Genomic DNA, 72,089 nt, shown 5'->3' on the forward strand with positions numbered 1-72,089 from the left:
AAGGCTAGGAAACTTAAGACAAAAACTTTCCTCAACCCTAAGGATCTCGGCCTGGTTCTCTGGACCACCAGCATCAACATTAGTGAGTACTAGATAGAAATGCAAATTGCTGGACTCTACCCAAGAACTCCAGAATGGGATACTCTGCAAGTGAGACCCCAATAATCTGCATTTTAACAAACCCCATGATTCTGATGTGGTAAAAGTTTGAGACCTACTTGCTCTGGAGTTACCAAAAATTCAAGTACTTTTTGAAAAGCTAAAATTGTTTCTCTTCTTTCTTAACAATAAACTTTCATGCTTTAACCTTTTACAGTTTGTTTTATGCTCACCACTTGGCTGAAACTAAACAAAGATAATTACTGGGCTAAATGCCAAATACAAAATTATTTTCTGAATCCTCGTCCTTTGATATTCTACAGCTTTTAACATTACTGGCATCATTCTTGAACATCTATACCTTGGCTTTCATGAATCTCCAACAATCTGTTTCTCCTCTTTCCTACACCCCTTTTCTTTTTCATGTCCTCACTCTTGACCCTGAAATCTTAAAATTCCTAATGTCTATACTCTTATTTGTGGCAATTGCATCAACTTTCTGTAGTTGCAACAACCACTGCTTTACAGATTACCCCAAGTCTTATTTCTAGCTTTTTAAAAAGTCTCCTGGAGAATTGGGCATTTCCATTTGAGTGTCTCATGGTCACCTCAATCTCAGCATGCCTCAAACTGACGATCTGACTTCCTTCAAATCTTTTCTTTGTTTTTCATTTCCAATATTTCTTAATGCTGTCTCCATGCTGCTAGTCACCTAAAATAGCAACTCGGGAGACACCTTTGATTTCTCTGTATCCATTATGTCCGCATCCAATTAGTCCCTATTTTTTGTGAATTCCCTCTCAGCAATAGCTCTCTCTTCTATTCCTTTCCATTCTCAGTGTTGCCACCTTAATTTTGTCCATTGATTGTACCATCACAACAGTTAACTTCTTAATCTCTCTACTTTCAGGTCCTTCTTCCTCTGATCTAGTTAGCATACCAGGTTATTTTGTCTAAAGTTTCACTTTACAGTTTAAAAATCTTCATTACTACCCCTCTGGCCACCAGATAAATTCCAAACTCTTTAGAGTGATGTTTAACTCCTTTTTTGATTTACCTTTCATCATTTCTTCCTATACTCAGACATGTTGCATTGCACTGGTAAAGGGGTATTTCTTTCTTCTACTCTTGAACCTCTTATACCTTCCCACCTTGGTGCTAATGTTTATCATTCTTTCCACATAGAATATGTTGCTGCACACTTTCTCATCTCCATTCATCCAAAACTGAGCCATCCTTTAAGACTACTCCAATTCATCCCCACAGACTTCCCTCATTCCTTTTTCCCAGATAGAAATAGACTCTCTTTTTTCTGAACTCTTCTAACATGTTGTGTCTTTCTTAACACAATTAGGACATGTGCCTTGTATCACAGTTTTTTATATCTTACAGTCTTGGGTCCTCTCCCAGAATAAGGTTCAGTCAAGTTAGGAATCACATGTATCTTAGTCAAAATGCTATTTCAAGTGCCAACCACAGTGCCTGGCACATTAGAGGTACAGATAAATGTTTATTAAATGAAAGAGTATGTGAGTGAGGGAGGTTGGGGGAGCCAGGTGGTGGGTATTAAGGAGGGCACATATTGCATGGAGCACTGGGTGTGGTGCAAAAACAATGCATTCTGTTACGCTGAAAAGAAATTAAAACAAAAAGAGTATGTGACTGATACTCATTTATAAACTGTTAAGCAACAAAAATATTTATTATTACCAATTCTGAAGTAGTCTAAGAGGTTAGTATGCATTAAACAGTTGTGTTTTTTGTTAAATGACTGATTATTTTGCCTATTAGTAGTTTCTGGATCCTTTTAGTGATGGCTGCCTTCTCATATTACTTAAGAATTATTTCAATTTTTATCTATCTAAAAAGTAATTTCCTCACAAAAGCTTCCTTTAAGTGTGATAAATTTGTATGGTGTTTGTGTCTATGAACTCTAAAAAGTTTATGTTATATATTTGTAATGAATATGTAACAAAATTTCAATAAAATACATTTAAATCTCTGTTTGAAACCTTATTAATTTTTTATATTCTATATGTTTTGTTTTATTAAGGATATTCATAGAGGAAGTATGTCATCTCCCAGCTATTTCAAATCAATGCTGGGAGATGTTAAAACGACCCAGAGCTAATGTATAAATTTGCTACTATATGCAAAATAACCAGCTCTAACTTGAGAAAAAAAGTCCTCCTCTTGAGTAGAAGGGAAATCAGTACCTTTCTCTTATCTGGGGAAAATATTAACATGAGGGAGTATTTGTAATCCCAGCAGCATCAGAACACCAGGCAATTGTTGCCTTTTGTTGTTGTTATTTTTCTTCTGGAAAAGATGAGTAAAGAAAGCAAGAACTCTTAAGTGTTGTTATTGAGAACATAGCAAAGGCTTTCCCTGGGTTTTGCTGGAACTATCCAGACATATGACTGAACCATTTTTGGCTGAATTCATATAGCTAAGTAGCTCCAGGCACTTCATCACCAAGCCAGTGTAAAGTTGAAAATCAACTCCCAGTAATATATCCACATACCAGCTAAGGGTTGGGTTAGTTGTGTAAAAATTTAGTCATAAGAAAGTTACTATATTGCTATTTATATAATTAACATTTATTGAATGTTTTCTTTGTGCGAGCTTTTTGTTAAAAAACCTTTTGTGCATCCTTTTATTTAATCTTCATGACCGTTCTACAAAGCAGATTCTGTTATTATCCCCATTTCTCATATGAGGAAACCGAGTCTTAAAATGACTAACTTGTCCAAGGTCACACTGATATGAAGTGGCTGAGCTGGAAATGTAATTCAGATGTGATCTAGAAACCCAATTCTTAACCACTGCACTATTTCTTTAAAAATATTACTCTACACTAAATTTAAAGTTAAGACATTTTAAATATAAAATTGCATCTTTAATAAATAAGCTAAGAAAAGGATTTTAAGAAGTAGGGGGAGGGTTATAGCATTGGAAAAAATACCTATCTGAATCTTAGACGAAGCTTTTATCTTGGAGTTTAAGCCATTTTCCATATGGTGGCATAAACTATAAATTGCAGCTTTCAGCTTTTCTTTTTTCAGCTTTTTTTTTGAAACATTAATAGAACAACTTTCAAAGTTTACATTTGAAACCCCTAAGTTCTGAGGTGATAGAAAATGGCACAAAAATGTATACACACTTTCCAGACTGTAAGGGCCTATTTAGCCAGAGTGATTTCATCTCGATTAAACAGTGATTTTGTTGTTTATGCAGTAAAACTTAAACTGACCCTGCCCCCCCCCCCGCAGGGGAACTTACTTAAAAGCAAGTCCGGGAAACCAGCAAAATGTGGTTGACTAGTCCCTGATAACAGAGCCCAAATACAAGGGCGGGTCAGGTCAGGTGGAGATAACAGCTCAATGCAGGGATGAGTCGAGCCACGTGGAGACATCCAATCAGTGGAGCATGCATACTGTCTCCCTAGCTACCAAGGAGTGTGGGCCCCGCCTTTTGGGCGCCAATTCTGACCAAGGGGATAGGCTAGTTCAAATAGCTACTATGGCGTGAGTTGTAATTCAATTGGCCACCCATGTAGACCTAGCATGACTGTGCAGCTTTCTCTGTGTGTTGCAATCTCATTGGCCTCCTGTGTGTGGCCAGACTCAACCACATGGCCTTTGCTCTATAAAAGTTAGTCTGTGAGGCTGGGGGTCATTGCTCTTTCTGTAAGAGGTGGCCCCAAATGGTTGGTTTGATTCTCAATGTTTGGCGCAAAATAAAGCTTTGCTTGACCTTCGCTTTGTATCAGTCTCGCTCCTTTGATCAGGGACCTAACACAGACTACTGAGAAACTTTCAGTATGTCCAAAACTTGCCTTACATTCAGCCAATGAAGAGGAACACTTCATGAAAATGAACATAAACCCAAAACATACCATTGCAGTAGGAGGAGTACCTGTACTTGTTACTTTACAATAGGGTGCTTTATTCATTGAGTGTTGCCTAGTTAGGACTCCACAGTACAGTAATCCCTCCACAACTATAAAATCCCTTCAGGTCAAAACTTGGTTATTCCTCTGTGAGAAGGCTAGGAAGGGGAGTAAGAAAGTGGAGTCTGCAACCAGACGCCCTCGGTCCAAACTCGGGCTCCACAATTAAGTAAGTTGCAATTATTTGGGGCAAATTATTTGACCTGGTTGTACCTTGGTTTCCTGATCTGTAAAATCGGAATAATAATAATTGTGCTTCTTCACAGGGTTTTGGGAGATAACAAGAGCTCATGTACACAATGTATATAAAGTGCTTAGAATAGTGCCTGTCACAGAGTAAGTATTATTCCTGTTAACTATTATCACTTATCTTTGAACTTTTTTTTTTCAAAATTTCAGTTTCAGTATATACAAACTGTGACTCCCTCAACTTGGAATAATTAGTAAAGGCAGGAAAAAGGTAGGCCAACAAGTAGTAACAGAAAAGGAAAATGAGCAGAAAGCAAAGTCAAAGTATACAATTCTGCAGTGCAGGCTGGGAGAGATACAAGAAGCAGAGGGAAAGTAACCCAATCCATAGAATTGCATTCAGGTATCTGAGGAAGGAGGGAACTGAGATATAGGCAAGATCTGACAACATGTTTTGTGGGAAGAACAGTTGAAACATAACTAAGCTAAATGAGGTCATTTTTAAAAGACTCCCATAAAGATTCTTTTCATCTCAAACTTCCAGGGGTCTATACTTATATACCTCTCTGGTATCTGCAGCTTGGGAAAACAATAGGGAGTCAGGACACCTGAAAGGCCTTGAAGACTTGAATGGGGAGGTGACACAAAGGAGCACTATTACCACCTACTAACGTGAATACAACCATCATTAAAGTGAAACAAAGTGGTAAGCTGCTCCTTGAAACCACAAGAGTGGAGGGGAAAAATAAGGAAATCCTGAACCGTTTCTTATGAGCAAAGTATGACAAATGAACACTAATTGTCCGATCCTTGGTATTTGTCATTTATAATGTAAAAAAAAAATGGCCTTGTAAGTCTGTCTCCTAATGTGCCAGAGTCATTGTCTCAGTTTAGTGCATTTAAAATTAATTTGTAAGGGCTTTTAGGTGCACTCGTGGGGTCAGTTCTTTTAAATCTGGATGCCTAAAGTTGTAAGTTCCTCAAACATGACTTCTACTAAAGAGATTTTGAGGAAATTTGCCCTCATGGTTGGAGAGGACTTAACTGTTACACTTCTTGCCTACTTTTAACTCCTTATTTGTCATTTCCAGGGATGTCAGAAGAGAAGATGGTAGCACTGTGTATGCATTCACAATAAAGTACACATGCTGCTTGATTTTAAATTATGATAAAAATGTAAATAATATATTCTCCAGGAACACATTATATGAAAAAGGGAACCTACTTATATTCTTCATTTATTTGTTGACTGAACCTCATCTTGTCCATTTATCCTTAAACTACTTAGTTCTAATGGGTCTTATGCATGAAAATAACCGGTACTCTACTCCTCCCTGTTGTCTGGATTCCAGAATCATGCTGATTTCATAGTTGTGACAGAATGATCAATTTAATCTGTGAAGGTCCACTCATACATTAGTTTTTATCAGTTCCTATCTCCACCATTTCTTCTCACAGTCACACTTAACCCAATCTCAAAGCTCCCAAAATGCAGGAAAGGATAGGAGATATATTTGCCAGAGAGAGCTTTTGCTTATACTCCTGCTTCTTCTCAACTCAGTTGCAACATTGCCATCAGTTCCATCAAGTGGATAAATTTGTTGGTAGAAAAAAACAAGCCATACCTTTGCCTTGTCCATTAAGGATGCAATTCTCAGTTAATTTCCAAGTTAAATGTAGACATGGAATATTGTTTTAATGTCTTAATTTGCCTGGGTGCTGAAGTCGAATTGAGAATACTGACAGTGGACTGAAAGTCAAGGAGAGCCTAAAGTATATACATTATAATCTTCATTAGAGTTTTCTCTAAATGCATACATGTTCTATGTTTTTGTAGACAATAATTTATATAGGTTGTAAGATATATGGAAAAACTAACAGGCAATAGGTCTCTAGAAAGAAGATTATTCAAGTATGAAAACCCAAACAGTACACCTTTACAATTATGTGAGAGTTACACCTCCAAAAACAAGTGGGAAAAAAATAGGAAAATGAGGCTGTCATTTCCCCCACTCTTGCCAACTAGAATGATGATTTCTTGTTTGCTTATACTTAATGCAATCTGTTGTCTGATTCTAAAAATAATTATGAAAATAATTTTCTCTCAGAACTAAAAAGAAAACTATTGCTTGTGGTGTGGAATTCAGGTGATGGTGATGGGAACAGTTTCACTGTGGTATTGGTTTTACTAATATTATTGGAATCAAATTAAATTTAATGGAAACCTTCAAAGTAGAAAAAATGGTGTCTTATGTTTTAAGGAAAATAAGCACTCTACCATCTCCAATGACCTACATCAAATATAATGGTTTGCTTTTTAAATTCATTTATATATACAAGTCTAGGTTGAGCCAGATACCAAGCCAATGGACTACATGGAGCCTATGGGAAAGTAGGAGGAATAATTACCTAGGGTAGCCCTAAGTAATGGAACTTGTTTCCACTATGAACTTCCCTCTTCCAGTTACCCTGCTCACTCCATCCTGCTCCCTGGGCCTGGCCCCAGTGAACCATTACATTCTGTTCTCACTACTCTCCTACAAGTCAAACTGTTACAGTCAATATCCTCTAAGCCCACATTTCTCTTCCATGCCTCCAATCCTTTATTGAGGCTGTTTCTCTGCCTAAAATTTTATTTCTCAGCTTATGAAAATACACATTTCAAAATATTTAGTCTGTCTTAAAGTCTTCCCTGACTGCCACAGGGAAAGGTGACACTATCTTCTCCAGAAACCCATAGAATGTATTTTAATCATAATTTTTTTTTTACATTTTCTTCAAGATCAGCATTTAGACAGCAAATACTTGTTTTAATCCTACTAAGCACAAAGTGTTCTATTAGGCATTATGCAGAGTACGTATTTAAGGGCTGAAAGCTGTACAGTTCTAGGAAGTGAAGAATCATTGGCTGCCTCAGAGATATATAATTGAGCAGTGTATTAAAATTAATGCAATCTTGCTCAAAAGCTCATATTTCTTAGGCATTCTTTTAAAGAAGACTTAAAATCAGTTTGATATTAATATTCTGATTGCATTCTTATTTCAGTCTGGATCAACTTTTATTACTCAAACTTAATTTTGTTTTTAAATAACACTGATGAACTCAAATATCTGCATATCAACAGAAAAATGATCCCATCTTCTGTGTAATTAAGTGCATTGTATTTATGTGTGCATAATGTAAAATCAATAAATAATGAATTACCACTGATTGTAATTGAATGTTTCCATAATTTTATTGTCAGCTATGATAAATAATCAGTACACTTATAGTACATTAAATTAATTAGTGTGTCATTTCTATTACATACATCAGCAGCGAAGTAATGCAGCGACATCTGTTTTTAATGTTCTAAAGATGGAATATCACTTAAGCAGAAGAAGGAGTTACTAGAGATATTTTCAGTAACTGGCATTTTTGGTAGTATCTTCAAGGAGATCTAATAAAGGCATTCATACTTCTTACAGTAAGTATGTTTTAATCCACTATCAATTATGAGTAACAATACTCGGGCATAAACCCTTTCTTTCTGTGGAAGTAATTTGAGGAATTCTTTTGTTACATTGCCCTATAAATTTGAAAGTTTATCGATTAGTAATGGTAGGCTATTCTTCGGCCACACTTAGAAGCTGCAGAGTAAAGATATAGGTGTAGTATAATCAAGCCAAAAAAGAACTGGAGAATTTTATATTGAAAGCCAATTTGTAACATTTTGTAATCAGTCATTTCACAAAAGCTATACTGATTTATATTGTTAGTATACAAAGCAAACAATGACAAAGGAAAGCTCGTATGGGATTATTGGATAAGGTCAATTAAACATTGCATTTTGCAAGTGAATATAAATAAAAAGCTCTTAACTAAGGTAGGATTGCTGGATTTGGCAAGTAAAACACACTGCAATATTTGGAATATACTTATAGAAAACCTTGTTCATTGCTGATCTGAAATTCAAAATTAACTATGTTTCCTGTGTGTTTGTTTTCTAAATCTATTAACCCTTACATACGGTCAATCAGGAAAGGCTTCTCAGGTGAGGTGATACTTGAGTCATCATGAAGGATCATTTGAGGTTGGCTAGGTAAAAGTGGGTGGAAGGATGGGCAAGGAATTTGAATCAGACACATGAAATTAATAATAAATATGGTTGAGAATAGGAGTGTGAGAGAGTGATGAAAAGTAGAGGTGAGCCCCACGGTTTATTTAGAAAATTAACTTCTAATACCACAATGATAACCAATAAGAGGGACATTACTTAATTTGAATCTCCAACCCTTTTCTCCAAGTTCACAGTGAAGTCCAAAAGTCTGAAAATGAATATGCAGACTCTGGAAGAAGTCTGTAGTCTATAATATAGCTGCCACAGCAGCAGTTGTACAAAAAACAGTTGCTTACAAGAGTACAAAGCTCTTCTTTGTCCAGAATTCTTTCTCTTCTTTCAGAACCTTCAAAAGGTTTCACCTTGCTCTGTGGGAGCTAATCAGCCTTTGATTCTCTCCAGTAAGGAATCCTATTGCTTCTCTTTCCTTTTAACATGTCACATTCCACATTCTATGCAACTGTTTCCATCTGTCAGGATGTCAGGTCTCAATGTAATTTTATGGCTGGAGTAGGAAATTTGAGTGCTCCAAAAGGAAAATTTTCACCAATAACTGATGGTTGATGAAAGAACCAAATGTTCTTTAATGTAAACCGATGTTTGTATCTTGCTTGCATATTGCCTTCTGAAAAGTTTTGCTCTGAGCAGGAACTGTTGTTCATTCCTCCACTCACTAAAATCTCTCAGTATGAGGCCTTTATTATGGCACATCACACTTGTTTCCATTGTCCTGGGAAGACTCTTCATACAAAGTATAAGTTCCAACTGATATCGCTCATCATGAGGAGTCTCAAAAATTCATTTCAAACTCAGTAAGACATGCATTTACAAATAGCTTATCTAAACTCCCTACTTAAAATATAGAGACAGAGGGATGCATTTTGAGCCCAAAATGTCCGAAAAGAAAAAAAAATCAAGTGGAAGATGCGACCTCCTCTTAAGTAAAAATCATGTGCTTCTATCATTAACAATGACTTTAAATCATTCTGTTTGGAATTCAGATACTAAACATCTGTATACAAGGATGATGTATGAATATGAAAATGCCCTGTGTTTTATTATATGACATTTTTATATTCTTCTATTCTTCTAATTCATTATTTGGTTCTAATTCCATACATATGCAAAAAAAGGGATCTAAAACAGTTTCAATTCTCTTGTAAACAATGGACTATATCTTCGATACAAATAAAAACAGTCACACACACACACACACACACACACTCCTCCATTCTCCCTTCCCCAACAAAGACACAGTCATTCTACCACTACCACTAAAATCTTGATCATGGGTTGCTATGTATCTTTATCTTTGGTGAAAGCAAACAAAAATTTCCATTTTACTGCTTACTGGAAAAAAACCCATCCTGGAGTTACCGCCATCTAGTGACAAGCAGGGGTATTTAATCCTTTGATTTTTCAAAACTAAATTGCCAAAATTTTAAAAAGTAAAATAAAGTGGAAATAAGAAAATGAATATACAGACTCTGGAAGAAGTCTGCAGTCTATAATATAGCTGCCACAGTATTGTTTGGCTGTAAATTAAGGTAATTATTTTTGTTTTCAAATAAATTGGACTTCTTCCAGGTTTCTAACATGTTAACATTTTACTTTATGACAAAAATGAAAGTATACAGATTATGTATTCCTTTGCATCTTAAGCTTATTGAAATTCTATGCTGGAAATAATATTTTTATTGACTAATTGTTTTCAATAATAATGATTTGCTATTTTTAAATAATGTGCTTACATCTGTAGCTCTCATCCTGAGAAGTTTGTGTGTGCGGGTTCCTGAGATGTTGTCACAAACGATTTCCTTGCATTCATTACTACATAAATATTGCCTTGAAGGAAAAGAGTGTTAACGTTTGGTAAAATACTTTAGAATTCTTTCAGAAATAGGTTATTAAATAACTTATGCTAAAAATATCTGTAAAATCTAGCTACGTAGGTGTCACAAAGCTTTTTTTAAAGCAGTCCTTACTATCAGTTTTAAGAGTCACGTGCATAATAAACTCCATCTGGAAAGTGACCTCTTGTTTAAACTAGGAAACACAGAGATACTGCAGAATTTCCGTTCAGTCTTCTTAGGAATCAAATGCAGCCCTATTGACTACAAATAGTATCTTCCATGTAAATGTCCAAATTTTACATAGAACTAGTTTTTAGTGTCAAATAGTGCCTATTTAAAAATCATCTGTCCTGAAAATTAAAAATACAAAGAATTACATACAATATCTTTGATTAGTTCACTTTTCCCTAAGAAACAAAATAAAAATATCTACCTTGGATACTGATCACTTCAAAGGGGAATTTAATCACTTCGTCCAATTGAAGAACTGCTTGGGGTGCTTAGGCCAGTTCTTTTGTCTCTGCCTGTATGGAAAATCCTTAAATATGAATGGGTAAGTTCTGGGTCTCTAGGTTAGCAACCACTTTTCATTCCCAGTCACTAGAACCAAGTCTCATTAATCTATGTGTTATAAAAAGTTACAGAGGTCACATTAAAATGTGTGTAATGTAGTGGTTTCTCCATCTGGGCTAGAAAGGAAAACAAAAGTAAACAGTGGATTTCTGAGGTTTAGCTCGTTCATAATTTAATATCAGAACTGAATTTAGGAGGTATCACAATATTACTAAGTCATAATATTAGGAATGTAAAATCAGCTGCTGCCTTAGAAACAGACATCTACTAATTGACTAGAGTGTTTAGTCTATGGTTAGATTTTGTTTTAAATGATTTCAAATTGAATATATACAATATGATTCAATTATGTTGCTATTTGAGAATTATAAAACTTTATTTCCCAGATTTAAGAGGCAATCTATTTGTACCATATAAAATATTCAAAGCAATATAAAGTGGCCTTTGTTTCTGGTCATTTTTCTCTGTTCTGAAATTTGTGATTTTGCCTCCTAAGTGGAATCTAAATTGAAAAATAGTATCTGTGTTGTACCCTGGATAGTGTATAACACTGCTTTAATGTATGCAAATAATGTGATGGGAATTATGTAATAGTTTCAACATTAGGAAAATCCAAATCTGTTATGTTTAATGTGAAAATAAACAGGGCATTAAAATGATTAAATTGAACAAGTACAGATACCTCAAACATCAGAAGCACCTCTTCTCAGCTTGATTTTTTAAATGACCATTGTCTCATCTGTATTATGAGAATCTTAATTTTTTGGAAAAGTGAAATTTCCTAAGTAAGATATTAATATAACAAGAGGAATCATAAGAAGAAACATTTTACTTTAGGTATATAGACACAAATCATTTCTTTTCAGGTATCCAAAAATCATCACTGAGAATGCTATAGTAGCAATTTAAGGACAGCAAAATGCTCATTTCTCCAAATATTTATGTTAGTTTCTCCACTTCTGAGCTGGACATTTTGCTTTCAGTTTAAAAGGCATATTTTGAATCTACTCAGCATTTCTTATTTAAAATAAGCCGTGTAGGTCAGGGGTTGGGCCTACAGTAATACATCAGAGGGAAACCTCCCATGTGTTAACTCTGGAGTAGGACATTTTGTTTTAGTGTTCTGCAAAACTAGTGAAACCTTTTATTATTGTAACCTATGGCACCATAAGGCAAGAATTAGACTGAGTGTTAATTCTTAAATTTAAGACAAAGACAATAAATTTAAAATCGGGCAACTCTGATTGTCTAAGTAATCTGAGGCAATTAAGCTCAGGGAAAATGTTGTTCTGAACCCACTGAGATCCTAATAGAGAAACCGTATTACGAGGATAGGAAGTCTTGGGGCACCTGGGTGGCTCAGTGAGTTAAGCCTCTGCCTTCGGCTTGGGTCATGAGCTCAGGGTCCTGGGATCAAGCCCCACATCGGGCTCTCTGCTCGGCAGGGAGCCTGCTTCCTCGTCTCTCTCTGCCAGCTGCTCTGCCTACTTGTGATCTCTCCCTGTCAAATAAGTAAATAAAGCCTTTAAAAAAAAAGAGGATAGGAAGTCTTAAAAATGAAAATTTCATTATATAACTAAAAACAAAAAATCCTCATGTAAAAGAAGAGTGAATCTAAAGATGATGTGACCTAAGAGGGAGATTTCAGATGAGCTCCAATTATAAAAGGAGGCACACAAAAGATGGAAAAATATAGTTGACAAATATTTTTAGATGGCACATATATGCTATTTATACACTATCTGGAAGGTTGAAGCCAAGGAAGGGATGAGAACTACAAAATTAGAAGAAAAACTTAAAACTACCAAAAGTGCCTTTTAAAAAGTTCTATTTGGAGTAAGAACAAAAAAGGGCTACACCAATATGTTTCTTGGAGTTGGGATGTTTATTTAAAATGCAGATTCCAAATTTCAGAAATTGACCCAGGACCCAAATTTCCAGGAATGGACACATTTTAATTAATTTCCCAGGTGAATTTGTTTAAATTTTTCAAAGCAGAAAGTGAATACTGTTTTAAAGTCAAATAATGCTAAAAGACATGCAGTAAATAATAGTTCCCTTAGGCAATCCATTCCCAAATCTTCAAAATTCCTCCTTAAAGGTAGTACCTTTCAAATGTTTTGGTTATCTCTACTAGCATTTACCTCCACATTTCTAAGTAATATGCCATACTGGGATTTCTTATTTTTTTAAAGACTTTATTTATTTATTTGACAGAGAGACAGTGAGAGAGGGAATATAAGCAGGAGGAGTGGGAGAGGGAGAAGCAGGCTTCCTGCTGAGCAGGGAGCCCTATGTGGAGCCCTATGTGGGGTCCCAGGACCCTGGGATCACTACCCAAACCGAAGGCAGACGCTTAACAACTGAGTCACCAAGGCGTCCCCATGTTGCGATTTCTTGATTAATCACGTTTAAATATTACCTTTGACTTTTTCTGATAGTAGATAAAGGTTTAGGTCTGTTATACTACCACCTATATACTTCCCCTCCTCCATACTCTCTGTAGTTACATCTCAATGTAGGGAAAAACAATATTCAGTGTTTATATTGGCATGATCATATACATCTTATTTGTAGTTGAGCCAATTAGTATACTGTGATTACATTCCTTTCTCTAACAGTTTCTTGTTTTTCCAAATATTAGTAATTGTCTCATATATGCTTGGATTTTATGTAATGATTGCTAATTCTACCCAAATATTCCAAAATTGTCTCAATACTATTTTCCACATAAGCAAACACATCAGGTAATTCCTCAATACCTATTTTCCCAGAAGTCTTCCCTCTTGAAGCCTTTTGCCTTTATGCTCTGCTTCAGGTTATCTTATCTCCACTGTTGCATGCCTATCATTCTAGGACTTCCCTTTATCATTATCCTGTGTTGGATCCCCTGTTCCTTTAATCTTCCCATTTACTGATTTACTCCTTTTTTTTTTTTTTGGTAGGCTGTATCTTCTAGTCACTTTTTGAGTGCTACACAGAAGGTACTTTTTGAGTCCTGTCATGTCTGAAAATACCCTTATAGCTAACAATCAGCTTTGCAGCATCTCATTTTTAACATGAATGGTAAGCCAAGTATTACTAGCTTTTTAAGTAATACCCTTGCTGTAAAAAAAAAAAAAAAACAAAAAACAAAACAGAGGACAAAATAAACAGTGAAAACTTGGAGAAAGAAAAAAAAAAATGAGAGCCAAGTCTAGGAACAAAATAAAACTTAAAATATATTAGTAATATGCTCAGAGAAGTGAGAGACATTGCAGCTATGAAACAAGAACAAAATAACTATAAAAACAGTATTCAGCACACAAGACTTATATCCCTGAAATTTAAAATATGGCGAAAAGAGGATCAGCCCTCTCTGGTTGGTTAATATCACATTACTGGATATAGTCTAGTGTTCTCAAAGTGTACCTGAAAATTACCTGGAGACTGTAGGTTGAATATGGTGGAAAGCTCAAAGACGGTTATCCATTCTTCCCTCCCCAAATCCCATTAAAATATAGTGAGAAAAGAAATTTAAGCCTTAATTGGGACAAAGACAAAAACAGAGAAGGGAAATAGAAGAAAAATAAAGACCGGGCTAGGAACAGAAGAAAACTACAAAAATCATAATTACTATCCTCAGAGAGATAAAGGAAGATGTAAAGTAGATAGAGATATGGTGAACAACTTAGCCTATGGCAGAGAATGACATACATAGGCTCACTTTTCACTGGACTATTTCTGAGCAATCATTTCAGCTTCCTCCGAAAGCTAGTTAACACCTCTTCTCTGTTCTTTGTATCCATGGGTAAAGTTTGTAGATGCATAAGCCTCAAGACCAGCTGATTAAGAAGTTAGACAAGCAAATCTCTAAAATGTCACTATTTAGAGATCTTGAAAAATAGACATCTTAATCTTGATGGTCTAACTTATTAATCTTTTCCTTCATGGTTTGTGCCTTTTGTGTTCTGTTTAAGAAATCTCTGCCTACTCCAAGAGGTCATGAAGATATTTTCCCATATTATATTCTACAAGTTTTATTGTTCTACCTTTCACACATATTTATATTTTCAGTCCTCTGAGAATTGATTTTTTTATGGTGTGAAATAAGGGTCTTTTTTATGTGGCTATCAAAATTACCTATTTAACATTCTTTACCCATTGCACTTCGACATTGTCATAAATCATGTCTGTCTCTAGATTCTCTATTCCTTTCCTTACTCTATTTGGCTAAACATGTGCCAATGCCATACTACCCTAGTCAATATGTATTAATGGTAGGTCTTGATAAATGGCAGTTTTGTTTTCTTAATCCTCTTTGAGGTTGTTTTTCTTGTCTATTCTTGGCTATTGTTTGGCTTTTGCACTTCCAATATAATTTTGAGAATCAATTTGTCAGTTTCTACATAACACTTACTGGGGTTTTCATGAGAGTCAAATATATCAATTTGCAATGAATTGGCTTCTTTACAATTTTGAGTCTTTCAATTCACGGACATGCATATCCCACTATTAATTTTGGTCTTTATTTTTTTTCAATACTATTTTATAGCTTTCTGTGTAGGATTTTTGCATTCCTTTGTTAGATTTCTTAGGTATTCAATGATATTGTAAAAGATGTAATTTTCCCCATATTTTAACAATGAGATTTGTATATTCACCTTGTGTCTAGAGAAGTTATTAAATTCAATTTCTACTTCTAACATATGTGTGCAGGTTTTCTGGGATTTTCTACATATATGAGTGTCATGTACAAATAATAATGCCCTTATTTTTTTTTCATTTCTGACTCTTTTACCTTTTTACTTATTTTTCTTGCTTTATTGCACTGATTTAGGACATCAGTACAATGTTGAATGTAAGAGTGATAGCAGTTAATCTTGTCTTATCGCCACTCTCAGGAGGAAAGCTTTCAATATTTTACCACGAAGCATGATCATTGCTGTAAGGTTTTATACTATTTATCAGATTAAGGAAGTGCTATTCTATTCCTGTTTTGGTAAAATTTGTGAGTTCTTTATTACAAATAAATGTAGAATTTTAACTTTAATCCATCAATTGAGATTATCACAGGGTTCTTCTAATTTCTCTTTCATCATTTCTCCTTAATTAATTTTTATCAATTTAATTTATAATAAATTGAATGATTTTTCTTTACAAAAGTTAATTTTTATCATTAAAATGGATTCAATATTCAATAAACTCATGTTAAAATACTTCGAAAAAATATTAAATGCACTATTGGAAAAGATAGCACTCTTAAAACTAGAGCTATCAAAACTGATATATAGAGTAATTACTATTTTCTCTACACTTGCTAAGAATGAATTTGTTGAATTCCAAGTCAAATGTGGATTGGTAATTTTCTTTAAACCTTAGTAAGAAAGCTTACTAATGTTTATTTTTTACACCTGCCTTTAAGCATTTCAGGATTCTTAAATTTTAGTTCTTTTTATCACAGAAAGTTGATAAATGAAAATATGTTTTAGACTACTTTATGGATTTATCATACCTTATTAAATGACATAAGAAATACTAAAAATAAATATGTCAAGGACAATGATGCAGAAATTCAGTTCACCACAAAAACAAGGATTTGTAGCTCTATCACTTGGTATACTGAAAGTATACTATACAAATGCCCCTGTTTTCAACCTAAGAAAAACAAGTTTGGGGTGAAGGAAAGCAGGCACAACATCCTTATTTCAAGATTGATGATTCTTTGAATTGCTTCATGTATACTCATCATATGGTCAAAGTAGGACCTCCCTAGTTGGCAGTCCTTTTTAAATTTAACTCATCAACTCATACAAGTTGTAACTGTTTCTCAGTGCACTCAGTACAGCAGAAGCAAGTATATAACATGCTTATGTGAAAGGGCCATCTAATGTTTCTTTGTGGGAACATCAAAAACCATTCAGGCAGACAATATGGAAAAACTGATCTCTATACAAAGCTTTTAAACATAGGTTGTCTCAAAGGAACATCTATTAGAATATTAGAGGATTATTTTATTTACATATGGTTTTACACGTCATTTCCACCCCCATCAGACTCTCTAAGTATACTCTCATAGTGTAACCTTTATGGAGTTTTAGTCATTTGTTCTATCACCAGGAATGTGATGTTCCCAATAATGGTGTGAAAAAGCACTGACAGGTGAAATGTCCAAAACATGTTTTATTCCTGCTATATTATTTGGTCTGGCTTATTGTTCAGGAAAAATAATTAAGACTGTGAAATAGCTATTATATAAAAAAGGAATCAATTTACAACAGAAAATTTAATGATGCTTTCTCTTTAATAATGCCCTTCCCCCTTCTTTTTTGCTTGGGAAATATGAAGATTTACCTATAGATACCATCTAATACTGTTAGGAACTTAAGACCTAACAAAACATTTTCAGTCTATGAAAAGTGTCAACAGTGTCAAGCCTAAAGCTGTAAAGAAATCCTGTCAGTCCTTCAGCTCTATTTATGGGTCACTGAGATGAGTCTTGGTTTTATTTGGAGCACCTAACTGGCATGTTACGTGCTGGTACAAGCTATACTAAATTGCATTTGCTTAGAGAGAGATATTGGATCTTCAAATTAAAATTCCAGGTGAAAAAGTGCTATGTTCCCTTCTCATAAGGAATATACACTAAGGGCCTTTTTGCTCTCCACAGTGAGTTCAAGTTTTTAACATTGTTGGCAAAATTTAATTGTATACATTTAAAAAATACATTTTTATGATAATGCTATCATGTAAAGGTCAATTTTCAAAAAATGTTTGTGAAGGAATTTGTAATTTTATAAATAGTTCAGCTATGTATTACCCTATTGAGTTTAGTTATCTTCCTGTAATTAAAAGTGATCCTTTACATTCTACTGGAGATGTAATATTACGAACACTGATAACTGTACCCTTGTTACTTGGTTCTCAAGTGAAGGGAGAGCTTGTACTTGCTTGATACGTTTACTCAGCTCCTACTGATGTGAATAAGCATTCCCCAAGGATAAGGAAAAATATTATAGGTTGGGCATATGAAACACTTACTCGATAAGTTTAATCTGCAAAGAGATGTGAAATTCTTCCTGATAATACAAGAACAGTGATTATAAGAGGCTTTGGTTAACTAAATATAGAGGGAAAGAATTAAAGATTGGAGTAAACAATCTCTCCATCACATCCCAGCAATAAAAATCACCACTATTTTTGTAATCTAGCTTGAAAAGTTTTGATACTTTTAATGTAGTGCAACGTTGTCACAGTACTAAAACATAATAAAACATGTTGCCAATTAAATTTAAGATTGATAAATACAAAGATGATGATTGAATTATGTGGAGGAGCACTTGTAGAATAGGAAACATCTTTGAACTCCCTTCTTCACCTATTTATTTCAGGTTTCTAAAATAAAACTTGTTAAGTATATTTGGGACTCATTTTTTTAAACTCTGGAGTAATTTTTGGGCACCTGGGTGGCTCATTCAGTTAAGCATCTGCCTTTGGCTCAGGTCATGATCCCAAGGTGCTGGGATGGAGCCCCACATTAGGCACCTTGCTCAGTGGGGAATCTGCTTCTCCCTCTCCCCCTTCCTCTGTCCCTTCCCCTGCTTGTGTTCTTTCTCAAATAAATAATAATAATAATAATAATAATAATAATAATAAAATCTTTAAAACTCTAGAGTAATTGGATTTCCAAAATCATCTTTAGAAAGAGGGATCTAGGTAGATGGATAAAATCTCTGCACAATTCTCTTCTACTCACATCGTGAATGATTGAATAGGTCAACCTTTCCATGGCCCTGAATGCAGGATAATATCATCAACCCATGAAAGCCTGAGATAGAACATATTCACCTACAGGGCCTTGCTTAGCCTTGGAGTAGCCACAGTTGTAGCTATTCCCAACACCTCTAAAAGACATCACAAGATAGATTTTTTTTTATCATTCATGCATCAACTCCTTTCTTTTCCTTCTATCACTGTATAAACTTTTTTTCCCATGAGAAAGATAAATAGGAGTTAATTATGCTCCTAAATGCTATAATATAGGCATTTATATAACCTAGATCAAAAAAGGTAAATTACATGCACTCACAAGATTACTTCTTTTTACACTACAGTCTTTTTCCCCCCTAAATAACCAAGTTCCTTTAATTTTCAACTATGTCCAAAACTTCCTTAATCCTCATACTAAATTAATGCTTAAAGATTTAAGAAAGTTATTCCACCACCTCTTGCAATGTATTTGAAATGGAAAAACAATTGCATAATTAAATTTTTTTTTTAGAAAATCGTAGTGAAGACTCAATTTGCAACTAAATTTAGCTGGGGTCTCCATTGAGAATTTAGGCTATATATTTTCTAGATATTAAGCATGTCTGGAGATACGATGGAAATGAGTTGCCTATGGATCTATTACATGCAAGTCTTGGGGAAAAATTCAAACCAAAAGAGGAAAGAATCAAAGCACACAAAGACGGTACAAAGGAATGGATGGGGAAGTACAATTCTAAATATAGCCCCAAGATTGTCTCAGCATGGTCCCCTGGCTTAATTCCTTGTGGACCCATTGCCAATGTTTCACATATGGAGAAGGCAATAAAAGAAAAAAAGAGCTGCTTCTGTACATGCTTAAGAGGGCTGAACAGTACTTCTCTGTACCCTACTTAGTAGGATATCACACCAATGAAAGCAGAGGGCACTTTCTCCAGTGGGGTTAACTGCCAAACCACAGGATGGACAAAATATTGGTGTTTTTGGTTGGCTTCAGTGGATATGGGTGCCTGAGGAGGCATTGGGATAACCTTATGTGTTGCAAATGTGCATATAAAGCACTTAGTGAAATTTCCGACACAAAATACATATTCAGAAATTGGTTGTTTAATACAGTAACAGCACTATCAGTGAGTGTTATGGGCCAAATTCACATCAGAATGTGATTGTATTTGGAGATAGGGTCTTTAAAGAAGTAATTAACTTAAAATGAGGTCATTAGGGTGGATCCTAATTCAATATGACTGCTATTCTTATAAGAAGAAGAAATTTGGGTACAGACATATGGAAAGGGAAGATATGTAAAGACACATGGAGAAGACCTACAACCCAAGGAGAAAAGCCAGGAATAAATCTTTCCTTCGTAGTCCTCCGAAGGAACCAACCCCACTGATGTTTTGATCTCAGACTTTGAAGTCCCCAGAATTATGAGAAGATAATTTCCTGTTGTTTTAAGCCACCCAGTCTGTGGTATTTTGTTATAGACATTACTAATTCACTGGGCGTTGGCAGCAAAAGGATACATCATGCTAAGATAAAGGAAAAGAAGAAAATGGTGATAGTGATATGACCAGTTCCTAAGCATTCATTCACTCATATTATATTCATTCAATAAATATTGTTTGGTCATTACTATATGCCAGACTTTATTCTAAGTGCTAGAGATTCAAAGCCCAACAAAACATTGTCTCTACTGGCGAGGAACTAATAGTCTTGTGTGTGTGTGGTCATTTGGAAGTGGGAAAATAGGAGAGGCAGAAGGAGATGATGAGATGAGAGAAATGAGATGATGGAAAGGGCATAGGGCAGTAAATAAGCAAATTAATGATTATAATTCCATAATCAGCATTATGGGAAGTAGGGCAATGTTAGGCATAAGGTTTTATGGATGTATAGAGGCAGGCCATCCAATCAGGATAGGTCAGGAAAAGCTTTCCAAAGGAGTCTCTTGAATTAGGCACTAATGTGTGAACAGGAGTTAGATAGACAAAAATAGAAAGGAAGCGAATTCCTATTTAAGATATACTACTCCTAAACATTCTTCTCGAACTCCTTAAACTACATAGGGAGGTCCTGTAATAGTTATAAGGGAAATATCAGAAAAAAAAAGTTTTATTGCTCTTCTGATGATATGACTTTTATCCTCAGGCTGGAATGGCCTAGAAAATTCAGGGAATTTACACATGTGCGGCAAAGTTCAGTTTTTTATTCAAATTAATTGAAAGCTCCACAAACATTTGTGGATGCTGAGAAGGCCCAGTTCATGAAATGTAATCTTTGCTTTATAATTACTATATTGAGCCCTGAGAAAAAGAGATTAAAAATAGATTTTAACTAATATTCCAGTGACATAAAATTATTTTTTATGGTTCTTTTGCCAATTTCTATGTAAGAGTTCATTTATCCTCCTCTGGATTTCAGCATCTGATTTGTATCTAATCTGGTCACTATTCAAAATAGTCTTAGTGATGGGATCTGAAGTCATACTGAATAATACATGCACTAACATTTTCTAGTATCTTATTTTGTGTACAAGTAGCACTCCTATGTACTAAAGAACCAACTAATATCTCTATATATCAGTTTTCTGTCTATAAGAAAGTTGATATTTTTTTCCAAGCAAAAATGGCAAAATATATTTCAGCACAAAATAGTTGTTCTAGTTTTATATTATATCCAAAGAATGAATAATGTATACCTAGGAGCTGAAAAGAATAACAGCATCTTTGAATAGTTCAGAAGTGAAAGAACACGACTTTATTTTCATTTATTTTTTAAGTTCCATTATAGCTAACATATAGTGTTATATTAGTTTCAGGTGTATAGTGATTCAACAATTCTGTGCATTACTCAGTGCTCATCAAGATAAATGTAGTCTTTAATCCCCCACACCTATTTCACCTCCTCACCCCTATAACCATCTGTTTGTTCTATATAGTTAAGAGTCTGGGTTTTTAAATTTTTTTCCCTTAGTTCATTTTGTTTCATATATCCCACTTTAGAAATAATTTTGTATTTGTCTTTCTTTTTTAAAATTTTTTTTAGTCAGAGAGAGATCACAAACAGGGAGGAGGGTCAGAGAGAGAGGGAAAAGCAGATTCTCTGCTGAGCAGAGAGCCTGATGTAGGGCTTGATCCCAGGACCCTGAGATCATGACCTGAGCCCAAGACAGACACCTAACTGACTGAGCCACCCAGGCGTCCCATGTATTTGTCTTTCTCTGTCTCACTGATTTCACTTAGCATAATGCTCTTCAAACTCATCTATGTTGTCACAAATGGCACTATCTCATTCTTTTTATGGTGGAGTAATATTCTGTTTTATCTATCTATCTATCTATCTATCTATTATCTATCTATGTCACATCTTCTTTATCCATCCATCTATCGATGGGCATTTGGGTTACTTCTATATCTTGGCTATTGTAAATAATGTTACTACAAACATTGGAGTGCAAGTATCCGTTTGAATTGGTGTTTTTGTATTCTTTGGGTAACTACCCAGTAGAGCAATTGCGGGATCATATGGTAATTCTACTTTTAATGTTTTGATGAACCTCCATATTGTTTTCCACAGTGGCTACACCAGTTTGCATTCCCACCAACAATAGGATGGTTCCTTTCTCTCCACATCCTTGCCAACACTTGTTTCTTGTGTTGATTTTAGCAATTCTGACAGGTGTGGGAAACCACTGTGGTTTTGGTTTGCATTTCCCTGATGATGAGTGATGTTGAGCATCTTTTCTTGTGTCTGTTAGACATCTCTGTCTTCTTTGGAGAAACGTCTGTTCATGCCTTTGACCATTTTTTAATTGGATTACTTGGGGGTTTATTTGTGTTGAGATGTATAATTTTTTTATATATTTTCTATAGTAACTCTTTACTAGATATGTCCTTTGCAACTATCTTCTCCTATTCTATAGGTTGTCTTTCAGGTTTTTTTTTTTATTGTTTCCTTTGCTGTGCAGAAGCTTTGTTATTTTTATTTTTAGATTTTATTTATTTATTTATTTGGGGGAGAGAGAGAGAGAATGGGAGCAGGGGGAGGAGCAGAGGGAGAGGGACAAACAGACTTCATGCTGAGTGTGGAGCCCAGTGTGAGGCTCAGCGTCACCATCCTGAGATCATGACCTGAGCTGAAATCAAGAGTTGGAAACTAAACTGACTGAGCCACACAGGCTGACCCGAGGCTTTTTACTTTGATGTAATCCCAATGTTTTTCTTTTGCTTTTGTTTCTCTAGCCTGAAGAGGCATATCTAGAAAAATGTTGCTACAGCCAATGTCAGAGAAATTACAGTGTGTGCTTTCTTCTAGGATTTTTATGGTTTTGCATCTCACATTTAGGTCTTAAAGAAGACAAAATTTTTTTAAAGATTTTATTTATTTATTTGACAGACATAGATCACAAGTAGGGAGAGAGGCAGGCAGAAAGAGAGAGAGAGAGAAAGAGAGAGGAGGAAGCAGGCTCTCTGCCGAGCAGAGAGCCCAATGTGGGGCTCCATCCCAGGACCCTGAGATCATGACCTGAGCAGAAAGCAGAGGCTTTAACCAACTGAGCCACCCAGGCACCCCAAGAAGAAAAATTTTAAAAAGGAAAGCATGACAGTAAATAATTAAGGTGACAGGTGCTCCTTGCTGTCTCAGGCATAGAACATGTAACTCTTTTTTTAATTAAAGATTTTACTTATTTATTTATTTATTTGAGAGAGAGAGAGAGAACAAGGGAATGTCTGAACAAGGGAAAGGGCAGAAGAAGAGGGACAAGCAGACTTCCTGTTGAGCAGGGAGCCTAATGCAGGGCTCCATCCCAGGACCCCAAGACCATAATCTGAACTGAAATTAGATGCTTAACCAGCTAAGCCACCTAGGCACCCCAGCATGTGACTTTTGATGTTGGGGTTGTGAGTTCAAGACCCACATTGGGGCCTATAGAGATTACTTAAAAATAAAATCTTTTTAAAAAAGGAATTAAGGTGACATGTGAAATAAACTAATATTTTATTCCAAATCAGTCATTTAGGCTCATAAATGTAGTGGTGATGATTACGATGGCAAAATCATATTTAGCTAAGATATCAATTTTAATTCATTCAATTTATTTTACAAATAGAAAAAAATCATTTTTCTTTCTCTTCCTCATAGAAATGTGACCATTTAAAAATAGGTCTTCTTGCCAGTCTCCTTCTAATAAACTGTTTCAGGATGAAAAACTGAATAGTCATTGTTTCAGTGTCAAAGTTTTCATTGGATGTTTTGACTTCTCTGGAAGACTGAGGATGCTGGATGCATGGCACAGTTATCCTTGGAACTTCTGGAGTTAGGCTTATGGTATATTCCATTTTTGTTTTCGATATAGCCTTGCAAGATGTTTTTCCTTACTTTACCAGGTCCTAACCTACCATAATAATTTGCCCTTTTATTTGAACAGACACCATTCATTCTGAAAGGATAGAGTATGAAAACAGCCAAACTCTCGAAAATCAGTCTATTTCAGACAAAACTCTGGCAGCTTGAGACTCTTCCAAAACTCTGTCAAAGGCCTAGAAACAAAACAAATGTTGGCTTCAATCTGATTAGACTTAGTATATGAAACAGAAAATAATGCAAGTAAGAGCTATAATAAAATTCTAAATTATATGAGAGGGAAAAAAAAGATAACTTTCGAACTTCTCCAATTCGGGTGATAGAAGGATAGATTTTGGGATATCGAAGAAATGCAAACAAAATTCAAAGCATAGGAAATAAAATGATTATTGAGGGACAATGTTATATTCTTTTAAAGAATTAACTTTTGGGGCACCTGGGTGTCTCAGTTGGTTAAGCAACTGCCTTCAGCTCAGGTCATGATCCTGGAGTCCCAGGATCAAGTCTCAGGGTGGGCTACCTGCTCAGCAGGGAGTCTGCTTCTCCCTCTGACCTTCCCTGCTCTCAAGCTCGCTCGCTCTCTCTCTCTCTCTCTCTCTCTCATTCTCTCTTTCAAATAAATAAGTAAAATCTAAAAAAATTTTTTTAAAATAAAGAGTTAACTTTTAAAGGGTTCTCCTCCAAACCACAAAATAAAAAAATCTTGTTTTCATAGCCAAATTGGAAATATTGGGAGAGAGTCCAGAATGCTAAGCATTGTCTTACTGTTTGTTATGGAAAGCAGCACATAAATGCCTGGCATGAAAGAAAAACTTGGTTCAGTCAAATACATTCTGTTCGGGAAGAGTGCATCTGTGTGAAAATATGACCCTTATAATGCTGCCAAGTTTAGCAAAATTTAAGGTAAGCTGTCAAGGAAGTGCTAAAAGCAGCTTTAACTTACACACCCAGTTGTTAAAGGCATTCAAAAATAATCTCAAGGAGACCACTTATAATACATTCTTTAGGTAATTCCCCACTCTTTCTGACTTCCTTTGTCTCAATTTAGATACTAGATAAATGTATTTTTCCTGAAAGAACTGGAAACATGATGTCCAACTTGAAACTTATGTTTGCATGTCCTGGGGTTCTAAAGTTTTAATATGTGTTTATATCCCTTGTGAGTTTAAAATAATTGTCTTCTTCAACAAATCTGAGTTTGCAAGAACTCGTTTCATATGAGGTCTTTATGGCCTTTTGTTTGTGGCTTCCCTTGAAGGAGTCCAAGTGAAGATATTGCATATGGAAGACATCAATGACTTAGCTTTATGAACCACCTTAAATTCTTTTAATTTTGTGATGAAATGCATGGAAAAATTTTTAAAGAGTTTAACCAGTTTCAAAACTTTAGGGATAACAAAGATCGTTTATGGTCCTGGATAATTTTATTTTTCAGGATTATAGGAAGGTTAAATATATTTTTTAAATTTCCCTAATTTTCTCATTTCTTAAAAAGCAGACAATGTAAACTTCAAATTGGAGATTAGCTATGAGTGATACAGAGTTTTCAGTACAACAAAACTAATTATATATGGTTTGGGTAAATGTTAGTTGATTACTAAGGGTGGATTCAATACTTGTGATCAGAGTTTTGGTGTACTTGCTGTGATGGGTTGGAGAAAAAATATAGCAGCAGTCACAAACTCATGTGTTTACAGGAGTCTGGCAGGTAATAAAAATGAATAGAGATGTCTAGTATAAGAACAAATTATATTGAAACAGGAAGCAATTGTGTTCTTCCATTTTACTACTTTTGATTAAGATACAACTACAGCTTTTATGTTTGTTTTCCTTTGAATTACTTTAGGAAAAACAACAATGCAAACAAAACAAGAAATAGCAACTAACAGTTGGGTACAAATGTGTTAATGTGCAAGATTTGGTTATGCATTACTAGTTTGTGATTTCTGGTAAAGTAAAACACAAAAATTATCAGGCAATCCAGACACTGTAATATTAGGCACACAGCACCATCTGCAAAGTACACTTGCCAAGAAGTTGACCTTGAACCTAATTAAATCTCTAGAGTTAACTTCCATTTTTAGAAATATAAAGCATAGAAATAAATAAAATGACACCTCAAGGAAAAAGATAAATCTACAATGTGGAATATTCCATACAAATAACTAAGGTGGTTATTCTAAGAAGTCAATGGCAGGGAAAATGAAGGTGAAGAGAACATAACTGCTCTAGATTTAAAGAAACCACACAATTATCAATCCAATGCAATTGTGGATCTTATTTTTATTCTAATGCAAACATGCATTTTTAAACAATAAGGACATTTATTTATGGGCTAGATACTAGATAATATCAAAAAATATTGTTAATTTTCTAGGAATAATAATGGCATTGTGGTTATATAAGAGTGTCCATGATATTTAGAGATGTATACAGAAGAATGTAGAGGCAAAATAATGGGATGTTTGGGCTTTGCTTTAAATATTTAGGAAGAAAGAGAAAAGCAAAAAAGAGGTAGATGAAACCAGTGAGGCAAATCTTGATAATAATGGAGTCTGGTAATGGGCATACGGGGATCCATTGTACTATTTTCTATTTTTTTAATTGAAATTTGACATTTAAAAATTTAAAACTACAGAAAGTCCCACTTTCAGATGTGATAAATTAAGACTCTACCTAACTCTCCACCTCTATCCCACTGTATAAAATAATTATAAAACCTGGGTAGACAACAAAGAACAAATACATGAACGTACTGGAGAGTGAACAGAAGTGTCTGCTGGGTTTGCAGTACAAGTTCACTTGGAGGAGGGTGACAAGTAAATTCCTATTGCTGAGGTTTTTAGCCTGAGGCTAACTGCAGTCTATAACTGGCTGGGATTCATGCAGAAAAAAAAAAACCAAAACCAAACCAAACCAAACCAAAACAAAACAAAAAAACACAAGCAGTCTCTCTTTGGCCTATAAAACATGAAAATTGAACCCAGGAAAATTTGAGTGCTGAAGAGAATGGAAGACTCCTACAAGGAAAAGAACCATACTGCAGATCCCCAAACTCTCCACCCACATTTCTTTTTTTTTTAAGATTTTATTTATTTATTTGACAGAGAGAGATCACAAGTAGATGGAGAGGCAGGCAGAGAGAGAGAGAGAGAGAGGGAAGCAGGCTCCCTGCTGAGAAGAAAGCCCGATGCGGGACTTGATCCCAGGACCCTGAGATCATGACCTGAGCCGAAGGCAGCGGCTTAACCCACTGAGCCACCCAGGCTCCCATCCACCCACATTTCTGACTGACTTCAGGATTAGGCATGTATGGGACAGCCTGAAAGCATCTCAGCTAAAGACCATCTAATTCTAGACCAGAGATTGCAAACTAGCAATTCACGGGTAATCCCTACATACAGACTCATTTAAATCCAATCTGAACAGACTTTGAAGTTTGAAGTTCAAGCCCAAGCCTCACTTCAAAAAAATCACCTGCTAAAACAAAGGAAACAACATTCATTAGGGAAAAATAACAGGGTCCAAAATCTCCACAATTTAACATTTGAAATATCCAGAATAAAGTAGAAAATGATGAGTCATATAAAGAACCAAGAAAATGGAACACATCCAAAAATGAAAAAATCAATTATATATGACACCAAGATGAATCAGTGTTGGAATTAATATACAACAATTTTTGGTAAAAATGAAAATCTTCTTTGTATTTCTTTCAGTTAGTGGAAACAGATACCAATATAGGTCTTCCCTTAGAGCAAAGTTCTAGAATGTGAACTTTCAAAAAGTGGGGATACCAGTATTATTTGTTCTCTGTACTTCACATTAGATCATATTAATCGATCTAACTTTAAGCACATCCACTCATTCCTCTGCCATTTACATTTAGCTATTAAGTCTATTCTGAAATTTTAACTTCTGAAAATATATTTTTCAATTCTAACATTTCCATTTAGTACTGTCCTATTGTTTCTCCTTCTCTGCTGGAAGTTTTACTTACTGAAACCATATTTTGCTGACTTCATTGAGGATGGTTATTATAACCAGCTAAAAATTGTTTTTCAGTATTCATTTGTAGTCAGCTGTTGTAGAAACAGCACATGCCCAGAGGACTGAGAGTGGCACTACCAAGCTCTTTTCCTGAGGAACTGCACTCAGCATCTCAACACCAAGCCATCATAGCTTTGCACTACATCTATGAGCATCTGAGTTTTGTCTTGATTTATTTTGTACATCAGTTAGTATGATGTGTCCCAAAGTGTCAGAAAAGCTAATGTTTTCTTTAAAAAGAGGTTATTCTGGGCATCTGGAATGCTTAAAAAATTACCATATGAATAAATGGTAATTGCTTCTTCATTCCATGTTATTTCAACTTACAAAATGTTTCATAGGAATGCTCTACCTTTGGGTAGTGGGGGAAATCTATAATGTAATACTAAAAAGTTCAAATAAATCAATAAAAGGCAAGATAAGGGGGATTGAGAAATGAGAAACAGAGGCGGCAAGTTGAAAACAAAAAACAATGGTAAAATCCAACACATGCCAATAATTACTTTAGAAATTACTGAATGAAACACTCCAAGTAAAAGGTATAAACTGTCAAAGTGGATAAAAAGAAAATAATACCCAACTATACACTGTCTGAAAGTGATAATAATTTCAATAAAAAGACATAGGTTGAAAGTAAATAGATGTAAAAAGATATACTTTACAAACAGTAAGCCAAAGAAGACCAGAAGGGCCATGTTGATAGATGAAACAGATTTCAGGATGAAATATATAATAAGTGAAAAAGAAAGACACTTCATAGTGCTGAAATGTCAGTTTATTAGGGAGATATAACAATTATAAATCCATGTACCCCATGGAACAGCTTCAAAATATAAGAAGAAATAAGTGACAAAAATAAATGGCAAAATAGATCATTCCACAATCATAGTTGGAGAATTTAATAGTCTGTAGTAGTTATCTATTGCTGCGTGACAAGTTATCTCAAAATTTATTGGCTTAAAACAAGAAGCATCTATTTCACAGTTTCAGTGGATTAAGAATACTTTCTTTGGTATTTAATGCTGCTCATGACCTCAGGAAAGGCACACTAGCATGTGCAAAGCTGTCTAAATAGAATACTAAATAGAAGAGAGGAATAAAAGACTATAAACCAGCTAACCATTCTATAGTCAATTCATGAAGTTTAGAATTTGGATAGTGACAGCTAACTATCTTAGGATATATTTCTAAGAATAATAAAGGAAATGGCACTTGAATTAATGGCTCCAGGTACTTTGAACTCTTTTCTTTGTATATATAATTGTGTTATAGAAGGGAGCTAGGTCTACCTAATAATAGGAAAGGGGATAGTGAATTCTCATCCAGCTCTACTCATTGGAAGATGCAAGATGGCAGTATAAGAACCACTTGAGTCTCCGTTGCTTGAGAAATGAAAATACAATCTCTGAAGTAAACTCTCCCTTACAATTAATGGATTTTCTATATCAGAGTTTCTTAACCTGTGAGCATTGACAATTGGGATCAGATAATTCTTTGCTGAGGGAGGTGGGGCAGTGACTGTCTTATGCAGTGTAGATTTAACAGCAATCCATGGCCTCTACCCACTAGATATGCCTCAATATCTTCCCACTCAATAGTTGTAAGAAGCAAAAGTGTTTCCAGTGTTTCCAGACATTGCCAAATGTCTCCTGGAAGAGTAAAATAATCTCTCTTTGAGAACCATTTCCTTAGAAAGTACTTTTCAAATTGAGAGGCACAACCTTTACTGGGTACTGAAATCAATTTAGTGGGTACCAACTAGCATGTTTTAATAAAATCAAATTGAATAGAAAATATCAAAAAAGAAGAAAATATCAGAGTATTTAGAGTGTAGTACATGAGTGTACTTTACATTGTATGTGTACTGTGTTGCTATGTGAAATCTAATTTTTTTCTTAACCTCGATGTCTCTCTATAAAAAAGCCAATATGCTTATATGCCTAAGTAACAAGATATGCATGAGTCGTTTCTTTTAATATTCAGAAAAAAGTAGTATTTTTTTGAAAACTCTAAAGGAATTGTAGAAATTCTAAGACATTAGATGAGACATCAAAACCGAGTTTACTGTGACTCTCATTATTCATATTAGAACTAAAGGATTCCTCTGGACTCTTATCATTATGCTGTTCTTTCTCCTCTCCAATTGACCCCTTCTATTCTACATGATTTTCCTTAATTTTTCTATATATAGTTAATCCTTGAACAACAAGGGGCTGAGAGGCACTGATGTCCCCACCTCCATGCAGTCAAAAATCTGCAAATAGCTTTTGACTCCTCAAAAACTTAACTACAAATAGCCTGCTGTTGACCAGAAGCCTTGCTGATAACATAAACTATTGATTAACACAATTTTATGTATGTATTATATACTGTATTTTATAATAAAATAAGCTAGAGAAAATAAAATGATTAAAAAATCACAAGGAAGAGAAAATATATTTAGAGTGTACTGTAAAAAAATCGACACATAAGGGGACCTGCACAATTCAAACCCATGTTGTTCAATGGGCAACTGTAGTTTCAATAGAAACACACTGGGTTGCTGCCAGAAAAAAGTTTGAAAGCAACTTTGCCCAGAGCACAGCTGAGAGCACTCAATCAGAATGGCTGCTTTAAGGTCATAGATTTTATCCTAGCTAATCTAATAGTGTATGATCCTAGTATGAACTTCCATCCAAGCTTGACCAGGCTTCACTATGCCCTTCATAAATATGCTCTTGTTTCACTCTCTTTATGACTATTCTCTTATGGATCTTCCTGAATTCATTTACTTATCAATAACATCAATCTTTTAAGGTCTCTGCAAGTCATCTGTAGTATAATATCTGACATTCCAGTATAAAATATTCCCTCCTTTTGGGGCACCTGGCTGGCTCATTTGGTTAACTGTCTGCCTTCGGCTCAGGTCATGATGTCAGGGTCCTGAGATCTAGTTCCACATCGGGCTCTTGGCTCTGTGGAGAGCCTGCTTCTCCCTCTCTCCCTCTGCCTGCCACTCTATCTACTTGTGTTCTCTCTCTGTCAAATAAATAAATAAAATCTTTTAAAAAATATTCCTTCCCTTCTCTGAATACTTTTGTACTTTTTGTCCATAACATAAAAGTTCTCTTAGATGATGTGATTGGGAACCATGTTTTGGAGGTTATTATTAAAAAATTAGTGAAAGATGTGACATATTTTAAACATTTTTTGAAACATAAATAATACAAATGCACATTTACTTGACAATCTTTTGACATAAGTGCCAAGGTTTTTTCTATGAGAATATGTCTGCCAACTGAGGTTCTGTACAGTCAGTTACTATTTCAGTTTGTTTCTTTAAAATAAAGAAAAAAAACTAAAGACATGTGTAAATAAGTCTAAATGTAGAATTCTTCAGACTACAATGATTTTTCTCACTCTGACACTTTCCCCCTAATTCAACAAGTTTTTTTTTAAAGCAACTAAACTTTATTCAGTCCTTGTGAAGTATTTGACTTAATTTTCATAAATTGACTCTTGATAAGTATACAACCAGTAAAGCAAAATTGTGTAGGTAACCCAGAGCACTTTAGCTGTGAGGATTCAGTATGCTGTGGTCATTAATGCATGTGTCAGGAAATGAATGGCAAGAGAAGGACAAGTTTCATAGTCGATTACCATCCTCATCTTTTCTAGACTCCTACTATCCCACTACTGCCCCAAAGAGAAGTATGGATAGAGAAAGAGCAGAGTAAATAGTTGCTCACACATGAAGTCTCTCTCCCAAAGTAGCACCTTAAAGGTAGTAACTGTACATTGACCTAAAAACTGCTTAGACTAGTGTTTTTCAAACCATCTGTTAAGTAATCTAAAAAAAACTATTTATACATATATTTATTTTATATTTACATATACTCATATATATTTATATATATCATATATTTATCTATATATATGTATATATTATTACATTCATCATACATAAAATTACTCTGCTAAATTACTACAAAAGTTTCTAAATATTTACTCTCAATTTCTGTACATATCCCAGGCTGGTAATGGTTCAGGGACACGAACTGATCAAAGGACCTCACTTTGAGTAGCTTTAGAATATACTGACAGAGAAGGGTTGGGAAGATGGTAGAGTAGCAGGAAGGCTCTAGGCTTGCCCCATCCCTTGAACACAACTACATAAATACCAAATCATACTAAACACCCAAGAAATCATTCTGAGAATGGACACAACAAACTGCACAACTAGAGGAAGAAAAGAGAACACATTGTGGAAGGTAGGAGGTGCAGAGCTATGATATGGGGAAGAAATGGATGAAAGTTGCTGTGGAAGAGAGGGATCCCTGATTATAGAGAGGTGAGAGAGAGAGAGAGAGCGAGAGAGAGAGAGAAAGGAGTGCACAGGGGATAGCACAACAAAAACACTTCCCCAAAACCATTGACTGGGAAAATGAGAGTGGCTGATTATTGTGAATTTTTACAACCAGCTGAGATCAAAGACTGGAGTTTTAAAAGTCCCAGCCATGGCTGGTGTTTAATCATGTGGATGCTACAGAGCTCTGGTGGAGAAGGAGGACAGAGGCACAGAAACAGATGGTGCAATGTAAGGATCCCCTGTCCACACCAAGGGAGACAATTCCCCCTACTTAGAATGCATCTGGGAGAGGTGGCTTTGCCTCTCAGGGGACAAAAGATTGGGCCCCACTGTGTTCCCCCACACCTTAAGCAGAGGGGCAGAGACACATGCTGAAGGTGGATAACCTGGATTCAGGCTTTTTGCAGCACTTTATGCTAAACTCCAAGCTCCCACATGTTGATATGACTGCCCTTCTGGGGCAAATGCACTCAAACCCCAGCACAACAAGACCCTCCCCTATAGGACCAGCACAAGCTATCCCCAAAGTTTAGAGTTTTGAAACTCAGCCAGCATGCCTGGGATAAAACACAGGTTCACTTCACTGCCAGGAAGACAGATGGCTCTGACACAGACAGGGTGAAGACATGGACCTGAGGGACACCTGAGACACATAAGGAGGGTATGTTCACTCTTCTCTGAAAGCTTCATGGACAGCAGTGGGCATGAACTCCCCTCTCTAGGGACGAGGGAGAGGGCTAGTGCCATTTCCTCCCCTGCCCCCACACCTAACTTCAGTAGACAGCACAGCACCAACAGTGGCAGCTTACACCATTTACATTAAGATCCAACCCCCTGCACTCTTCAGGAGTTGCATTACTACAACAAGTGTTCTGAGAACAAGAGCAGCAGGCGTCTCCCCCAGAAGACCAACACAAACCACCCCATACCGTGGAGACACCACGTCTACTGACTATAGAGTGCTATAAAGCTTCAGCTCAAATGGAAGTAACATCAGGCCTTTTTAAACAAGCATACTAGAGCACAGCAAGTTAAAAATCACCACACTCTGGCCAAGGTCCCAGGTTCTTCAGGCAAGGAGAAACTACAGAGGACTGACCTGAGGGAAAGAGCAGCCAAAACACAGTGGCAGCATGCACACAACATACACCAGAAACACTTTCTGAAGAGCTGGGCCCTGGATAGTACATGGTCTCTACTTCATAAAGCCATTGCTCTCAGAAGCATGAAACATAACAGGCTTTCCTAACACGGAAGAAAACAGAAACCTAGATGGAGAACAGAAACAAGACGGAGGAATTCATTCCAAAGGAAAGAACAAGAAAAGGTCACATCCAGGGATCTAAGGGAAAAAGATCTAAATAATATGCCTGATTCAGAATTTAAAACAACAACCATAAGGATATTAACTTGGGAAAAGCATAGAAGACACCAGGGAGTCCCTTATCACAGAGATGAAAGACCTAAAAACTAGTCAGGCTGAAATTAAAAATGCTATAACTGACATGCAAAACTGACTGGATGTAGTGAGCAGAAGGATGGAAAAATCAGAGGAATTAATAAGTGACAGAGAAGATAAAATTATGGAAAATAATGAAGCTGAAAAGAAGAAGGAAAGAAAAATATTAGGTTATGAATGTAGACTTAGGGAACTCCGCAAATCAACAAGGTGTGATAACATTTGTATCCTAGGAGTTCCAAAAGAAGAGAGGGAAAAGGGAGTAGAAGGTTTATTTGAAGAAAATTTAGCTAAAAACTTCTCTAACCTGCAGAACAAAACAGACATCCAGATCCAGTAGGGTGAGAGAACTCCCACCAAAATCAACAAAAGCAAGCCATCATGAAGATATATTATAGTTAAATATGCACAATATAGAGATTAAAAAAAAAAAAAACAAGAGGAACAAGGAAATGAAGTCCCTAATTTACAAGGGAAGACACATGAGGATAGCAGCAGATCTGTCCACAGAAGGGAATGACATGATATATTTAACATGCTGAATGAGGAAAAAAAAAATATAACCAAGAATGCTTATTCCAGCAAGGCTTTCAATGAGAATAGAAAGAGAGATAAAGGGTTTTACAGACAAACAAAAACATCCCACTAAAGAATGAATGGACCAGGGGCGCCTGGGTGGCTCAGTGGGTTAAGCCTCTGCCTTCAGCTCAGGTCATGATCTCAGGGTCCTGGGATCGAGCACCACATCAGGCTCTCTGCTCAGCAGGGAGCCTGCTTCCCCTTTTCTCTCCACCTGCCTCTCTGCCTACTTGTGATCTCTCTCTTTGTGTCAAATAAATAAATAAAATCTTTAAAAAAAAGAATGAATGGACCAACCAGAACTCTAAAGAAGAAACAAAAAATACATGGAAACAATTGATTATGGAAACATGACAGTTCAAAATCTTTGAGATGCAGCAAAAGACATCATTAGAGGGAAGTATACGGCAATAAAGGCCTACCTCAAAATGCAAAAAACAAACAAACAAAAAAACCCAAAACTCAAATATGCAACCTAAATTGACACCTAAAGTGCTAGAAAAAGAACAATAAATTAAACTTAGGGCCATAAGAGGAGGAATAATAAAGATTAGAACAGAAATAAATGATGTAGAAAAAAAAAAACAAACAAAAGAACCCAGTAGAACAGATCAATGAACCAGGAGCTGGTTCTCTAAAAGATTAATAAAATTGATCAACCTCTAGCCAGACTTAAGAAAAAGAAAAGAGAAAGGACTCAAATAAATAAAATCACCAACGAGAGAGGATAGATCATAAACAACACCACAGAATACAAATAATTATAAAAGAATATTATGAAAAAAATAAGTGTTAACAAATTGGGCAATCTGGAAGAAATACATAAGTGTCTAGAAACATTCAAACTATCAAAATTGAAATAGAAAGAAATAGAAAACTTGAACAGACTGATAACTAGCAAAAAAATTTAATCAGTACTCAAAAATTTCCCCAAAAACAAAAGACCAAGGCCAGATGGTTGCCCAGGGAAATTCTACCAAACATTTAAAGAAGAATTAATACCTATTCTTCTGAAACTGTTCCAAAAATAGAAATGGAAGACAACATTCAAGTTCATTCTATGAGGCTAGCATTACTTTGATTCCAAATCCAGAAAAGGACCATACTAAAAAAAAAAAAAATTACTGGCCAATACATTGATGAACAATGATGCAAAAATTCTCACCAAAATACTAGTCTATAGGATCCAACAGTACATTAAAAGGATTATTCACCATGACCAAGTGGGATTTATTCACGGGCTGCAAGGTTGGTTTAATCAATGTGATACAATACATCAATAAAAGAAAGAACAACAACCATATGATACTCTCAATCGATCTTGAAAAAGCATTTGACAAAGTACAGAATCCTTTCTTTAAAAAAAAAAACTTTATTTACTTATTTGACAGAGAGAGAGACAGTGAGAGCAGGAACACAAGCAGGGGGAATGAGAGAGGCAGCAGCAGGCTTCCCGCGGAGCAGGGAGCCTGATGTGGGGCTCAATCCCAGGGCCCCAGGATTCATGACCTGAGTTGAAGGCAGATGCTTAATGACTGAGCCACCCGGTGTCCTACAATCCTTTCTTGATCAAAATTCTTCATAGTATAGGGATAGAGGGTACATACCTCAATATCATAAAAGCCATCTATGAAAAGCCCACAGTGAATATCATTCTCAGTGGGGAAAAACTGAAAGACTTCCCCCTAAGGTCAGGAACACAGCAGGGATGTCCACTATCACCACTGCTATTCAACATAGTACTAGAAGTCCTAGCCTCAGCAATCAGACAACAAAAAGAAATAAAAGGCATCTGAATTGGCAAAGAAGTCAAACTCTCATTCTTTGCAGATTATATAATACCTTATCTGGAAAACCCCAAAGACTCCATCCAAAACTGCTAGAACTCATACAGGAATTCAGAAGAGTGTAAGGATATAAAATCAATGCACAGAAATCAGTTGCCTTTCTATACACCAACAGCAAGACAGAAGAAAGAGAAATTAAGGAGTCAATTCCATTTACAATCGCACCCACAACCATAAGATACCTAGGGATAAACCTAACCAAAGAGGCAAAGAATCTGTACTCAGAAAACTATCAAGTACTCCTGAAAGAAATTGAGGAAGACACAAAGAAATGGAAAAATGTTACATGCTCATGGATTGGAAGAAACAAATAATGTGAAAATGTCCATGCTACCTAGAGGAATCTATACATTTAATTCAATCCCTATCAAAATGCCATCAACTTTTTTCAAAGAAATGGAACAAATAATCCTAAAATTTATATGGAACCAGAAAAGACCCCAAATAGCCAGAGGAATGTTGAAAAAGAAAGCCAAAGTTGGTGGCATCACAATTCCAGACTTCAAGCTCTATTACAAAGCTGTAACCACCAAGACAGTATGGTACTGGCACAAAAACAGACACATAGATCAATGGAACAGAATAAAGAGCCCAGAAATGGACCCTCAACTCTATGGTCAACTAAGCTTCGATAAAGCAGGAAAGAATGTCCAATGGAAAAAAAAGAGTCTCTTCAACAAATTCTTTTGGGAAAATTGGACAGCCACATGCAGAAGAATGAAAGAGGACCATTTCCTTACACCATGCACAAAAATAGACTCAAAATGGATGAAAGACCTAAATGTGAGACAGGAAAACATCAAAATCCTTGAGGAGAACACAAGCAGCAACCTTTTCGACCTCAGTCCCAGCAACTTCTTCCTAGAAACATTGCCACAGGCAAGGGAAGAAAGGGCAAAATGAACTATTGGGACTCTATCAAGATCAAAAGCTTTTGCACAGCAAAGTAAACAGTCAACAAAACCAAAAGACAACCGAAAGAATGGGAGAAGATATTTGCAAATGACACATCAGATAAAGCACTAGTATCTGAAATCTATAAATAACTTATGAAACTCAACCCTCAAAGAACAAATAATCCAATCAAGAAATGGGCAAAGGACATGAACAGACATTTCTCCAAAGAAATGGCCAGTAGACATTTGAAAAAGTTTTCAATATCACTCGGCATCAGGGAAATACAAATCAAAACCTCAATGAGATACCACCTCACACCAGTCAGAATGGCTAAAATTAACAAGTCAGGAAACAACAGGTGTGAGCGAGAATGCAGAGAAAGGGGAACCCTCCTACACTGCTGGTCGGAAAGCAAGCTGGTGCAGCCACTCTGGAAAGTAGTATGGAGGTTCCTCAAAAGTTGAAAATATAATCTCAGGAAACAAACTGAGGGTTACTGGGGGGTTGGGGGGAAGGGTAAGTGTGGCTGGGTTATGGACATTGGGGAGGGTATGTGCTATGGTGAGTGCTGTGAATTGTGTAAGATTGATAAATCACAGACCTGTACTCCTGAAACAAATAATACATTATATGTTAATAAAGAATTTATTTTTTCAAAATCACAATATTCCTTCCTAAAAAGAAAACCATAGGCCCAAGATGGAGTCACTTATGTTAGGCCAAGTCACCAAATAAGGGCTTAATGCCTAAACTGCAGTTTCAATTTTCTCCAGAAGTATAGTATCACTGGTTAGGACCTAGGAGCTAATCTGCCTCAAGGGCCTTCTCAATCCCCTACCTCCCCCAAGGAAGATGAGGTAATCTGCATGATAAAACCCCTGCTCTTCCCCCTAAGGGAAGGTGACCTTGCTGGAAACAATCCTTTCTTTTCTTTTGCTAATAACTTCTTGCCCAGCCTCCTTCTTATAAAAATCTTCCATTTTGTACAACTGCTCAGAGCATCTCTCCACTTGCTAAACCGGATGCTGCCCTTTCATGAATCGCCAATTAGATCATCAAACTTAATTGGCTAAATTTTGTTTTTTCAAGACCCCTGTGCTCATAAAGATAATTATTAGGAATATTCTTCATTATTTTGAGTTTTAAAGAGTTTATGCTCTTTGCTGCTAATGTTCTTGAGATACTTTTTGAACAAAGGATTAAGTGAGACCACTCACATTACAGTTATTTCTTTAAAATTCTGTAAGCTCCAAGAAGGTAAGGACTGTTTTTCCGGCTCATTGTTATATCTCCAGGATATGTTACAGTTCTTGACACATGGACAATATTCAATAAATGTTTGTTAAATGAATAATACCACATAACTTTTTGAAAGATTTTATTTATTTATTTGACAGACAGAGCTCACAAGTAGGCAGAGAGGCAGGCAGAGAGAGAGGTAGAAGCAGGCTCCCCATCCGGCAGAGAGCCCAATGCAGGGCTTGATCCCAGGGCCCTGGAATCATGACCTGAGCAGAAGGGAGAGTCTTTAATCCACTGAGCCACCCATGCACCCCGATACCACATAATTTTTAATGAGATAGCTATAATTTTTCATATTTAGAATGTAACTTCTTAAAAGCAGGGTGTGTGGATTTGAGGGTCCCTAGTGTATTTAACCTTATGCACATATCAGTACCCACTAGCACTTGTAGGCAAGGAATGCTGGTAAATATGTGTGGTGTAAATCTCCCACCAAGGTTGGTTTCACACTACAACCTGACATCTCTGAATGTGGAGCTGGGAAGAGATGTGTTTATTGGCTCTCAGGAGCCAATAAGTACTGGCTCCAGCATATCACTGCCCAGGAGATGTTAATCCCCACTTAAGCTGTCCTAACAAGCTTTGAATATTGAAACCTCCTAATTGTAGATTTAATATTCCCCCCTCCCAAAACAATCCTGAGCAAGTCTGATGTTTTACCAGGAGCTCTATTTCCACTAGAAGATGGGAGTCTGTTATTAGTATTCTTTTTTTTAAAAGATTTTATTTATTTATTTGACAGAGAGAGATCACAAGTAGGCAGAGAGCAGGCAGAGAGAGAGGGGGAAGCAGGCTCCCTTCTGAGCAGAGAGCCTGATACCAGGCTCACTCTCAGGACTCTGAGATCATGACCTGAGCCCAAGGCAGAGACTTAAACCACTGAGCCACCCAGGGACCCCTGTAATTAGTATTCTTTCTGTGTTCCAGTAGTTTTCAAAGTAAAATTCCAAGACCAGCAGCATCAGCATTACATGGGAACTTTCAACAAAATTCCAAGGCAAATTATTTGTCCACACCCTAGTCCTATATATCCAGTTAGGAACTCTGGGGATTAGTGAAATCCATCTTTTAAGCCCTCCAGGTGATTCTGATACTCAAGTTTGAGAACAACTGCCCTAATCCAATATTCAGTAGGGCTGAAACAAGCTCCTCAGGCACCTGCTTTTTAAACCAGGTGCAATTTTTCCCATCTATACCCACATGTAATTTCAGTCACTTTGACTTCATTTCTGCTCCTTTCAATGATCTTTAGTCCACTTATCTGAACGGATTAGTGTTTTGGCCTAAACTACAAAAAAAACACTTGAAAATTAGGTACAGATGCCAGCAGAGACGGAAATAGTTATCTATACCAAGGACAACAATGTTAGTCTTCTTAGCCCATTGCAACTCCTTCTCCTGTAGCCTTCCAGTAAACTTCTACACTCCAAAGATTTTGGCTCTAGGTTGAAACATCTGGAAAACTTATAGAAACATGATAGTATTTTTTTCTGTTGCCTATTTTTTCTCACAAATCCTCTAAACAGGTAATCTAGGTATGATTTTATCTTTGAGAGCCTCTAAAACAAAATGTAGACTTAAGAAGGATCCCTAAAACAGCTATAGAAAGATTAAAATATAATGAAGCCGTGTCTCCAATGATGATTTTATTAGTTGTCATCCTATTCAAGCACTAAATCCTGGGACCTCATCCCAGAAAAGGCACTTCTCAGGGGCTTCCTCTTTATCCTGTCCAGGTCTACTATAGAAGTATAGGATATATGTTAATAGGATTTATAAATACAAAGCACTAAAAAAAGAGAAAATATTTAAAATAAGATAAAGATATATTTTAAGTCTACCAGAAACTACAAATAATAATATAAATCAGTAAAGGCCTTCAGTTCTGAAATATGAAAGAAATTAAGAATATATTAACAGAAATTGAATTTTAATGCAAGTTTAAAATGTCAATAAAGGATCTAAGATGGTGGAATAGTAGGAGGACTCTAGGCTCCTCTTGTCCCTCAAATACAACTAGATAACTATCAAATCCTTGTAAATACTCCAGAAATCAACCTGAAGACTGACAGAACAAACTCCACATCTAAAGGGAGAGAAGAAGACACACAGAAGAAAGCAGGAAATGTGGAGACATGGCTAAGGAGAGAAAGAGATTGCAGGTGCTGAGGAGGGATAGGAGCCATGGTCACAGAGAAGGGCAGGAAAGACAGGAGCACATAGAGGAGTACACAAGGAGAACATTTCCCCAAAGCCAAAGGCTGGGAAAACAAAAGGGGCTGATTTTTGTGAGTTCTTGCAACCAGCAGGGCTTAAAGCCTGGAGTTTTAAAGGTTGGCAGGCTTGGCTGGGATAGAGCCTATTGGGTCCGTTATCAAAGGAACGAGACTGAGACAAAGTTATGCAAAGCCTTATTCTATGCCAAGCATTAGAAGTTAGACTGACTGGCCAGGGGAACGAGTCAGAGACAAAGTGAAAGTTATGTAAAACTTTATTCTAGGCCAACCATTAGAAGTCAGACTGACCAGCCAGAGCTGCCTCCGAAGAGAGCGACCCTCCTTTGGTCTTACAGGCTAGTTTTATAGGCACAACCGCAGACCTCTACGTATGTAGTTTTGGCTGATTGGATTACCCCGAATCAATACTAGTAACTGCTGAGGTGTTTATTAAACAACAAAATGGCCTTGTTTTAGGTATGTGTTTTAGCAACGGTTACCCGGAACTGGCATCAGTAACTGCTGAGGCATGTATTAAACAACAAAATGGCTACCCAGGCAACATGGAGTCACTATGGCTAAGTAGGCCCAGGCAGGCCCTAGGGGTTTAACAGGTTTTAATGTGGAATTGGTCCCAACAGAACCCTGCAGGTGCTGTCCTATTCCTGGAGAGAAGGCAGGCAAACAACCCAAGGGCAGAAGGCCTGGGAATAGAAATTTGAAGAATGCTTGGGGGCACAAAGTAGGAAGATTTTTTGCTCTTCTTAGAGCTTGTCCCTGAGAGGCAGTGTTCAGGGAGATACTGCTGTGGGGACAAAGGAGCCAGCTGGCCCCATTTCCTTCACCCACGGCTAGGCATAAACACAGAATCAGAATCAACCTGTGGAAATCAGCTCAGGTACAACACTGGCTGCCTGGCTTGCTTACACCAAGTCCCATGCCACTGTGCTCTGGCATGACAGCCCATTTCGGTCAAACTTGTCTCAGTCCCAGCATAGCGGGACCCTCTCCTGGAAGACCAGCACAGGTCCCTCCCCATGCCATGTCCCTAAAACCTGGAGTTTCAGAAGGCTACAGTCTTGGCTGGGTTAGAGCCTGGATGCCACTATGCTGCTCCTGGAGAGAAGGCAGGCAAACAACTGGAGGCAGACAGTATGAAACAGCAATCTGAAAAATGCCTGTGACACACAGTGTGGAAAATTACTCACTCTTCTTAGAGTGCTTCCTTGAACGGCAATGGGCACAGAGATGCCTCTCTGGGGACAAAGGACCTTGCTGGCACCATTTCTCTCCCTTACCCCTTAGCATAAACACAGAACCACCTGGAATAAGCAGCACAGCTTCAACATTGGCTGCTTAACCTTCTTACATAAAGCCCCACAACCCTGTGCTTTGGTGATACTGTCCTTGGTCAAGCTAGCTTCAGTTCCAGTGTGGTAGGTCCCTTTCCCAGAAGACCAGCAATAATCCCTGCTGACATCACATCTCCTGACCAGAGACATCTACAGGTCTTCAGTTCAATTATCAGGTTTTATTTAACAAGCAGACCAGAGCACACCTAGAATCACCACATTCTGCCAAAGGACCAAACACTGCCCACTGCAGGTAAAAGGAGCCTTTTTAGATGAGTGGTATGAAGGATAGAGCAGCCAAAACACAGCAGCGGAGTGCACACAATACATACCAGAGACACTCCCAGAAGCACCAAATTCTGGACACTATATGAGCTTTTCTTCATAAAGCCATTACCTTCCAGAGCAGAAAACATAACAGGCTGTTCTAACACAGAGAAAAAAGGCAGAGACTTAGACAAAATGTCAAGATGGAGAAATTCATCCCAAATGAAAGAACAAGAAAAGCCCACAGCCAGAAATCTAAGTGAAACAGATATAAGTATCATGTCTGTTGGAAAATTTAAAGCAACAATCATAAGGATGCTGACTGGGCTTGAGAAAAGAATGGAAGACTTCAGGGAGGCCCTTATCCCAGAGATAAAAGAATTAAAAAACAATGAGTCTGAAATGAAACTGTAATAACTAAAATTGGAAACACACTTGATACAATGAACACAAGCCTGCAAGACACAGAGGAATGAGTAAGTGATATAGAAGACAAAACAATGGAAAAAATGAAGCTGCACAGAAGAGAGAAAGAAGTATGGAACACAAGAATAGACTTAAGAACACAGTGACTCTATCAAATGTAATAACATTCATATTATAGGAGTCCCAGAAGAAAGGAAAGAAAAGGGGACATAAATTTTATTTGAGGTAATAATAGCTGAAAACTTCCCTAATCTGGGGAAGGAAACAGGCATCTAGATCTGGGCTCAGAGAACTCCCATGAAAATCAGAAAAAAAAACAGGAGAGAAGAGCTAAGATGGCAGCACAGCAGGAGGACCCTAGATTTGCCTGGTGCTTTGAACACTCTAGATACCTATCAAATCATTCTGAATACCCAAGAAGTCAACCTGAGGACTGGTAGAAAACACTGCATAACTAGAAAGAGAGAAGAAGCCATATTGAGGAAGGTAGGGAGTGCAGAGATGTGGTTTGGGGGAAAGACTGATCATCTGTGTTGAGGGGAGGAAACCCTGGCCATGGAGAAAAGTGAGAGTGGAGTGCACAAGGATACACACAAGGAAAACATTTCCTCAATGCTATTGGCTGGGAAAATGAGAGGGGCTGATTTTCGAGAGTTTTTGCCACCAGCAGGGCACAAAGACTGGAGTTTTAGATGCCCCTGGGTTTGGCTGGGATAGAGATCAGAGTACATTGCCCTACTCCTGGAGAGGAGGCAGGCAAGCACCACAAGGCAGACTACACAATCTGAAGATTGCCTAAGATACACAGGGAGAGACTGCTCATACTTTTTGGAGGACATATGTGAGAGGTGGCATTGCCTTTCTGGGACAAAAGAAGAGGTGGTTATCATTTCCCTCCCCTGCCCCTTAGCATAGGTGCAGAGACACCTGCTGAAAGTTACCAAATGGGATATGGGCTGTTTAGCCTGTTTTGCTCCAAATCCCATGCCCCTTTGCTCTGGGATGACTGTATCAAAACTGCATCAGTACCAGTGCAGCAAGACCCTTTCCCAGAGGACCAGTGCAGGTCCCTGCCACACCAGGTCCCCGACATTTGGAATTTTAAAAAATCAAAATGAGTGGCTAAGATATGACCCAAGGTACACTGTGCTGCTTTAGGCAGGCAATCAACCCAGAGACAGACAGTGTAAAAACAGTGATCTGAAAAAATGCCTGGGATGCACAAAGGGAAACTATTTTCTCCTCTGAAAGTGCTTCCCTGAGATCTTGAAAAACAGACTCCCCTCCCTGGGAACAAAGGAGATGGCTGGCACTATTGCCCTCACCCACACCTCAGAATAAACCAACTTAGTAAAGAGCACACCATAAACACTGCTGCCTAACTTGCTTATACCAAGTCCCACCATCCTGTGCTCTGCTGATACTGATTTTCTTGGGCAAGTGTGACTAAAAATCCATGCATTGGGCACTTTCCCCAGAGACCAGAAAAAAAAAACCCTCTGTGTACCATGTCTACTGAGCACAGAATTCTACAAAGCTTCAGTTCTAGTGGAAATTGCATAAGGTCTCTTTTAATGGGCAGACCAGAACACACTTAAAATATCATCACACTCTGGCCAAGTTCCAAACATTCCCCAATGCAGGCAAAAAGAACCTCAACAGATAACTGACCGGAGGGATACAGCAGCCAAAATAGAGTAGCAGAGTGCACATGGGGCCAACCAGAAACACTCCCTAAATAGTTGGACACTATATGATCTCTTTTTAATAAATCCATAATTCTCAGGATCAGGAAACATAACAGGCTTTTCTAACTTACAAAAAAAGATAGAGACCTAGACAAAATGCCAAGATGGAGGAATTCATCCCAAAAGAAAGAACAAGAAAAGGTCATGACAAGGGATCTAACCAAAACAGATATTAGTAATATGCCTGATCCAGAACTTAAAGCAACAATCATAAGGATATTAGTGGACTTCAGAAAAACATGGAAGGCATCAGGGAGACCCTTACTGCAGATATAAAAGAGCTAAAAAAAAAATCAGGCCGATATGAAACATGCAATAACTAAGATTCAAAACCAACTGGATGTAAAGACCACAAAGAAGGAAGAAGCAGAGGAACAAAGAAGTGATATACAATAAACAGTTATGGAAAATAATGAAGCTGAACAAATGAGAGAAAAGAAAATATTGGATCATGAGGATACACTTAGGAAACTCAGTGATTCCATCAAATACAACACTTGTATCATAGGAGTCCCAGGACAAGAGGAAGAAGGTTTATTTGAGGAAACTATGGCTAACAACTTCCCTAATCTGGGGAATGCAACAGACTTGCAAATCCAGGGGGAACAGATAAATCCCATCAAAATCAACAAAATCAGGTCAAAACCAAGACATACTGTAGTTAAATTTGCAAACTATAGTGATAAAGAAAACTCCTAAAAGCACCAAGACAAAAGAAGTCCCTAAATTACAGGGGAAGACACATAAGGCTAGCTACAAATCTCTCTACAGAAACATCGCAAGCCAGAAAGAAGGGGCATGATATATCCAACATGCTGAGCAGGAAAAATATGCAGCCAAGAATATTCTATCCAGCAGGCTATCATTCTGGATAGAAGGAGAAATAATGAGTTTTTCAGACAAATGAAAACTAAGGGGGTTATTCACCACTAAACCAGTCTTGCAGAAAATATTAAAGGGGACTCCTTGAGTGGGAAAGAAAGACCAAAAGCAACAAAAACTAAAAAGGAACATAGAAAATCTCCAGAAACAATGACAAAACAAGTAATAAAATGGCACTAAATACATATCTATCAATAATTGCTCTGAATGTAAACAGACTAAATACTCCAATCAAAAGACAGAGGGTGTCAGGATGGGAAAGAAAACAAAACCTATCTATATGCTGCCTACAAGAGATTCATTTTAGACCTAAAGACACCTGCAGATGGAAAGTGAGGTGATATGGAAATATTTATCATGCAAATGAATGTCAAAAGAAAGCCAGAGCAGCAATACTTATATCAGACAAACTAGATTTTAAACCAAAGACTATAACAAGAGATGCAGGGAACTATATCATAATAAAGGGGAGTATCCAATAAGACAATCTAACAATTTTATATACTGATGCCCCCAACTTAGAGAATACAAATACGTAAAACAATTAAAGACAAGCATAAAGGAACTCATTGATAATAATACAATAATAGTAGGGGACTTTAACACCTACTTACATCAGTGGACAAACCATCTAAGCAGAAAATCAACAAGGAAACAATGGCTTTGAATTACACTGGACCAGATGGACTTAACATATATTTGGAACACGTAATCTTAAAATAGCAGAATACACATTCTTTTCAAGTGCACACAGGACTTCTACTGAACAGATCACATACTAGGTCGCAAATCAAACCTCAATAAGTACAAAAACATTGAGACCACAAGATGCATATTTCTTTTTTTTTTAAGATTTTGTTTATTAATGAGAGAGAGAGAGAGAGAGAAGGTATGAGCAGGGAGAGGTGCAGAAGATCCCGATGTGGGGCTCAATCACGGGACCCTAGGATCATGACCTGAGCCAAAGGTAGATGTTCAACTGACTGAGCAACCCAGGCAACCCTGATGCATATTTTCTGACCACATCACTAGGAACTTGAGGCCAACCATAACAAAAAAATTGGAAAGACTACAAATACATGGCGGTTAAAGGACATGCTACTAAAGAATGAATAGGTCAACCAGGAAATTAAAGAAATTTAAAAATACATGGAAGAATTGAAAAATGAAAACATGATACCCCAAAACCTTTGGGATGCACTAAAAGCAGTCCAAAGAGGAAGCATGTAGCAATACAGGCCTACCTCAAGAAGGAAGAAAAATCTCAAATAAACTACAAAACTTTACACCTAAAGAAGCTAGACAAAGAATAACAAGCAAAGCCTAAAGCCAGTAGAAGAAGGGAAATAATAAACACTGGAGCAAAAATAAATGATATGAAAACAAGAAACAACACAAAGCAAAACAAAAACAGTAGAACAGATCAATGAAAGCAGGAGATATTTCTTTGAAAAAATTAATATAATTGATAAACACCTAGCCAGACTTATGAAAAGGAAAAGAGAAAGACCCAAATAAATAAAATCACAAATGAGAGAAGAAATAACAAGACCACAGAACTACAAACAAATATAAGAGAATATTATGAAAAATTCTATGCAAACAAATTGGCAAACCTGGAAGAAGTGGATAAATGCCTAGAAACATATCAACTACCAAAACTGGAATAGGAAGAAATAGAAATGTGAACAGACTGATAAACAGCAAAAAAAAATGAATCACTAATCAAAAATCTCCTAACAAACAAAAGTCCAGGGCCAGATGGCTTGAAAGGCAAATTCTAAAAACATTTATATTTTTATTCTATTTTTTAGGTTTTTCTTTATTTAAATTCAATGTAGTTAACATACAGTGTATTATTAGTTTAATGAGTACAATTTAGTGATTCATCAGTTTCATATAACACCCAGTGCTCATTATGTTAAGTGACCTTCTTAATGCCCATCACCCAATTACACCACCCCCCAACCCCCTCCCCTAAAGCAACCCTGTTTGTTCCCTATATTTATGAGTCTCTTATAGTTTGCCTGTCTCTCCATTTTTATCTTTTATTTTTCTTTCCATTCCCCTATGTACCTGTATGTTTTGTTTCTCAAAATTCACATATGAGTGAAATCATGTGGCATTTGTTTTTCTCTGACTCATTTCACTTAGCATAATACACTCTAGTTCCATTGACATCATTGCAAATGGCAAGATTTCATTCTTTTAAATGCCTGAGTAATATAACATTATACATACATACCATCTATTCATCTGTTGATGGACATCTGGGTTCTTTCCATGTTTTGGGTATTGTGGACGTTGTTGCTACAAATACTGAGATGCCTGTGTTCCCTCAAATCACTATTTTTGCATCCTCTGGATAAGTACCTTGTAGTGAAATTCCTGGGTTATAGGAGAGTTCTACTTTTTACCTTTTGAGGAACATCCATACTGGTTCCAGAGTGGCTGCACCAGTTTGCATTCCCACCAACAGTGTAAGAGGGTCTCCCTTTCGCCACATTCTCATCAACATCTGTTGTTTCCTGAATTTTTAATTTTAGCCATTTAATTTAATTTTACACCTGACTGGTGTAAGGTAGTATCTCATTGTGGTTTTGATTTGCATTTCCCTGATGATAAGTGATATTGAATATTTTTCATATGTTTGTTAGCCATTAGTATGTCTTCTTGGAGAAAAGTCTTCAGCCTATTTCTTAACTGGATTTATTTTATTTTGGGGGTGTTGCATTTGATCTATTCTTTATAGATTTTGGATACTAGCCCTTTTCTAATATGTTATTTGCAGATATCTTCTCCCATTCCATTGGTTGCCTTTTAGTTTTGTTCATTGTTTCCTTTGCCGTGCAGAAGCTCTTTATCCTGATGAAGTCCCAATAGTCCATTTTTGCCTTTATTTCCCTTGCTTCTGGACATGTGTCTAGAAAGAAGTTGTTGTGGCCGAGGTCAAAGAAGATATCTGTGTTCTCTTCAAGGATTTTGATGTTTTCCTGCCTCACATTTAGGTCTTTCATTTATTTTGAATTTATTTTTATGTATAGTGTAAGGAAGAGTTCCAGTTTCTTCTTCTGCATGTGGAAGTCCAGTTTTCCCAACATCATTTGTTGAAGAGACTGTCTTTTTTCCATTGGATATTCTTTACTACTTTGTCAAAGATTAGCTGGCCATAGAATTGAGGGTCCATTTCTGGGTTTTCTATTCTGTTCCATTGATCTATGTGTCTGTTTTTGTGCCAGTACCATGCTGTCTTGGTGATCACAGCTTTGTAATATAGCTCAAAATCAGGCAATGTGATGTCCCCAGTTGCCTTTTATTTCTTTTTTGTTATCTGATTGCTGTTCCTTGCACTTCCAGTACTACATTAAGTAACTTCTCAAACTCAACACCCAAAAAAACAAGTAATCCAGCCAAAAAATGGGCAGAAGACATGAACATATACTTCTCCAAAGAAGACATATGAATGACCAACAGACACATGAACAAATGTTCAACATCATTAGCCATCAGGGAATTTCAAATCAAAACCACAATGAGATACCACTTTACACCAATTAGAATGACAGAAATTAACAAGGCAGGAAACAACAAATGTTGGAGAGGATGTGGAGAAAAGGGAACCCTCTTACACTGTTAGTAGGAATGCAAGCTGGTGCAGCAACTCTGGAAAATAGCATGGAGGCTCCTCAAAAGACTAAAAATAGAGCTACCCTATGACCCAGCAATTGCACTACTGGGTTTTTATCCCAAATATACAGATGTAGTGAAAAGAAGGGGCACATGAACCCCAATGTTCATAGCAGCAATGTCCACAATAGCCAAACTGGAAGGAGCCAAGATGTCCAACAGATGAATAGATAAAGCTGTAGTTCATATATGCAATAGAATATTATTCAGCCATCAGAAAGGATGAATACCCACCATTAGCATTGACATGGATGGAATTGGGAGGGATTAGGCTAAGTGAAATAGGTCAAGCAGAGAAAGACAATTATCATGTGGTTTCACTTATACATGGAATGTAAGGAATAGCATGGAGAACATTAATGAAGTGAAAAATGAAGGGGAGGAATCAGAGGGGGAGATGAACCATGAGAGACTATGGACTCCAGGAAACAAACAGGATTTTAGAGGGGAGGGTGGGTCAGAGATGGGTATTAAGTAAGGCATGTATTGCATGGAGCACTGGGTGTTATATGCAAACAATGAATCATGGAACACTACATCAAAAACTAATGATGTACTCTATGGTGACAAACATTACATACTTAAAAAAAAAAGAAACAAAAGTCATCCAAATCAGAAGGAAGAAGTCAAACTTTCATTATTTGCAAATCCCAGGATACTCTATTTAGAGAACTTGAATGACTCTACCAACAAAATTGCTAGAACTGATACACGAATTCAGTAAAGTCACAGGATAGAAAATCAGTGTACAGAAATCTTGCATTTCTGTACATCAATAGTGAAGCAGCAGAAAGAGAAATTAAAGAACCAATTCCATTTACAATTGCACCAAAAACAATAAGATATCTCGGGATAAACCTAATCAAAATGGTAAAAAAAAATCTGCACTCTGAAAAGTATAAAAGAAATTGACACAAAGAAATGGAAAAACATTCCCTACTCATGGATTGGAAGAACAAATATTGTTAAAATGTCTATATACCAACAGCAATCTACATATTTAATGCAATCCCTATCAAAAATACCAACAGAATTTTTCACATAGCTAGAACAATCCATCCTCAAATTTGTAAGGAACCTAAAAAAGACCACCAGTAACAAAAGCAACCTTGAAAAATAAAAGCCAGAGGCATCACAATTCTGTACTTCAAGTTATATTACAAAGCTTTAGTGATCAAGACCTTATGGTACTGACACAAAAAAACAGTCACATAGATCAATGGAACAGAATAGAAACTCCAGAAATGAACTCACAACTATGTGGTCAGTTCATCAATTACTAAAGTGGGAAAGAATGTCAAATGGAAAAAAGACAAATGGTGTTAAAAAATGGTGTTAAACATTTGTTTAACCAACATTTGTTGGAAAACCAACATTTGTTAAAAAAACTAGATTGGGGGCGCCTGGTGGCTCGGTGGGTTAAAGCCTCTGCCTTCGGCTCAGGTCATGATCCCAGGGTTCTGGGATTGAGCCCCACATCAGGCTCTTTGCTCAGCGGGGAGCCTGCTTCCCCCTTTCTCTCTGCCTGCCTCTCTGCCTACGTGTGATCTTTGTCAAATACATAACTATAATCTAAAAAAAAAGAAAAAGAAAAACTAGATTGTAACATGTAAAATATGGACCACTTTCTTATACCACAAACAAAAATTAATTCAGTGAGCACAGGGTGTTGTACACAACTAATGAATCATTGAACACTACATCAAAAACTAATGCTGTATTATATGTTGGCTAACTGAACATAATAAAAATAATTAAAAAAAAGAAAGACCTAATGTGAGACAAGAAATTATTAAAATCCTTGAGGGGAACACATCTTTAACATTGGCCATAGCAACTTCCTACTAGATATGACTCTTGAGGCAAGCGGAAAAGAAGCAAAATATTGTAACTTCATCAAAATAAAAAGGTGGTGCACAGCAAAGGAAACACTAAAGAAAACTTAAAAGCCGTCTATGAAAAGGGAGAAGATATTTGCAAATGACATATCTGATAAAGGGTTAGTATTCAAAATATATGAAGAACTTATAAAGCTCGACACCCAAAAAACAAAGAATCCAGTTAAAAAATGGGCAGAAGAGGGGCACCTGGGTGGCTCAGTGGGTTAAGCCTCTGCCTTCGGCTCGGGTCGTGATCTCAGGGTTCTGGGATCGAGCCCCCGCATCGGGCTCTCTGCTCAGCGGGGAGCCTATTTCCCCCTCTCTCCCTGCCAGCCTGCCTCTCTGCCTACTTGTGATCTCTCTCTCTTCTGTCAAATAAATAAATAAAATCTTTAAAAAAAATGGGCAGAAGAAATGAATAGACATTTTTCCAAAGAAGATATACAGATTGCCAACAAACACATGAAAAGTTTCTCAGCAGGGTGCCTGGGTGGCTCAGTCAGTTTAAGGGGCTGCCTTCAGCTTAGGTCATGATCCCAGGAACCTGGGTTCGAGTCCCACATCCAGCTTCCTGCTCAGTGGAGAGCCTGCTTCTCCCTCTCCCTCTCCCTCTGCCCGCCACTCTGCCTATCTGTGCTCTCTCTATCTCTGTGTTAAATAAATAAAATCTTAAAAAAAAAGAAAAAGAAAATATTTTCAGCATCTCTCACCATCAGGGACTTGCATGTCAAAACTACAATGAGAGATCAATTCATAACTGCCAGGATGGCTAAAATTAATAACACAGGAAACAGGTGACATGAAGATGTGGAGAAAGGGGAATGCTCTTGCACTGTGGGTGAGAATGCAAACTGGTGAAGCCACCATGGAAAACAGCATAGAAGCTCCCTAAAAAATTATAAATAGAACTACCCTAAAATCCAGCATTTGCACTACTAGGTATTTTCCCGAAGAATACAAAAATACTAATTTGAAGCGATGCATGCAACCTGATGTTTATAGCAGCACTATCAACAATAGCCAAATTATAGAAAGAACCCAGATGTCCACTGACTGATGAATGGATAACGAATATGTGGCACAGACACACCCATACGCCATGGAGTATTATTCATCCATAAAAAAAGTATGAAATCTTGCCATTTGCAGCAATGTGCATGCCCCTAGAGTATTATGCTAAGAGAAATGTCAGTCAGAGAAAAATAAATGCCAGGTGATTTCACTCATCTGTGGAATTTAAGAAAAAAAAAAAGAAATGAACATGTGGAGGTGGGAAGAGAAGAAAATCAAGAAACAGACTCTTAACTATGAAAGACAAATTGATGTTTACCAGAGGAGCAGTTGGTGGGGTGGCAAGAAGGGTTAAATAGGTGATGGGTATTAAGGAGGATACTTGTTGTGAAAAGCACCAGGTGTTGTATGTAAGTGTTGAATTAGTAAACTCTACACCTGAAACTAATATTATACTATATGTTAAGTAGCTAGAATTTAAATAAACATTTAAAAAAGAAGAAATGCATTATCAAAAAGTCTGTGAGGAGTAGTTTTGTGAGCTTATAACTACCCCACCCACCATAATGTTCTGAAGGTACAATCCAGAAGACTTCAAAAGAATTTAATAAAGTATATAGATCAAAGTAAGATGCTTCCACAGGACTAGCTGAACAAACAAGCTGATGGCTTTAGGAGCTGGAAGAAACTGGGGACAGGTGAAAAATGACTCTTCTGAGGATAATTGGGAGTAATGAGTAGACATCCTGTTTTTCTTCTTGAAGACTTGAAGAAGCTAAGCCACTTGGGAAGGAATCAAATGATTAAAAAGCCCTATTTGTAAATAATGAAGAATATTTTTGTGGATTTTTAAAACCTTAAATGGGAATCTTATTTTTACTTTTCTGAAATCAGTTTTATTCCTAAAATTTTCAAAAAGTATAGCTTGGAAAATGAATAAAATATATATTTCCTGATGGGTTGTTTCATTCTGTCAAATTGTAGATAGATATCTCAAAACAAATTTATTTACTGTGCTTGTATGTGCATGCTCATGTTTGTATGTGAAATGGATAACTTTATGAAGGGATTAAAAACATCTATGGAAATCAGGCAAGTAATATAAATAAAGTGAGCTATTTGAGACAGGATCAGTAGGAAATGTGGTGAACTGGAAAGCAGATATGTTACTCAATTCAGTTTCCCTGTGGGACTATGGATCTAGTACTGCCATATCCCCTGCATTTTCAAGAAAGTCTCAAAACCTATATTTTTACATAAATGCTCCATATTTTTAAATATTGGCAAATATTCTCTTGTTGTTGTTATTTTCAATACTGTGCATGCCAAACAAAATAAATAAAAATCCAAGTTATTAGCCATCAATTTAAATTCTAGCATTCATTCCTGCAAGAAATAGCTACTGAAGTTCTAATATTAATCACCGTATACTGATCACCAAGGACAAAAACAGTGAAGGAAACAGACAGCATATCTTCCCACATGCAGCTTATCATACTAAGAGCAGAGTGGGCAACAGAATTTATAACAATGCTTCACATGTTCCTTGTTCATAAAAGTTGACAAAAGCAGAAGAGTTTCAGTGGAACTCATATGGAAATATACATGCATTTCCATGTGTCATTTTTTCTTCCTCTTCTTTGGTAAATAATTATTAAGTTATATATAATTAATTATTATTTTTTAATTTTTCACTGTTTTCTAGGGAGTGTAGATACAGGTAAATTCAGGGACATTTATTTGTTGAGCTCCTACATGTGTGTATGTATAAATCATGAGCTAATATTCTGAGATGTTTCATTTCTACTGCCTCTACTCCTTGTATACATTATTCTTTTCCACTAATCTGGCAACAGAGATAGCTTTCTATATGTCCTGCTCTTGCATGAAGGATGAACCTGTCTTAGAATAAATGTTAATTAAGCTGCTGATTGGATTTTGAAACTTGCAGCACACATGATAATTTAAAAGCCAATGCATTTTGATTTACAAGAGCCAAGTATGATTAATAAATAAAAATATTCCTGGAATTCTAAACTTTACTTATGGAACCAAAACTGGGAACATGGACTTTATGTCATCAACCACTAAGTGAGATTTTTGTTTTGTTTTTGTTTTTTGGATGGTTAACCCATACTACCAGAGACCATTGTCTAGCTTCCCAAAAATATAGTATCCTAAGAGGTAAAAGTCTCACAGGGATGTGCCTTGGCAACAGACTAGCAATGGCAGTAAGAGATGTTCAGGAAGACAGACTTCAGGGAAGCATGCATATAACATGGTGCATGGAAAGCAACTATGTGCTCTAGAGCCCACAAGAAGAGATCAAAACAGTGCTGATAGAACCAGGTGTAAATATACATACAATAAAAAGCAGGACATGATAAATTCAAATTCTGCACTGACCGAAGTTAAAACTAGAGGTGACTGAAATACATTAAATCGGCAGGTTTAGGTTTTTTCTTACCAGTTGTGAAAAATGAGATTCATGAGCTAATTTGAATTATAGTAAAATAAAAGTCCTGAGACTTCATATATGACTTTTGGAATAGTGCAATTTATATTTACTACTTGAGTTTGGAAGAGCTGAGGCAAACTACAACAGTACGACTTAAGAAAGGAGCAAGAATTAAAGGTCCAAAAGGAAAGATCTTGGATCAAAGAACATCCAAGTCAGCAAAACTAGACAGTAAGAATAAAGACTGAAAGTGAAAAGAAAGGAGATGGAAGAATCACTGTTCCCCATCCAACACACACACATGCACAAATATTGATGTACAATTAAGGAAACTTGGGAGGAGACATATGTTTACTGACAAACTCTATGCAATGTGCAATATGTGATCCTTTCTGTATTCCTGCAAATGTTCAGTAAAACTCAATACAAAAAAAAAGCAAACAAAAACAAACAACATGTTCAATAAGATTAGAATTCTTGTGAATGACAGTGAAAAGCTCAAGTTTTCCATCAAGGTTTGTGGGAAGCCAAATTACAGTCACACTATACAAATGGGGTGTGTAGCCAATGAGTGGGCTTTAAAAAGTTATTTGTGAGAGAGTTCAATATAGGTATTTGTCTCAAATGTCTTCGTACCTCTCTAAACCTCAACTATCTACTCTGCAAAATGAAGATGAAGATATCTACCTTTTAAAGTTACTCAAAGGACTAGAGATAATGTATTGTAAATGCCTAAAATAATAAAAAAAGTACCTAAGATAGTGTCTGGCACAACAACTTTATAAGAAATAATGGCAATTATAGGGAGGAGTTAGATGGCAGAGAAGTAGGGGGACTCTGGGCTTTCCTGTCCCTTGAACACAGCTGTATTGAGGTCAGATCACTTGGAACACCTAGGAGATTGTTCTGAGGACTGGGAGAAGGACTTCCATGGTTGGGGGAGACAGCTTGGCAGGTGTGAGGTGTATAGAAGTGAATTGGGTAGAGAAAAATTGTGGTGCCATGGAGGAAACTGTTTCTACAGAGAGAGGAAAGGGAGAGAAAGATAGAGGGGTTAAGAAAGTGCAGTGCTGGGTTCACACAAGATGAAACCCTCTTTGGACTATGGACTGGGAAGCAAGGGGTACAGAGCATTGCAGGTTTTTTACAAATAGCATGTGGAGCTCAAACTCAGATTTTAGATGTGTGAGACTTTCACCAGAGCTGTTGCCTGTGATCCTGCGGGGAAAGAGGGTGCTGGCTAGGGAGCACACAAAGTGGTGTAGGGATCTCCTGGGTTACACTGGGAATTTTTCCCTTCCTGGAGTACATTTGGAAGAGGGTAGAGTGCCTCTCCAAGGACAAAAGACCCTGCAGGTACCAGCAAACAGTCTTTTATGGGAAGGGGACAGAAGTGCACGCAGAGGGTGTATAACTGGTTTGCTGCTTTTCACCTCCCATACCATAAATTTCATCCACTGTGCAGGAGTGGGGCTATTGTTCTGGGACAAAAGACACCAAAAACAATGTGGCAAGGCTCTTCTCTGTAGGAAAGGAGCAGGTCCACTCTGTCTGGCCTCCCTTAAGATTTGGAGTTTTGAGCTCCAGCCATACACCAAAGATAAAACACAAGAGAGCTGTGGGGCCAGGTGTGCTGATATCCCTCACTTTTCTGTGAGGGCTTCCTGAACGGCAGGACAGTGTGAGATCTGTCCAGGGATTAAAGAGCGGGGTGGCTCCATTTTCCCCCTTACTGGCAACATGATGGGACTTCAGTGAGCAACACAGCGGCCCCTAGTGGGGGCTTGTGCCACTTACACCAAACTGCTCCCCCACCCCCCCAACCGCCCCATACCTGGGAAATGCATATTGATTGGGACAGATCTGTGGTGGAAATAAGACCAGGTTTTAGCTTTATTTATTTATTTTCTTTGGAATCTGGCTTTTAGGCCTTTAGTTTCTTTATTTCTATTTTTTTTTTCATTTCCTTTTCTCTTTGTCTTTTGGATCAGGCTTCTTTCTTGTCCTTCTTTTCTTTTTCTTTCTTTCTTTTTCTTTTCTTTTTTGCTTTTCCTTTCTTCTTCTTTGGAATCAGCCTTGTAGGTTTTGATTGTCTGTTTGTTTTTTTTCCATTTCCTTTCCATTTCTATTTTTCTTTTTCTCCAGGCTTATTTTAACAAACAAACCAAAGCATATCTAGTTAAAGTTCTAAACACTACCTACTGCAAATGAAGAGGAGCTGTGCAGATGACTGAACAGTGGGAAAAAGCACCCAAAAGGCAACAGCAGCATGCACACAACATAAACCAGAAACACTTCCTCGAGTGCCAATTCCTGGACAGTGTATGCTTCCTTTTTAACATACATTACTCTCAGGTGCAGGAAACATTACAAGCTTATAAAGCATGCAAATAACAGAAGCTTAGCCAAAATGACAACATAGAGGAATTCTCCCCAAAAGAAAGGTCAAGAAGAAATCACAGCCAGTGACTTGCTCAAAATAGAAACAGACATAAGCAATATATCTTTTTTTAATTTAATTTTTTTCAGTGTTCCAAGATTCATTGTTTATGCACCACACCCAGTGCTCCATGCAATATGTGCCCTCCTTAATACCCACCACCAGGCTCACCTATCCCTCCGCCCCCCCTCCCCTCCAAACCCCTCGGTTTGTTTCTCAGAGTCTGAAGTCTCTCATATTTTGTCTCCCACTATGATTTCCCCCAATTCGCTTTTCCTTTCCATCTCCTAATGTCCTCCATGTTATTCCCTATGCTCCACAAGTAAGTGAAACCATATTATGACTATCTCTGCTTGACTTATTTCACTCAGCATAATCTCCTCCAGTCCCATCCATGTCTTAAGAGAATTTAGAACAGCAGTGGCTGGGCTTGAAAAAAGCATACAAGACACCAAATGGGGTGTCTGACTGGGTCGGTTGGTTAAGTGTCTGTGTTTAGCTCAGGTCATGATCCCAGGGTTCTTGGATAGAACCCCACATCAGGCTCCCTGCTCAGTGAAGAGTCTGCTTCTCCTTCTGTCCCTCCCTCCTCTCATGCTCTCTCACACTCCTCTTCTCTCTCTCAAATAAATAAATAAAATTTTTTAAAAAAACTGTGAAAAAGAAGACACCAGAGAAATCCTTGCTGTGAAGATAAAAGACCTAAAAACTAGTAAGTCTGAAATAAAAAATACTATAACTGAGATGCAAAACTGACTGGATATAATCACAACAAGGATTGAAGAATCAGAGAAAACAGATGAGACAGAAGATAAAATTATAGAGAATAATGAAGCTGAAAAGAAGAGGGAAAGGAAACTATTAGATCATGATAGTAGCCTTAGGGAAATCAGCAAGTCCACAAAGCGAAATAATATCTGTATTATAGAAGTCCCAGAAGAGGAAGAGTGGGAAAAGGGGGCAGAAGATTTATTTAAACAAATTATAGCTGAGAACTTCCCTAATTTGGAGAAGGAAACTGGTATTCAAGTCTAAAAGGCACAGAGAACTCCTCTCAAAATCAACAAAAACACTTCAACACCATGACATATATTAGGGAAGCTTGCAAACTGCAAAGATAAAGAGAGAATTTTGAAAGTGGCTAGGAACAAAAGGTCCTTAACCTACAAGGGTAGACACATAAGATTAGAGGCAAACCTGTCCGCTGAAATTTTGCAGTCCAGAAGATGTGGCAGGAAATATTCGAAGTGCTAAATGGGAAAAAATGCAGCCAAGAATACTTTATCTAGCAAGGCTCTCATTTAGAATAGAAGAAGATCTAGAGTTTCCAAGATAAGCAAAAACTAAAGGAATTTGTGAACATTATAACAGCTCTTCAAGACATTAAAGGTAAAGGGAGACCAAAGGTAACAAAGAATAGAAAGGAACAGAGACAGTATACAGGAAGAGTGACTATACAAGTAACATAATGGCACTAAATTCATATCTATCAATTATTACTTTGAATGTAAATGTACTAAATGCTCCAGTCAAAAAGCATAGGTTATCAGAATGGATAGAAAACAAGACCGATCAATATGCTGCTTATAAGAAACTCATTTTAGACACAAAGACACCTTCTGATTGAAAGTGAGGGTGTGGAGAACCATTTATTGTGGTATTAGACATTGAAAAAAAATTGGAGTAGCCATACTTATATCAGACAAACTAAATTTTAAGCCAAAAGACTGTAATATTTTTTAAAGACTGTAATAAGATGGAGAAGGGCACTATATTGTAATAAAGTGGTCTATCCAATAAGAAAATCTAATGATTGCAAGTATTTATGCCCCTAAATTGGGAGTACCCAAATAAACAAATCAATTAATAAAAAAACTTAAACTCATTGATAATAATAAAATAAGGTAGGGGACTTTAACACCCCACTCCCAGTGATGGACAAATCACTGAAGCCTGCTTAGAAGATCAACAAGGAAACAAGGGCTCTGAATGACACACTGGACCAGATGGACTTCACAGATATATTTGGAGTATTTCATTCTAAAAAAGAGCAGAATACACACTCTTTATGAGTGCACATGAAGCATTCTCCAGAATAGATCACATACTGGGTCACAAATAGGTCTCAACTGCTACAGAAAGATGGAGATCATACCATGCATATTTTCATAACACAGTGCTATGAAACTTGAAGTAAATCACGACATAAAAAATTTGGAAAGACCACAGATACATTGAGGTTAAAGAACATCCAACTAAGTAATGAATGGGTTAACCAGGAAGTTAAGGAAGTGATTAAGAAAAAAAAAGATACATGAAAGCAAATGAAAATGAAAACACAATAGTGCAAAGCCTTTGGGATACAGCAAAGGCAGTCCTAAGAGGGAATAATACAGCAATGCAAGTCTTCCTCAAGAAGCAAGAAAAGACTCAAATATACAAAGACACATTACACCTAAAGGAGCTGGAAAAGGAAGAGCAAATAAAGCCTTATAGAGCAGGAGAAGGGAAATAGTAAAGATTAGAGGAGAAATCAATGATATAGAATTAAAAAAGTCAGTAGAACAGATCAGTTAGGAGCTGGATCTTGAAACAAAATTGATAACCCCCTAGGCAGATGTATCAAAAAGAAAAGAGGAAGGATCCAAATACATAAAACCATGAATGAAAGAGTAGAGATCACAACCAACACTAAAGATATACAATTATAAGAGAATATTATGAGCAATTATATATGAACAAATTAGGCAATCTGAAAGAAACAGATAAATTCCTAGAAACATACAAGCTACAAAAATTGAATCAGGAAGAAATAGAAAACCTGAATAGATCCATAACCAACAATGAAATGGAATCAGTCATCAAAAATCTCCCAACAGGGGGAGAAGTCAAGATGAAGGAGAAGTAGCAGGCTGAGACAACATCAGGTAGCAGGAGATCAGCTAGATAGCTTATCAAACCGTTGTGAATACCTACAAATCCAACAGGAGATCGAAGAGAAGAAGAGCAACAATTCTAGAAACAAAAATTTGACCACTTTCTGAAAGGTAAGACCGGTGGAGAAGTGAATCCAAAGTGATAGGAAGATAGACCGCGGAGGGAGGGGCCAGCTCCTGCCAAGTGGCGGAACAACGGAGTACAAAATCAGGACTTTTAAAAGTCTGCTCCACTGAGGGACATCGCTCCAGAGGCTAAACCGGGGTGAAGCCCACATGGGGTCAGCATGGCCCCAGGTCCTGTGGGGTCACAGAAAGATCGGGGGTGCCTGAGTGTTGCAGAGCTCGCAGGCATTAGAGCGGGGAAGCCAGCTACAGAGACAGAGCCGAGGAGTGAGTTCTCAAATAGGGGTTACCTTGAACCGTAATCTGTGGCACAGGCCACTGCTCTGTGAGTGGGGTCCCCACAAGATCCAGGTAGACACCCCCTGGGGGAGCTCAGGGATCTGCAGGGTTCGGAGACTCCAGGCAGAGCTGTGTGTCAGAGACAGACATGCTTGATCACAGGCTGGGTGAGCTCAGAGTGTGGCTGGAGGCCGGGGAGATGGGAGTGATTGAGCACTTTTCTCTGAGGGCTCACTGAGGAGTGGGACCCCAAGCTCTCAGCTCCTCTGGGCCGGAGATTGGGAGGCCGCCATTTTCATTCCCATCTTCTGGAATGCTACGGAAAGCGTTCAGGGAACAAAAGCTCCGGAAAGCGAATCTGAGCAGGTTACTTAGCCTGGCCCCTGGTAAGGGTGGTGCAATTCCATCTCGGGCAAAGACACTTGAGAATCACTACAACAGGCCCCTCCCCCAGAAGATCAACAAGAAATCCAGCCATGACCAAGTTCACTTACCAAGGAGAACAGCGGAATTCCAGAGGAGGAGAAAGCAAAGCACGGCTTTCTCCCCATGATTCTTCAGTCTTGCAGTTAATTATTTTATTTTATTTTTTTTTTCTTCTGCTAATTTTTTTTAACTTTTACCCTTTCCTCTTTTAACATTTTTTAACTAGTTTACCTTAACAATACCTTTCATAAAAAATAATAATCGTTTTTTGAAGTTTCTTTATTATAGTCATATTTTAGCCTTCATTGTATCTAACTTTATTTTTTTGTATACACATAGGGTTTTTTCTGCTAAAAAATTTGGGGGCACAACTTCTTCTAATAGATCAAAATATACCCTAAATCTAGCTCTGGGCTTGTTCTAGTCTCCAGCCTGAGCAAATTCTCTCCACTTTCTTTTTCCTTATTCTCCCAACCAACTTACTTTATCAACTCCTATTTAGAAATTAAAAAAAAAATTTTATCTTTATAGGCATATTCCATCCCTTCATTTTGTTTACCCTTATATGTTTTTCATTCTTTAAAATGTTGGGAGGTAGTTTCTTCTAAGAGACCAAAATACTCCCAAAATTAAGGGGGTGACCCTGTTCTAGTCACCAGCCTAATATATATATATCTTTTTTTCTTTTTTATATTTTTTCTTTATTTGTTTTATTTTTCTAATTTTTTTTTTCTGAACTTCTTTTTATCCCCTTTCTTCCCCCCACAATTTGGGGTCTCTTCTGACTTGGTTAAAGCACATTTTCCTGGGGTCTTTGCCACCCTTTTAGTATTTTATTTGCTCCTTCATATATTCTTATCTGGACAAAATGACAAGGTGGAAAAACTCACCACAAAAAAAAAAGAACAAGAGGCAGTACCAAAGGCTAGGGACCTAATCAATACGGACATTGGTAATATGTCAGATCTAGAGTTCAGAATGACGATTCTCAAGGTTCTAGCCGGGCTCAAAAAAGGCATGGAAGATATTAGAGAAACCCTCTCTGGAGAGATAAAAGCCCTTTCTGGAGAAATAAAAGAACTAAAATCTAACCAAGTTCAAATCAAAAAAGCTATTAATGAGGTGCAATCAAAAGTGGAGGCTCTTACTGCTAGGATAAATGAGGCAGAAGAAAGAATTAGTGATATAGAAGACCAAATGACAGAGAATAAAGAAGCTGAGCAAAAGAGGGACAAATAGCTACTGGACCACAAGGGGAGAATTCGAGAGATAAGTGATACCATAAGATGAAACAATATTAGAATACTTGGGATTCCAGAAGAAGAAGAAAGAGAGAGGGGAGCAGAAGATATATTGGAGAGAATTACTGTAGATAATTTCCCCAATATGGCAAAGGGAACAAGCATCAAAATCCAGGAGGTGCAGAGAATCCCCCCTCAAAATCAGTAAGAATAGGTCCACACCCCATGACCCAATAGTAAAATTTGTAAGTCTTAGCAACAAAGAAAATCGTGAAAGCAGTCCGGGAAAAGAAGTCTGTAACATACAATGGTAAAAATATTAGATTGGCAGCAGACTTATCCACAGAGACCTGGCAGGCCAGAAAGAACTGGCATGATATATTCAGAGCACTAAATGAGAAAAACATTTAGCCAAGAATACTGTATCCAGCTAGGCTATCATTGAAAATAGAAGGAGAGATAAAAAGCCTCCAGGACAAACAAAAACTAAAAGAATTTGTAAACACCAGGGACGCCTGGGTGGCTCAGTTGGTTAAGCAGCTGCCTTCGGCTCAGGTCATGATCCCAGCGTCCTGGGATCGAGTCCCACATTGGGTTCCTTGCTCACAGGGAGCCTGCTTCTCCCTCTGCCTCTGCCTGCCATTCTGTCTGCCTGTGCTCGCTCTCTCTCCCTCTCTCTCTCTCTGACAAATAAATAAATAAAATCTTTAAAAAAAGAAAAGAATTTGCAAACACCAAACTGGCTCTACAGGAAATATTGAAAGGGGTCCTCTAAGCAAAAAGAGAGCCTAAAAGTAGTAGATCAGAAAGGAACAAAGACAATATACAGTAACAGTCACCTTACAGGCAATACAATGGCACTAAATTCATATCTCTCAATAGTTACCCTGAATGTAAATGGGCTAAATGCCCCAATCAAAAGACACAGGGTATCAGAATGGATAAAAAAACAAAACCCATCAATATGCTGTCTACAAGAAACTCATTTTAGGCCCAAAGACACCTGCAGATTTAAGGTGAGGGGGTGGAAAACAATTTACCATGCTAACGGGCATCAGAAGAAAATGATGAATCACTACATTCTACCCCTGAAACTAATATTACACTGTATGTTAACTAACTAGAATTTAAATAAAATCTTGAAAGCCAAAAAATGGCAATTACAATATTATTATACCTCATTGCACTTAACTTCTAAAATCATTACACATTATTCAAAATTAGACATTATTCAGCCATTTAAAAACTTTAGTTTTAGCTCATTTGATATAAAAGAACTTGTTTCAATCTATCTTTGTCAATGTCTTAATCAGCAGAGATTTTTGATGAATCACATAAAAATTCATATATTGATGAAATCAAGGGGAAAAACAAACCATGAACTCACACCTGTCAGAATGACTAGTATCAAAAATACAGGAAATAACAAGTGTTGGTGAGGACATGGAACAAAGAGAAGCCTCATGCACTATTGACAGCAATGTAAAATGTAAATTGATGCAGCCACTATGGAAAACAGTATGAAGATTCCTGAAAAAATTAAAAATAGAAAGGCATACAATCTAGCAATTCCACTTCTGGATATATTTATGAAGGAAATGAAAACACTAATTGAAAAAGGAATAAGCACCTCTATGTTCACTGCAGCATTATGTACAGTAGCCAAAATATGGAAACAACCAGTGTTCACTGATAGATTAATGAATAATATATATATAGAATAATATATATAATATATATTGAATAATATGTATATTGAATAATGTATATTGAATATATTCAATATAATTGAATAATATATATATTGAATGAATAATATATATATTATTCATTCACCTATCAGTGAACACAGGTTGTTTCCGTATTGTGTATATATACACATATATATGTGTATATACATATATATTATTCAGTGAATATATATATGTGTGTGTGTATATATATATACATATATATGTATGTGTGTATATATATACACATTTATCCATACATATGTCTGTATATATAGAGGGGTGGGGAGAGGCACACACACACGCTGGAATGTTACTCAGCCATAAAAAAGAATGAACCCTTGCCATTTATGACAATATGGATAGACCCAGAGGGTATTATGCTAAGTGAAAAGTTGGAGAAAGACAAATACTGTTTGATTTAACTCATTTGTGGAATATAAAAACCAAAATGAATAAACAAAACAAAACAGAAACAGATTCATAAATACAAAGAACAAACTGGTGGTTGCCTGAGGGGATATAGGTAGGGTGATAGAAAAATCAGGTAAAGGGGATTAGAAGGTACAAATTTCCGGTTATAAAATAAATATCACAAGGATGTAATACACAGCATAGGGAATATAGTCAACAATATTTTAATTATATTTGGTGATAGATGCTAACTAAACTTACCATGGTGATCATTCCATAATGCATATAAATTTTGAATCACTATGTTGTCCACCTTATATAATACTGTATGAACTATATTTCAATAAAAAATAAAAAATAAATGACTGTGGAAGGCATTTTGTAATCGGGTCACATGTCACACCCCTCCCCCATTTCACCACCCCAGCAAAAGCTGAAAGAAAAGCTCAACTGTGTGCAGCAATAAACTTGGCATGTTTATCAATTAAAGTATCACTTAAATTTTTAAAAATGCACAGAAAATTTTAAAATTGAAACAATTTGAAAAGGGAAAAACTGGCTTTATCACCTATTATAAAGCTATCCAGAACATATGTTTTATTACTTTAAAAAATCTTTACATGATGAAATAAGTATAGACAGGTTTATTGAACTGTAGCCACACAGACCTCTTAACTATTCTTCAACCATATCCTGACTTTTATGCTTTAATCTCACTGAATATTTCCACCAGCCCTCTGACCAGAAGGAAGATTCCTTCCTTTGCATGTCCATACCATTTTATTTATTCCTTTGTAGTGGCCTTTATCACCTAATTGCTGGTATTATAAGTCATTTATGTGTCTCTTTATATACTCCGCTAGTTTCTTGAACCTAGTAGGTCTATTCTATATATCTTTAAACTCTAACAATTTTTGACTCATTCTAATATATATACTCAGAGAAATGATATAAACTTATCTTAAATAAACTGATCTCAAGATTTTAAAATAACCTTTGTTTTATGTTAAATATGAGGATATTAGTTTGAAGTTCTACTATTTGACCCAAAGACTTAGGGAAATAGAAATAAAAATCATAATAAGATGCTATTTCACATCCACTAGGATAGCCAGCATAAAAGTCAGATAATAACAAGTATTAGCAGAGATATGGAGAAATAAGAGTCCTTATACAATGCTGGTGGTGATGTAAAATGTTTCAGTCACTTTGGAAAACAGTCTGGCAGCTCCTCAAGCCATTAATCATGGAGTTACCACAAGTCGCATTAATTCCATTCCTAGATATATACCTAAAAGAAATGAAAATATATGTCCTTTCAAAAACTTGTATATGAATATTTATGGCAACATTATTCATAATAGCCAATGGACAGAAACAATCCAAATATCCATCAACTGATGAGTGGATAAACAAACAGTTGTATTTCCATACACTGGAATACTATTCAGCCACAAAAAGGAATGAAGTACTGATATATGATATGACATGGTTGAACCTTGAAAACATTATACTAAGTGAAAGAAATCAGGTCACAAAATATCACATATCATATGATTCCATTCATATGAAATGCCCAGCACAGGGAACTCTATAGAGATAAAAAGTAGATTAATAGTGGGGCATCTGGGTTGCTCAGTGGGTTAAGTGTCTGCCTTTGGCTCAGATCATGATCCCAGGGTCCTGGGATTGAGCCCCTCATCAGGTTCTTTGCTCAGCAGGGAGCCTGCTTCTCCCTCTCCTTCTGCCTGCTGCTCTTCCTACTTGTGATTCCCCCCTTCTCTGTCCAATAAATAAATAAACAAATGAAATCTTTTTTTTTTTTTTAAAGTGGATTAGTGGTTTATAGAGGCTGGGAAGTAGGCTGGGGGTGGTGCCAAAAAGGATGAGGGGGTAAAGCTAAAGGGTAGGTGGTTTCTTTTGGGGGCAATGAAATTGGGTGTGTTGATTGCTGCACAACTCTGTGAATAAGCTAAAAACCCACTGAACTGTACATTTTAAATGGATGACTTCTATTGTATATGAATTATTTCTCAATAAAGTTGTTAAACTCTGATTTATGCTAAAACTTGGAAACACGTTTGAAAGCCTATTAGTCCCAAACAACTGCTTCTTGTAACAATGCAAATGAAACAACAGAGTAAACTAATACATAAATAATACTTAGTTTTTTTATTTTTTAAAGGTTTTATTTTTTCACCTATCGGAGAGGAGAGAGAGTGAACACAAGCAGGGGGAGTGCCAGGCAGAGGGAGAAGCAGGCCCCCTGCTGAGGAAGGAGCCCAACATGGGACTCTATCCCACAACCCTGGGATCATGACCTGAGCCAAAGGCAGATGCTTAACCCACTGAACCCAGGTGCCCCCATAAATAATACTAAAACACAAAGACCTAGTCACTTCCCTGGATTCAACTTCACTTGTTGTTGAACTTTCCTTGTTTACTTGCTGTTCCTAAATTTAATTCTCTCACATTTTCCTCCTTTACTACATAGGTTACTTGTCATCTCAAAAATCAGCGCCATTAAAAATTCCATTGGTCAATAATAAGAAATGGTATTTTCTTTTCTTTTTCTTTTCCTTCTTTTTTTCCCCCTGGAAATTGTACTTTCTTAATATAGGAAGGAAACAGAAGCCAGAAGCCAGGATCCCCGTTTATGTCCTGGAAGACTGCAGTCTATGCACAACAGTACTCCAAAGGACGTCATTTACATAAACCACAATGTGAATGATGCCTCCTAAAACTGAGCAATGTGGTAGACTTGATAAAACCTTCTTTCACTGCCTTTCTCTATTTATCTAGGGTTAAGTTTGACTTGACTTAACTTATCCTCACATGCACTCCACAATATATTGACTGGTTTTTTCCTATTGTTAAGTCTCCCAAATTCATTCTTACGCCCTTCTCACTGCCACTGCTCTAGTTTCATCACTTATTTTCCTTTCCTAAAATATTACAATAGCCTCCCAACTGGTCTTTCTACCTCCTGTTTCTTTCTACTATAGCCTTCATACCATGAACAGAATTGTCTTCTGAAGATATGATTATGTCTTTCCCCATAGAAAAATCTCAGTGCTTCCACTTACATATAAAGTTCATAGTTAGCCTTCCATTCGAAGTCCCTCATGATCTCATAACCTACTTTGCAAATCTCATTTTTAGACAATTCCCTATGATCCATACTCCAATCACATAGGTCTAGTCTGTTTCTCTCAAAGTTGTTGTGAATTGGCTGCAATCATCTACTTAACTACAATACTTGTCAGGTGGCCTTCTCCATACAGCTACCCACTCTGAGTACAGCTAACTCCTCTTGCCTCTTACCTCTTCTGGTCTAGAGATGATAACAGCTCTCCTCTGTTGTAACTGCTGCAAGATTCTTTGTAGGTTTCCCAAACTCTAACAACAAACTACCTAGGTTGAGTGTGCCCTCGATTTCTATTGGGACCCTAATGACAGGATCAGGGACTATTCTTATATATGGACCTAGGCAGAGATGGAGAGACTCTCTACATTTGAGTAACAAACTATAAGGATTTAAGATGTATCTTTCTAACAGCTATTTTCCCCAATAAGGAGACTGCCTATGGAATTTGGAAATCTTCACAAGTAATCTGGGAAGCAGGACCAAGCAATGGAGAGACAAAAACAGAGAGAATGATATTTGAGTCTCAGGATTCAGTCACAGGTAAGCCACCTCCATATCTTGCTATGCAAGTCAGGAAATGCCTTTTAAGTTTTTATTTTAATTCCAGTTAGTTAACAACATATGACATTAGTTTCATGTTTACAATATAGCAGTTCAACACTTCCATACATCAACCCAGTGCTCATCACAAAACCTGTTTAAACCATACCCCAACTTCCTCTCCTCTGGCAAACATCCCTTTGCTCTCTATAGTTAAGAGTCGATTTCCTTTTTAAAGATTTTATTTATTTATTTGAGAGAGAGAGAGAGAGAGAGAGCGAGCATGAGCAGGGGGAGAGGGAGAGAATCCCAAGCAGACGCCATGCTGAGCACTGAAATAGATGTGGGGCTTGAACTCAGGACTGGAGATCATGAACTGAGCTGAAATCAAGAGTCAGACACTTAAGCCTACTGAGCCACCCAGGTGCCCCAGGGGTCTATTTCTTTCTCTCTCTATTTTCCCTTTGCTTGATTGTTTCCTTTCTTTAATTCCAATATGAGTGAAATCATATGGTATTTTTCTTTCCCTGAATTATTTCACTTAGCATTATACTCTCTAGCTCCATCCATGACATAGCAAATGGCAATATTTCACTTTCTTTTTGTCTGGATAATATTTCATTGCATATATATATATACCACAACTTCTTTAGCCGTTCATCAATTGATGGGCACTTGGGCTGCTTCTATATCTTGGCTAGTATAACAGTAATAATAATGCTGCTAGAAACACTGGAGCACATGTAGCCTTTCAAATTAGTGTTTCTGTATTTTTAGGTAACTACCCAGTAGAGCAATTACTGGATCATAGGGTAGTTCCATATTTAGCTTTTTGAAGAAACTTCATACTGTTTTCCACATGGGCTGCAGCAGTGTGCATGGCCCACCAACAGTACAGGAGGATTCTTTTTTCTCCATATTTTCACCAACAACTGTTATTCCTTGTGTTGTTGATTTTAGCTGTTATGTCAGTTGTGAGGTGATATCTCATTGTGGTTCTCATTTGCATGTCCCTGATGGTAAGTGATGATAAACATCTTTTCGTGTATCTGTTGGACATAGGATGATTTCTTTGGAAAACTCTCTGTTCATTTCTTCTGCTCATTTTTAAATTTGATTATTTGTTTTTGGGGTGTTGAGTTTTATAAGTTCTTCATATATTTTTGATACTAACCCTTTATCAAATATGTCATTTGCTAATGTCTTCTCTGATTCTGTAGGCTGCCTTTTAATTTGTTGATTGTCTCCTTTGATGTGAAGAAGCTTTTTGTTTTCATGTAATTCCAATAGTTTGCTTTTGCTTTTGTTTCCCTTGACTGAGAAGACAAAGTTGTTTTGTCTAGAAAAAACTTGTTACAGCTGATGTCAGAGAAGTTACTGCCTGTGTTCTCTTCTAGGATTTTTATGGTTTCAGATCTCACAGGTAGGTCTTCAATTCATTTGGGGTTTACTTTTGTATATGGTGTAATAAATTTCTCCAGTTTCATTCTTTTGCATGATGCTGTCCAGTTTTATCAACAACATTTTCTTTCTTTTATTTTAGAGGTAGGGGAGGGACAGAGGGAGAGGGAGAGGGAGAATCTTAACAAGGCTCTGTCCCCAGTGTGGAATCTGATGCAGGGCTTGACCTCACAATGCTGAGATCATGACCTGAGTTGAAATCAAGAATTGGACACTTAACCTACTGAGCCACCCAGGGACTCCAATACCATTTTCTGAAGAGACTTTTTCCCATTGGATATTCTTTCCTGCCTTGTCAAAAATTAGTTAACCATATAATTATGGGTTTATTTCTGGGTTTTCTATTCTGTTCCATTGATCTATGTCTTTATTTTTGGGCCAGTACCATACTGTCTTGTTCACTACAGCCTTGTGATATAACTTTAAGTCCAGAATTGTGAAGCCTCCAGCTTTGCTTTTCTTTCTAAGGTTACTTTGGCAATTCAGGTTTTTTTTTTTCTTTTGTGGATCCATACAAATTTTCAAATTGTTTGTTCTAGTTCTGAAAAATGCTATTGGGATTTTGATAGGGTTGTGTTAAATGTGTAGACTGCTTTGGGTATATAGACATTTAAACAGTATTTGTTCTTCCAATCCAGGAGCATGGTATGTCTTTCCATTTCTTTATGTCATCTTCAAGTTCTTTCATCAGTGTTATATATTTCAGAGCACGGGTCTTTCACCTCTTTGGTTAGGTTTATTCCCAGGTATTTTATTATTTGGGGTGCAAATGTAATTGGGATTATTTTCTTAATTTCTCTTTCCACTGTTTGATTATTGGTGAATAGAAATGCAACAGATTTCTGTACATTGATTTTGTATCTGGCAACTTTATTGAATTCATTTATCAGTTCTAGCAGGTTTTGTTTTTTGGTGGAGTCTTTTGGATTTTGTATGTTTAGTATCATGTTATCTTCTAACAGGGAAAGTTTTACTTCTTCCTTACCAATTTTGAAGCCTTTCATCTTATTTTGTTGTCTGATTTCTGTGGCTAGTACTTTCAGTACTGTGTTGAATAAAGGTGGTAAGAAAGGACATCCTTGTCTCATTTCTGACTTTAAGGGAAGATCTCAGTGAGTTTTTCTCCATTAAGGATGATGCTGGGCTGTGGGTTTTTCATATATGGCCTTTATTATATTGAAGTATATTTCCTCTAAACATACTTTGTTGAGGGTTTTTACAATGAATGAATGTTGTACTTTGTCAAAAGCTTTTTCTTCATCCATTGACAGGATCATAAGGTTCTTATCCTTTCCCTTATTGGTATGATGCATCACATTGATTGATTTGCCGATATTGAATCACCCTTGAAGCCTAGGAGTAAATCCCACTGGATTGTAGTGAATGATTTTTAATGTATTCTTGGATTTGCTTTGCTAGCATTTTGTTGAGGATGTTTGCATCTATGTTTATCAGAGATACTAGCCTGTAGTTCTTGTGATATCTTTATCTGGTTTTGGAATCAGGGTAATGTTGTCCTCATGGAATGAAGCAGGTAGTTTTCCTTCGTTTTCTATTTTTTGGAATAGTTTGAGAAGGATAGGTATTAACTCTTCTTTAAATGTCTGGTAGAATTCACCTGTGAAGACCTCTGGTCCTGGACTTCTGTTTCTTAGGAGAATTTTTGGGTACTGATTCAATTTCTTTGCTGTTTATAGGTCTGTTCATATTTTTTTCCTGTTTCAGTTTTGGTAGTTTATATGTTTCTAGGAATTCACCCATTTCTTTTAGGTTGTCCAACTTGTTGGCATAGGGTTTTCCATAATATTCTAATTATATTTCTGTGGTCTTATTTGTCCTCTCTCATTTGTGATTTTATGCGTTTGAGTCCTTTCCTTTTTTTTTTTTCCTTGATAAGTCTGGCTAGATATTTCTTCAATTTAAAAAAAAAAATTTTAATTTATTTATTTGACAGAGAAAGATCACAAGTAGGCAGAGAGACAGGCAGAGAGAGAGAGAGGAGGAAGCAGGCTCTCCGCTGAGCAGAGAGCCCGATGTGGGGCCTGATTCCAGGACCCTGAGATCATGACCTGAGCCGAAGGCAGTGGCTTAACCCACTGAGCCCCCCAGGCGCCCCAGATATTTCTTCAATTTTATTGCCTTTTTCAAAGAAACAGTTCCTGGTTCCATTGATCTATTTCATAGATTTCTATTTCTATTTTAGTATCTATATACTTTATTTTGCTCTAATCTTTATCATTTCCTTTACTCTGCTGGTTTTAGGTTTTGTTGTTCTTTTTCTAGCTCCTTTACACATAAAGTTGGGTTGTTTATTTGAAATTTTGCTTTCTTCTTGAGGTATGTTTATATTACTAAAAACATCCCTCTTGGAACACTTCTGTTGCATTCTAAAGATTTTAGACCATTGTGTTTTTGTGTTCATTTGTTTCCATGGATTCCTTTTATTCTTTTATTTCCTCATTGATCCATCCATTGTTTAGTAGTGTGTTATTTAACCATCGTATAATTTGTGGTCTTTCCAGATTCTTTCCTATAGTTGATTTTTAATTTTGTAGGATTTATGGTCAGAAAAGGTACATGATATGACTTTGGTCTTCTTGAATTTGTTGAGGCTTTTAAAATTTTATTTTTAAGTAATACCTACACCCAATATGAGGCTTGAACTTAGAACCCTGCGATAAAGTGTTGCATGCTCCACCAGTTGAGCTATCCAGACACCTCTGTTGAGGCTTGTTTTTGGGCTAATATCTCATCTATTGTAGAGAATGTTCTGTGTGTATTTAAAATTAATGTATATTCTGCTTTAGGATAGAAGGTTCTGAATATATCTTTTAAATCCATCTGGTCTAGTGTGTGATTCAAAGCGATTATTCTTGTTGATTTACTGTTTAGGTGATTTGTCGATTGATGTAAGTGCGGTGTTGAAATCCCCTACTATTACTGTATTATTAGCAATTATATCCTATACAGTTGTTGTTAACTTTTTATATATTTGAGTGTTTACCTATTGGGTGCACAAATATAATTATTATATCTTCTTGTTGGATTGTTTCCATTATTATT

Source organism: Lontra canadensis, unplaced genomic scaffold (genome assembly GCF_010015895.1).
Source record: "Lontra canadensis isolate GAN:19392208 unplaced genomic scaffold, GSC_riverotter_1.0 scaffold77, whole genome shotgun sequence".
In the NCBI taxonomy this organism is placed as follows: domain Eukaryota; kingdom Metazoa; phylum Chordata; class Mammalia; order Carnivora; family Mustelidae; genus Lontra; species Lontra canadensis.